The sequence below is a fragment of the Pogonomyrmex barbatus genome, unplaced genomic scaffold (genome assembly GCF_055798465.1).
Source record: "Pogonomyrmex barbatus isolate J1 unplaced genomic scaffold, ASM5579846v1 scaffold26, whole genome shotgun sequence".
In the NCBI taxonomy this organism is placed as follows: domain Eukaryota; kingdom Metazoa; phylum Arthropoda; class Insecta; order Hymenoptera; family Formicidae; genus Pogonomyrmex; species Pogonomyrmex barbatus.
Window position 1 is genome coordinate 564,011 of NW_028297123.1, and position 72,089 is coordinate 636,099.

General features: G+C 31.8%; 2 protein-coding genes across 13 annotated transcripts; both read left to right on the plus strand.

The window, feature by feature from the left end:
• Positions 1-311: 311 nt before the first annotated feature.
• Acat1 (Acetyl-CoA acetyltransferase 1) lies at positions 312-22,233 on the plus strand. 6 transcript variants are annotated; one of them, XM_089078651.1, is made up of 9 exons: positions 312-647; positions 959-1,114; positions 1,212-1,326; positions 1,448-1,641; positions 1,747-2,037; positions 2,120-2,308; positions 2,383-2,540; positions 3,688-3,804; positions 4,255-4,676. In XM_089078651.1, exons 1-9 carry the CDS (start codon positions 621-623, stop codon positions 4,538-4,540), a joined length of 1,533 nt encoding a protein of 510 aa, XP_088934777.1. In that variant the 5' UTR covers positions 312-620; the 3' UTR covers positions 4,541-4,676. The 6 variants fall into 6 exon arrangements, with proteins under 6 accessions (XP_088934777.1, XP_088934778.1, XP_088934780.1 ...); XM_089078652.1 differs by lacking the exon at positions 4,255-4,676 and adding an exon at positions 22,173-22,233 and having other exon boundaries at positions 315-647; XM_089078654.1 differs by lacking the exon at positions 4,255-4,676 and adding an exon at positions 9,995-10,132 and having other exon boundaries at positions 315-647.
• bdg (sodium-dependent transporter bedraggled) lies at positions 7,876-49,914 on the plus strand. Of its 7 annotated transcripts, none has more exons than XM_089078648.1 (4): positions 7,876-8,197; positions 37,017-38,055; positions 45,443-46,504; positions 46,573-46,853. In XM_089078648.1, exons 2-4 carry the CDS (start codon positions 37,034-37,036, stop codon positions 46,613-46,615), a joined length of 2,127 nt encoding a protein of 708 aa, XP_088934774.1. In that variant the 5' UTR covers positions 7,876-8,197; positions 37,017-37,033; the 3' UTR covers positions 46,616-46,853. The 7 variants fall into 7 exon arrangements, with proteins under 7 accessions (XP_088934774.1, XP_088934773.1, XP_088934775.1 ...); XM_089078647.1 differs by lacking the exon at positions 7,876-8,197 and adding an exon at positions 33,742-33,983; XM_089078649.1 differs by lacking the exon at positions 7,876-8,197 and adding an exon at positions 34,118-34,342.
• The last annotated feature ends 22,175 nt before the right edge of the window (positions 49,915-72,089 follow it).

Sequence of the window (72,089 nt, forward strand, 5' to 3'; positions counted from 1 at the left end):
AAGAATACTCGACTATGATTGGTCAATTTCTTACGGCTTAAAGATTAAATACTTATTACCGACACTCATGGGACTCCAATAGTGTCGATCCACAATAAGTATTTAATCTTTAAGTCGTAAGAAATTGACCAATCATAGTCGAGTATTCTTTTCATATTTGATTATAAGTGTCGGTCCACAATAAGTATTTAATCTTTAAGTCGTAAGAAATTTACCAATCATAGTCGATTATTCTTTTCATATTCGATTATAATTGGTCAATTTCTTACTTCTTAAAGCTTAAATCACCAATAGATGGACAATAGGATCGACACTTAGAAAAAAGAAAGTACAAAAGTTTAAAGAATAAAATAAATATAATGAACAAATGTAAATATCTTATCTTCGATATGAAAACAAAATTAAAATATAATTATGAATCTTGAAAAACGGAAAATAAAGCGGAGATAAGCTTTTTCAAAAAATGTATGAAGAGCCTCGCAAATATATACATATGTATACCAAGAGGGCAAAGGTGAAATACATATAACCAAGAAATCACAAAAGACGAAGAGACATTATTTTGCATTGATAATTTTTTAAGTAGCGGCTGTATACAGTAGAATACTTGTTTTTTCATAATGGCATCGATAACGAAATTGGTGAAAGTAAGTTATTACTAATTAAATAAGATCATAAGTTGCATTATTTTATTATATATTTAGTTCTCTAAAATATTTGGTTATTAAGCATATTGTGCTGTTTCATACATAATCTTTTTTCCATTATAGTAATATATATATATATATATATATATATATATATATATACATCGGTTAAAATAATTTATTCTTTATGATTTATGTATAAACATAAATTATATTTTTTTATGTATCTTTTTTAAATTTTTGAAGAATATTTTTGTTTCAAATTTATTTGAAAATATGCAGATAAATTCTTCAAAAATTATTTTTTTTAGATGAATTTTATGATGAGACGTTTGTATCGTTTGTATAGTTCTAAAGTCAAATTAAACGATATTGTAATAATTAGTGCTGTACGTACTCCAATGGGTTCATTTCTTGGGTCTCTGTCAAGCATGTCAGCTACTAAACTTGGTGCAGTAGTTGCGCAAGTAAGGACATAGACATGTATTATTAATGTTTATATTTAATTTTTTAAATTATGTATATTTTAAATTATGACTAATGATTGTATTTTTTTTTCTTTAGGCAGCTGTTGAAAGAGCTGGTATTGCCAAAGATCAAATTAAAGAAATTTATATGGGCAATGTCTGTCAAGCTTTCTTGGGTCAAGCACCAGCAAGACAAGTTGCATTATTCGCAGGTCTTGAAAATATATTTTTTTAATAATTGATATATATGTATATATATTTATTGCAAATTGTTATAGAATTTATTTGAGTTTTCCAACATATAGAATATTAATAAGATTAATGTACTTTTAGGTTTTCCAAAGTCAACAATATGTACAACAGTGAACAAAGTCTGCGCAAGTGGCATGAAAAGTATCATGTTGGCTTCTCAATCTCTGCAATGTGGTCATCAAGAAATTATTTTAGCTGGTGGTATGGAATCCATGTCTAATGTACCATATTATTTAGCACGTGGTAACACGCCATATGGTGAAGTAAAACTTCAGGTTGAATTATATTCTCTTTATTTCTTATTAGCTTATTCTTTAAATATAGTAATATATATCTATATTTATATTTACATAAATAATTAATATTGAAAAATTTAATAGGATGGTATTGTATTCGATGGATTAACTGATGTCTATAATAATTGTCACATGGGTATATGTGCCGAAATCACGGCTAAGAAACTTAACATTACTCGCCAGCAACAAGATGAATATGCTATCAGCAGTTATAAACGTAGTGCAATGGCTTATGAAAATAATGTATATAAAGATGAACTTGTACCCATCAGTGTGCCTCAAAAAAAGGGCAAAACAGATATAAATTTCACTGAGGATGAGGAATATAAAAGAGTCAACTTTGAAAAGTTTAGCAAATTGAGCACAGTTTTCCAAGTAAAGTAATAACTTGACTAAAATATTTCTTTTTAGTATTTAATACTATGTACATTTTCTCTGTATATATTTTTACTTGCAGAAAGAAAATGGTACGGTGACAGCTGGAAATGCATCCACTCTGAATGATGGTGCTGCGGCTTTAATTTTGACGACTACCGATGTTGCTCAAAAACTTAATCTTAAACCTTTGGCAAGAGTTGTTGCTTTTCAGGATGCAGCAACAGATCCGATCGATTTTCCAATCGCACCGGCTCTTGCTGTACCAACAGTAAGTTGACAGATGATTGAAAGTTTTTTTTAAGTAGGAATAATATGCTATTAAGCTTTTATTTATGTGTCTAGCTGCTTTTTAAAGCTGGAGTTAATAAAAACGATATAGCTCTTTGGGAAATCAATGAAGCCTTCAGCGTAGTGGTTGTGGCAAATCAAAAAATGCTCGATATTGATCCTGCAAAAATAAATGTTCACGGTGGTGCTGTTTCGCTTGGACATCCCATAGGGTGAGTTATTTGGATACATTCCATTTTAAATATCTTAGTACATTTAAATATTGTCAAATCAAATAACGATATGTTCGAAGCAAAAGCAAAATTTATATATATATATACATATATATATATATATATATATATATATATATATATATACACACACACTCGTGGATAATGAAGTTGCAACACTTTTTTTTTTTTTAATAAGTATAGGAACGCGTCATTAAGTTCAGGATGAGGATCACTGTCCTCGCTCATGCGCAATGAACGACTATAATTTATATAATTACTATTAATTACTAAACTTGCATATACACCATAACATGAATTTAAACGACAAATTTCTACGAAAAATTTATAATCAAATTTGTATCAAATTCATCAAATATAATATCAATAGATCACATTACAATAAATTTTTTTATTTATTCAATATATGAGTAAATATTAATCGTAGAATCATATTATCTGATAAAAGTATTATGAGAGAAATATAATAAAATTGACAGATATAGTAATTATATAACACGATTAAGTAAACGCCAAAAATGATCGAAAACTGGATCTTGATGCTTAATAAATATTTATTTGTAAATTTTTCAGTTCTATGAATTGCACGTTATTATTATCGGACTTTTTAAATTAAAATTTTGTTATATGTTGAATGTATAATATTTCGTGTTGCAATATTTCCACATTTTAATTTAGGAAAAATTATTTGCATTTTTATAAGGATAGATTAATTTGGATTAATTTAATTTCTTCGTGCACAATTGTATTTCTAAATGTCTAATATAATATAACTAAGATATTTTTCTTAATTATTTCTTTTCAAATTTAATTTTGCAAATATTATAATTACATATATGTATATAACATAAATACACGCGTGCGCGTATAAATTTATTATTAAAAAAAGAATTTAATTTATTAAAAATTATTATATAAGTATAATATATGTGTATATATTATGTGTATACACATTATTATTATACAAATCTATTAAATTTATATATACGTATATATAAATTCAAAAAATTATTATTATTATTATACAAGATCCATGACCGAATGCGTCTGTCTTGTATATTTTTAGTTCTTAAACACTTTGCATATAAATATTTAGATATTTGTGAAATTAATATGAATCTTGTAGCATGTCAGGAGCACGTATCATAGTACACTTAGTACACGCTCTTAAAGCTGGAGAAAAAGGTGTTGCATCAATTTGCAATGGAGGTGGCGGTGCATCATCAATCCTCATTGAAAAATTGTAAGTTTTCAAATCATCAAGACTGTTATTTCAATTTGCATGAACCGGAATATATGTTTATCATTGATAATATGAATTATATATAAAAAGTGATTATTTTTTATACTATAAAACTGTATGCGATATTCCAAATAGCTGGATAGCTTTATAGCTTTTATTATTTGTATAAATAAGATTATTATTGTATACATTAGTATTTTACATTTTTCTGCAATATATACATGTACATATAAAAAAATAACTTCCAAATGAATGCGGGGAGGTATAATAAAAGTGTATTTTTTTTACTGTACATTTTTTCTATTTTATTATTCAAAGTATATCCCATCGCGTTATATATTTTAATAAATAGAAGTAAATCTTTTTATAATGACAGTTTAATTTTATTAATTTTTACATTAAACGCAAAAAAGATTTCTTAAAAGAGGAAGCATGTTATATGATTTTTAGGTGTAAGCCGATATCTTCTTCACCCAGATTAACATTATACACAAAGATTCCGTGTCCGCTTTGTGATGTTTTAAAGAACGAATTGCGTTCACATTTTACCGGTCGTTATCAATTAGAAGAAGTCGATATTACTGCACAGGAAAACGAGCAATATTTTAAATTATATAGATATGATATACCAGTTCTCTTTTTAGAAGGTCAGTATTTGTGCAAACACCGGTTAGATGCCGATTTATTAGAAAGAAAACTTGATGAATTTTTTTCAAGGAAAGGCACACGTACTTAATAAGAACCTAAAGTTCCTATTATTACTACACATGCAAGCGCGCGCATAGCTTATTAATTTTATTGCATATGTACTATACATATACGTACTATATGTACTATATATAAAAAAATGTAAATAAAAAATTTTTTAAATGCTATCGGTTTTATATAAATTCGAAAAGTGATTATTAAACATTAGGATTAGATTTATTCCTGAGGGAGCGTCCCAGATGCGCACATTTTCAATTGGACACACCACTCACATCAGCCGATATCTAGGAATTTTCTAGTGAACCACTTATCAAAAATTTTTTTATTTCGACTAATATAATCGACTAATCGGCAATGTGTCCGATTGGACCTCACTCTTTTGTAATGTATACAATGTATGAAGATTTTTCTTTAGTTTAAATAAAGGACAGATTGATTTTTTTTCTTCGATTAATAATATATCACATTTTTCATTTGATATTTTTTTCATTTCTTTTTTAATAGATATCTGTTTTTTTAATAGATATCAATTATCTTTTTAATAGATATCAATCATTTAAAGCTCCTGCCGATTCACTACAATTTTAAATATGACATCAGAAGCGAGGAAATATATGAAAATGCAAAATTTCTTGCAAAACATTAAATCGATAAAATAACATTTGCACTTGATAGAAGACTAGTAGACTATATCAAAAATTTTTGTTTTGCTCCAACAAAATTAATAAGATATGCGCGCGCTTGCATGTGTAGTAATAATAGAAACTTTAGGCTCTTATTAAGTACATGTGTCTTTCCTTGAAATCAATTCATCAAGTTTTCTTTCTAATAAATTAATAAAAAACCATGTTATTAAATGTGGGAGAATTAAATATGACTATTCTTGATTAGATTCAATTCGTTTCTGAATATAGATATGGTTATGTATGGGGAAAAAAAGTTTTCAGCATATTTTACAAATCCATTCTATCGATTGTAAATGTTATTTTATATACATATTTTCTCGCTTTTAACGTCATCCAGAACCATGGTAAGTGGTTAGGAACTTTAAATTCGACCATTGCGAGTTGTTTATATCTATCTGTAGTTCAACACAATAAGCCCAGCGATTGTCGACAAATGGCCAGTTCAATCTCGATATTTTCTCTTTGTTTTCTCTCTCTTTTTTTCGCTCTCCATCATATTTCGTCTCCTCCTATTATCTTCGTCATGCAAAAAGGAGATTGGAAAACGGGATGACACGATTCTATTGTCGATTATTATTATTCCAATAAATCATCAGATATTCAACAATTAGTGTCCGACATTAACAAAATCAATGATTATTTCCATCGAGTTGAGTTGAACGATGCTCACAATTATTTAAATTCGGAGTCGAACAATGTATAATTCAAATTTTGATTGATTGTACATATAAGGATAATTTCCAGTGTCATAATGAAAGAAACACGATCGATCGATCGGCGTGAGATTTCTAGTGAAAGAAAGTGAGATCCTAATTTATATTAACGTGATATATTGATTCCCTCTCGCTTCTCTGCTCCGCGTTCTTTTTATTATTCGCTCGTACCGAAGTTTCTTCTCGACAAATTGATATCAATGTTATGGAAGGAACGCATATCGACATTAAATTTTATTGAAGATCACATTTTTTAAATCGACAGGTACCTCGAAATAAGAACGATGGAGGCTCAATGATATTGCCGGAGCGATCTCGGATCTGTCTTGATCCAAGTGTTCGTCTCGGATCGTTCGCCTTCTTTCGTTCCAACCCTCGCCCGTTTCCTTTGTTCCCTTCATTCTACTCCTTCCATTCATCGCATTTCTCTCTCTCCCTCGAACTTTCGATCTCCTTTTCTTGCGATCCAGACCGGACCCACTCTTTCTCTCTCTTCCCCCTTCCCCTTGTCTCTCTCTGTTTCTCCCCTTCCGCACTTTGCGCGTGCGTGTGTGTAGGTGCGTGAATCGGCGGTTGAATTGGTTCGTACGAGGAAACGTTCGTACGAGGAGTGGAGACTTGCAGTCCGCGTTGCTCGCGTCGCTGGCTCGTTCTTCCTCAGTGCGTGCCTTATGCGGGCACCGTGAAGTACTTGTTTTAAAACGTCGTAAAGTGGTTACGTGGCACGCGTTCGTTGCGACGACAGGAAAAAAGAAAGAGAGAGAGAAAAGATTATAGATAAAAAGAGTGAAAGAAAAGATCAGAGGGGAAATTCGAAAGGAAGAGAAAAGAACGACGGAGGAGGAGAACTTGACGGACAAAGGAAAGGGATAGGGGGTGAGGGAAACAAGTCGACAGAGAAAGAGAATAAATAAGTGTGCGAAAGAGTAAGGAGCAAAAGAAGGAAGGAAGGGACGAAAGGAGGAGACACGAGCGATCGTTCTCTCGAAGCGAATAGTCGAAGAGGGCGAGTATCTCGCGCGCGCGTCTCGCGAATGCTTATTTCAAGTTTCGTGTCTTTATCATAGATTAATGAACATATCAATAAACGAGATAAAGAAAAAGCATAAGAGAAAGGGACTGTTTTCGATCACCACCGCCACGAAAAATCTTCTTTGTATAATCCCTTGACTTCCAAGACGACGTCATCGTGGATCCGGAGTGAAGTAATTTGTATATTATTTCGTTATCAATTTTCGTTACCGATCAGCCCTCCTTGTCCTTCGATTCGCGCCGCTGCGATCATAAATCGGGACGAGGTGAGGAGCACAATAAAATTCGCGTCCGTCGACCGCGAAGTCCGACCGGTGTGAGTCACGCCTGCTCGACCCGGTTCTGTATTGAGGTGAACGTGAACGCGCGCGCGAGCCAGAGCAAAACCGGAGGAAAAAGGATTTTCAGTCACGGGGATCAGTAAATCGATCGATTGTTGGGTTAATCCTCTCCGTTGGAGACATCGCGCGACCGCACCTGTATCGCATTCGTTATCGAACATCACGACGTGATTCACATTCATCGTCGGCGATGTTCACGCGACGTTACACGTTACGATAGCACGGTGCGATAGTACGGCGAAAGGGATTGTTGAAAGCGTAAAATTGGCTGCGAGGTGCGTGTCGTTTGAAGTTGCCACACTCGCGATGCGAGGAGTGAAGTCGTGCGTAAATCGAATCGCAATATTTTTAAACGAAAATAGTCGACACAATCGAACGCCGGCCGACGCGTGTAGACAATACTCCGAAGAATTTTAAGTTCTCCGAAAAGAATTGAAGAGATGGGAATGAAAAAAAAAGAGAAGGGAAGAGCGGAGAATATTTGAGAGTGGATTTTCTTTGTTACCTCCGATAAAAAACGAAATTCTAGGCTTTTCAGTGTTGTGTTTGGCAACAGGAAAAGCAGGAAGGGAGGAGAAGAAGTTCGACACGAGAATGGAGGTGGGAACTGTTCGTACACTATTGTGTTGCTGCACTTTTTGTACGTTTCTCGTACAAGGTCGTGCGCGAGTGGAATGACCGTGATTTAAACCGTGAATTATCGCGCCCGTTCGCCACGTGCACGCGCACGCGCACGCGTGTTCGCACTTGCATCCGGTCCACCGAAAGACCACCGAGGAATCCGTTCGTCTTTTCTCCCTCGATGAATGTCGGATACGGATGCTGTCTAGTTCATCCCGGTACGACGTACTCGCCACGCTGATCTCTACGTTCCGAGTGTGTTCGTCTTCGGTGTCCCGTGAATGACACGAAGGTATGTATGTATAAATAGACGTCCAAGTGTTCGCACATATGCGAATGGCGAGAGAGTATCTCTCGCTCTCTCCCACTCGCGGAATTGCGTGAGTCGACGAATGACGCAAGGGAGAACAGTCAATCTCTGTTTTTTTTTCTTTGAATAGATATCCTATGTCGAATTATTTAGAAATATAGAAAATGTTTATAGAAAACGAGAATATATACGGGGGCTGTATTGTTTTCTCGCGATTAATGATGAATGACCAACAGTAACGACTGTGACCAGAAGCTCTTGCACTTTTGAAGTTTTAAAATGTTTTCATTTCTATGACATATATATGTCAAAAGTACAAGAGCTTCTGGTCACAGTCGTTACTGTTATATATATATATATATATATATATATATATATATATATATATATATATATATACATTTTCAATTTCGTAAGTTCGTAAGTTTCTTTCAAAATTGTGTGCCGGATGATAAAAGTATCGTGTAATAAATAAAAGATAAGCGGATTGCAAAAATGCGACTATGCAATGTGCCTTCTCTCGGAGAGAGAAGGAACGAGAAAAAAAATTGTAAATTACATGTTACACTCGGAAAGAAAATCGAATTCTTGTACAACGTTTATATATGTTTTTAACAAAGATATGTGCACCAGTAAAGACGCTCGGAAGTGGTTGACCTTCGAGCGCAGCGTCGATGATCTTAAAGGCTCCGGCAAATGTCAAACGCTACAATAGATACATCTTTAGATTCTCGGGGGTAGTATATATTTATTTCATTCGTTTAAATTAATTGTCTTTGTTGATTTAGATATTAGCTTTTCCTACTCATTCATATAATTGATATCAAACGAAAATTAGCTTCGTACACCATTCATATTAATATTTTTGTTTATTGCTAATTAAATGTTTTTTAGGTGCATCACTTTTTAAATTATTTATTAGATTAAATGTTTTAAAGAAAATAAGTAACTTGCTTCATTAGCATCATATATATTACATCTAGTACAATGGGAGAAATATTAGAAACAAGTATAATTGTGTAAATATTAAATTTTTTTGAAAATAAAAATTAGGAATAAGGATTAAACGTAATGTATAATGGACAAATATAATATATAGCTATATCTTATATTTACTTTTGTCTATTTTTGTACGCAAGGCTTATTCTAGATATAATCCCTACTCTCTCGAATCAGTGAAACTGTCTTTAATTGAAACAGTAAAATAATATTTCACTGTTAATTAGTGACTATTTACTGTATTTCAGTGAAAACACTTCCACTTAGACGTTTCTGTTTTATATTTCACTGATTTTGGACGGTGAAAAAGATTTCACTACAGTTCGCAATTAAATGTTTAGCTTCTGTGCTTGTGCGTTGTTTATTCCTTTATTCCTGCATGTCAGTACGTGTCTCTCTCGAAACATCTTGAAAAGCGAAGATAAAGCATTTGGTAAGTTTAATTAATTTTTGTAGAATTATTATTTGTTACGATAAATTTTCTCATGTCTTATTAATGGTTTTTGTAATAGATTATGTGATTAAACATTATCACTTGCTTTATTAAAGAGACAATATTTTTTGTATATGTCTATTACATCCTGTTGTCTGTTGTCATTATTTCTTCATTATTTTATTACAATGAATATATAAACTTATTACTAACTTTTTCTGGCTTTTATTACTTTCGTTGTATTAGACAATGTTAGATTAGGATTAAATTATATGTGAATAATGTGTTATATTATGAAAAATATACTGTACGAAATATATTGATACTTATAACGTTTTCGATTGCAGAAGATTAAACCGCATCCTGGTTTAATCTCTTGGATTATTATTGGCTAGTTCCATTATATATACTGGCATTTTAGATATAATAGATAAATGGTGATATAGAAGATAATATATATACATTTGTTTTTCTTTAAGAAAATACTCAATGTATTATATATGCACTATATAATAAGTATTTTACGTTTTAATAAATGTAAAATTTTAATAAATGTACAGGTACAAATAATTTTTATTTATTTATTATTCACTATTCACTAGTTAATATTAACTGATTAAAATAGTATATATTACGATTATGCTGATACGCAATCACTGTTTCCTGCAGTCAAATATCACTGATAGAAGCAATCATTACTTTTAACTAATTTTTTTAATGAAATTTCACTGATTTGCAGTGCTATACTTATAACTGAGACTATCAGTGTCTATTTACTGTTTCTCAGTGACAATACACTGATTCGATTTTAGAGAGTAGTCTCTAACTCGAAAACTCTTCCATAATTTGAATTTTTTTTATTCCTTCTGAAATATCGTTAGATATTTCAAGATAACAAGTTTTTATAAAGAAAATTTGTATAAGTCGAAAAATAGGAGATACAACCCTAATAGCATAGAACGTCCTTAAGATGATCCTGATAAGTCCTGAATATCCCGGGACATATGTAGGACATATTTAAGACATTACACTTAGACAAAAATTTCTGGACGTTCTGTGAACTAGCAAATAAGCGCCTCATTACGACCTCGAGACATCCTCCACTCAGCCATCAGCCTCAGGCTATCCTGAGGACTTTCTTAGGATGACTTTAGGATGACTGTAGGATAACTTCAGAATATCCCACAAGCATCCTTAGAGACGTCCTGAAAAAGTCTTAAACATATCCGTCCGTAATCCTGTGGACGTCCATAATGTAACCAATATTAATCCAGAATATGTTATTATTATGGTATTTTCAAAATACGTTTCAGGACTGTGTCAGGACAATGTCAAGATTATTAACAATTATTTCTTAAAAATGCGTTATATGTATATATATATATATATATATATATATATATATAAATAATATATGTATATATTATACATATATATTAAGGTGTAAAGTTCCTTTAAAAATAATTATCTTCAAAAAATATTATTTATTTAAAGAGTTTATAATTTATGTTATATATATTTATATTTTATTTTATATATTCAAAATGAGAATTTTTATGTTTTGTATAATTAACGAGTTATAATTAATAAAGCTTGATTCATTTATGTATAACACATTTTTAATAAATAATTGTTGATAATCCTGACATTATCTTGATATAGTTCTGACACGTATTCTGAAAATACCATAATAACATATTTTGAGTAGCAAGTAGCAAGATGACGTCATTATGACGGTGATTTAAGGTCATTCGTCATCAGTGTATTAAATGATGACGTAAAATAAATATAACATTTGTCACGAAATATTATCACCATAAATATATCGTCATTTAATCGTCATTTTTTATATATTTTTAATGACTAAATAATGAAACATTATTAATTACTATCTTTCTTAATTAACTATAATACAGGGTGTCCCGAAACTCCCGCATTTGGAGTATACTACGTGATTCTTGCTAAAAGAAACAACTTTTTTCTTTAGCAAAATTGCAGTTTTTACAGTGGATTAGATTAAAAGTGACGAATGAGCGCGCGTATGTGCGTAGCGGTCAGGGCTAGCGTGCGTTCCTCAGGCCGGCGACTTAATCTTTGATGACTTCACGTACTGTATTGTTTAAAATATAATACAGTTATAAGTACTGTTTTCATTATTTATCTAACAATGCAATAAAAAAATTGTCTGATTTCATAGCACTATCTGGAAATAAAAATAAATATAAATTATATGGTGTATGAACTGAGCATTCTATTATTTTAATTTTTTTTGTCGTATGCGCAATTGCATATGATAATAAAAAAAATACTGAATTTAACGAATACTTATTAATTATGTGAGTACATAATCACGAAAACTCAAAATATTGATTTTTTCATAATAGTGTTTAAAGATAAAATATTTAAATTTATAATTTAAGATATTTTGAGAAAACTGGTTCTCTCTTTATTTTCTCAAAAAAAATTAACAAAAGATTATACAAAAATATTTATCTTTATAATATTACAATAATTACTTAATCTCATAAAATTTTAAATAACGGTTGTACCGATATCTTGAAATTTTTTCACATATTTCGTAAATGTGTAAAATTATTTCTAATATCTTGTATCAAATTATTTCTAATATCTAATATCTTGTATCAAAGTTAAAAAAATTGTAAAAGATTAGAATTATTTAAATAAGAAAAGTATAACAAATTATATTTGATAAAATAAATAATTTTGATAATTATGATCTAAACATTATGTAAATAATTGTTTTAAAAATATGTCAAAAATATTATAAAAATATTTTAAATATTTTGAAATAATCATATTTAAAGTATTATACATATTGCGTATATGCTCTGCAAAAAATTTTCCTTCATAAAAAACAATTTGATTAAATTATTTATAATTGTTAAAAAGTTTAAAAGTTTAATTTCTCGTTATTAAGTGTTACATATTTCGTTAAAAGAAAACATTCTATTGATTACACGATTAAAACAATAAAGTAGAAAACACAATTCGTAAGCATTTGTGATGTACTGAGATATTCAAGTAAGTTTTAATAATAATAGTTGTTTGAAAAGGGCTGATTAAAAGTTTAAATTTATAAAAGATGTTCGAAGTGCAATCCTCTTATTTGTATGCAGGCATTGACTTTGTGAATAAAACTATCTTGCGTAAGCTGGAGCATTTCCAGCATGATTCGACATATATTTAATAGCAAATCTTCCAAAATAAAAAATAATTAAAAAATAAATTAAATGAAAAAAAAAGAAATTAACGAATAATTATTAGAAATTAACAAAAAATTTAAAACAAAAATTTAAACGAAAATTTAAAATTTAACGAAGTCTAAATAATTCGTTAAATTCAGTATTTTTTTAATTGTTATATGCAATTGCGCATTATAATTAAAATAATAAAATGTTCATACACTATATTATTTACATTTATTTTTATTTCGAAATAATGTTACGAAATCAGACAATTTTTTTATGAAATCGGTAAAGGATGAAAACAATATTTATTTTGTTAATTTTTATTTTAAATAATATAGTACGTAAAGTCATCAAAGATTAGGTACCAGGTCTGAGAAACGCGCGTCGACCCTGATCGCTATGCACATACGCGCGCTCATTCGTCACTTTTAATTTGATTTATTGTAAAAACTACTCGTCACACGCAATTTTGTTAAAGGAAAAAATTGTTTCTTTTAGCATAAAAAATCACGTAATGTACTCCAAATGCGGGAATTTTGGGATACCCTGTATATAAATAAGAAAAATATTTCCCATATTTAATACAATTATTAACAAATTCATAAACAAGTAAGCAAAATATATACAACAATTTTCATAAGGAAAATGATTCTCATTAAACATAATCTAAGTTCACGGTTCTATATATGTAATTAAATTATCTATAAGAATTACATGTGCAATCGAGAAATAAAATTTATATGACAATATAGTAACATTCATTGACCAGATTTATCATATTTTAAGTCGAGGTCCTATATAATCACTTATTTCATCATTTCGATAGCAGGTTTCCCAATATCCCAATATCCCAATACAGAGATTAAGCGACATCAAGCAGGATCTCCAAATAGATGAGTGACTGGTTTTAAAAACATGTGATGATACAAGATAAAAGATGTTTCATCACTTTTTTTTTAATTTTTAATTTTTTTTTTCACTTATTTTCCGTTAAGGTGTGTCATGTCAGATTTTCAGTACTAACAGTTAATATCGGAAATCGCGATCGTTTTCAGGATATCCCTGAAGTCATTCTGAATTCCTAAAGTCGTCTTAAGAAAGTCCTCAGAATAGCTTGAGGCTGAGTGGAGAATGTCTTAAGGACGTCTCGAGGACGTAATGAGGCGCTCATTGCAAGTCCACAGATCCTGTTTATGTTTTAGGATCATAATAGGTAATCCTCAGGATATCTGGCTCATCTAATAGGACGTCCTTATTAGGGAAGGTATTTATTTCTATAATTCAAATTATTTTAAAATTGATTTCCATATCTCGAAAAAATGTCTTTATAACGCAAAAATAATTATTTATTAATTTTCATCAGGTATACACATAAACAGGTATAAACATTAACAACAAATAAATTTTTTTTATTGCAAATTCAAAATAATAAAAGTTATAGAAATAGTAAGGAAAGTAGATTAAAATTGGTTAATAAAAGATATAGATGAATGGGTGTGTTTAAGAAGATATTTATAAATCAAGTCCCTTTTTTTGACTATAAAATTGAAGTAACAAACTATCTATTTATATTATTGAGAGTTATAATATAAAAAGTTTTTTAAAATTATTATTAAATTAATAATAGTTTTTTTTAAGATTGTTAAGTTATAGATATTGAATTGAGATATTTCAATTTATTTTTAATGTACATGATTTTATATATATATATATATATATATATATATATATATATATATCACGAATAATGTGTGTTAATGTTAAATGATGTCTGAACTTCTATAAATCAAATTTTTTTTTGTACTTTCAGAACTTGAATTATTTGTTTCTTTGGCATTCAAGTTAAAAAGATTTGATTATACTTTATTTACTCGTGACGCTCCTAATTGCAGTTTTCTAATTGGCGCAATGCCCCTTTCAAAGCCGAAAGATAAAAAATAAATATCTATCTATCTATCTAATTGGCGCAATGATTGTTTGCCGTAGTTACTTATGGAAAATAACAATGTGGTTGAGTTCAACAGTTGACATCATGTTTATCATTTCATTGCTCTATATATTTTTAACATTTATAATCATTTGCGCTATTTGCTCAATGTACCGAAACTAAATATTTTATTTCGATCCGTAGACTGAAACGAATAAAGTTTAAGGTCCTGCAGTCATTATAAAGCTGCTTTGTTTAAGCATCTCCTCATATTTTTAATCGGTCGCGATTTATTTGAGGATTCAGTAAATAAAGTGTCGACAGTTTCATGCTCATTTAATTTTAGAAATAGCTATTTTAAATCACTCTCAAAATAGTTGATCTCAAAATAGTTGAGATAAAATACATAAGTTGAATTTTCAAACTTGAAATAAATTGTAATTACACAATGAAAATAACAATGTTTTAATGAATTAAAACATAAAAATAAAATTCTGTTCTCTGTGATTTACTCACATTTTTTTATCATTTTAATTCTTATTAATTCTTATTCTTCGATTCCTCTAAATACTTTTTTGTTTTTTGTTTTAATTGAAATGATGATAACAATTTAAACTAGTCAATCTAAACAAGAGAAGTTATTGGAGGAGATATATTTTTGCAGCTTTTTATAGAAATTGATTCGAAATATTTTGTTTTAAGGTTAATTTATTATATTAGCATATTGCGAATAGATACGATATAAATATTGCAATAACTTTATTGCATTTTTTTATAACTGACTTTTATAACTGATGATTAATCCAAATAAATCATATTGTTAAGTATTACTTATGAAGAGAATTATAACTTTCAAACAGCCAATACACACAAGTTGTACTATTTGATTTTTATTTCTTTCGGCTCAATTGCTATTCCAGCTTAGATTTATAAAATAAAATATTATTGATTTTTTTTTATATTTATAATAAGGTAAATATATATTTTTCCGTTTAGTTTTGTATTAATATTTCTATTTTCTTATGTATTTCAAAACTTCTGGTTCAGACAGGATATCACATACATCGAAAATACAAATATTATTGTTAAATGTAGTGGTTAAATAAATTGAGAGAGAGACACAAAGATTGTAATCATTTAAATTTCACCTGCATCATTTGTCACCGCGGTCTCTCACTAATCAGTTACGATGCATTTTTAACAACGCTGTAATTACGTCGCATCGCGGCATTAATTCGTTAACAGAAGCGTTGCATTTCTGAACAAAAAGGCACTTGGAGACTTTGTTCGCATTACGATCCAAATCATAGAAATACGCATACCATCCTGCAATTATTATCCGAGTCGCGTGTTAAGGGGATGCTGGCCGAGCGAACTCCGACGAAAACGTTCATACATATGCACATCTAACATACGTAAATACATTTATGTATATATACGTACACTCATACATACATTTCTGTACACACATGATACACATATGAACAAATTTTTGTTATATTCCCCTAATAAGTGTCTAAACCTAATTCTAACTCAACGTTGCTTCTTCGTATAATCTTCTAGCAATATCAGTTTTAGTAAGTATAGGCTATACAATTTTTATATAAAGTAAATATTTACGCGACTTGACAGCTTTGACACCATTTTAAGGTACTAATAAAAAAAGATCTAAATTTAAAAATTTTTTCTTGTTCTTGATACGAAATTCATATAAAACTAAAAACGTATCAATGCATAAATTTTAATTGTAGAAAAGGATTTCCAGATCTATAAAATTAATAAAAAATTAGAGCAATACAAAAATTATTGTGTTTTGTCGATAATACAGACAAGATCAGCATCGCCTTAACGGCGATATTTTTACGTTAACATAGACTCGAGCAACAATCAAGGTTACGTCGCACGACTTTCGTGTATAAAATCGAGTTTGTCGTATAAATCGAGCAATTTTCAATATTTTTGTGTCAAGCGGCTTCTCGTACAAGCACGCATTTCTAGAATTGAAATAACGAATGACGGTAATGAGAAGCTTAGAGTGCACAAGGATGCGGAAAAGGTGCGCTAGGAAGCGATCCAATGACGCGAACGCATTCTTGAAACGTGGGAGCGACTCCCGGAGCGCCGCAATATATAGGGTGTCTCCGGCGTCATATACTTTTGCTAAACTACATCTCAGATGCTGCAACAGCAATTATATCAATGAATTAACAAACTAATAATATTTTGAAACAAATAATTGAACCAAACCAAAGGGACATAAAAATTAATCTTTATCTTCCTGGATTTTATAATATGGTACTTATAATAATTGCTTATAATAATTAAGAACAAAATATCAAAAAGACGTTTCGATATTTTATATTAATCATTCAGTATAATCATAATAAATAAAATATATATTGCACAGTCAGAAATGCAAATTAGGAATAACTATAATTGTCATTGTAATTTTTCAAGATTCACAGTTTAATGAATGTCGCGCGGAAAATAAATATATAACAGTGAAATCAAGAGACACGGGTGGTGTCTCAACGCCAAGTTCACGCGCAGCAAAGTACGCGTAGAACGGCGGCGAGACGCCCGTGGCTCTATTTACGCGAGACCCCGAGATGAACTCGGTCTACATTTTCATATCTCAACAATGACTGCATTGATTAAGTTTTAATTACGCTTAATCGACTATCAAATTATATAAGAAAAGTGTTTTTATTTTTTTTCTCCGTGTTCTATAAACTGAGATCGCGACGCAATCGTGATGCAAAGTTCAAATTGGTAAATTTAAGAAACGTCCTGGTCGTCGTCGTGACTCTCCTTTTTTTGTCGCAAGAGGCGCTAATGAACGTCTCTGTATGACAGCTCTTGCAGCACTCATTTTTTTTATATGATATGTGTTTGACAGATGTCCTTCGTGTGAAGTTGTACATAATGATTAATAAAAAAAAAGATATAACATGTGTCACATATAATAGTAAATAATATTGTAATATTGTAAGTAATATTGTAATAATATATAATACATTGAAGAAATAGAAATAGAAATAGAATTAGATTTTTACAACAAATTAAATTATTAGATTTTTATTATATTATTAGATTATTGACAACAAATTATTAACATTTATTAACAATTATTAACAAATTATTACATTAAACATAAATAACATAAAAAAACATAACATATAACATAAAACAACATAAATAATATGTTATATGTTATATGTTGTATGTTGTAATTATATGTTATATTATATGTTAACGGCATTTGAAATTGCAAAACAGTTAGTTCAGAAATATCTAGATAATGAATTGCAAAAACAACAAAATGTATCTCAAGATGATCCAGAAAATGCAATAGGTGTGCAAAATATAAAGGCGAATGAAGCCATGCAGGACTTTAAAAATCTTGGAACTAAAATTAAAGAAGATGATGTTTCTGAAATGATAATAAAATTAAACACGGATTAAAAGAGAGTATTTGATAGACTTATTAGACTATTAAATTAAATAAATCAGTATTATGATTATATGTTAGCGGTGAAGGTGGTACTGGAAAAAGTTTTCTAATTAAGACTATTAAATGTTGGATAAAACAAAATCTTAATAAAGAAATTGCTATAGCAGCACCTACAGATATTGCAGCATTTAATATAGACGGTTTGACAATTCACAGATTGTTCCAATTACCTGTTGAACATGGTCACACTTCTAAATATAAACAATTATTTGATCATATATTGAAAGTTCTATGAGCGGATTTAAATGATGTTATACTTTTTATAATAGATGAAATATCAATGATATCTAATTTAATTTTAATGTATATATATATATATATATATATATATCTTCGATTATCCGAAATATATGACATTACTGAATGTAATGATAGCTGGTTTGGTAAAAAACATATTCTTTTATTTGGAGATCTTCTTCAATTACCTCCTGTACACGAAGATTTTGTTTTTGTTCATTTATTGAAAGAAAAAAATTGGTAAATATATTGGCACTTTAGGAACCATTAATTTGTAGACAACATTATTTGAATATGATGAATTGACAATTAATATGCGACAGCAAGGAGATATGATTTATCGTGAATTATTATCGCGTATTCGTATTGATTTATTGACAAATTCAGATCACGAGATTCAAAATAGAAAAATATTTTTTACAAATACTTCTTTTAATTCAAGATTGGATGAAATATGTAATTTTATTATCAATTTACCAATTGACACTGTGTGTTTACTTCCTACTTGTCATGTGTGTGATATTTTAAACGCAATGTTGAATCATATTAATTCAAAAGAAATATTATTAATTGCTGAAGACATGATAAATTTCATACATAAAAAAGAAAGTATTGAAAGTATTATCGAAAAATGATGAAGATGATACTAGAACAGCTAGACTTTCGAAACAAATTATTATTAAGATTGGAGCAAAACTAATGATAAGACGTAATATTAATGCTAGTTTGGGACTAGTAAATGGTACAATCGCAAAAGATGCAAGAACAATTGATAATATCAATTGTTCAAGATATAAATACTGAATATGTAGAAAAGTTCAAACTTTTATTACCTACAGATTCAAAATACTTGATTGAAAGAGTCAGCGTTAAATTTCAAGTGATGAATAGAGCTTACATTATCAGAAAACAATTTTTATTATCATTAAGTTATGAAATCACTATTCATAAAAGCTAAGGATTAAGTTTACAAAATGCTATTATGGACATTGGTAATTCTGTATTTAATGCAGGACAAAGTTATGCTGCTTTGTTATGAGTAACATCTAGAGAAGGTTTGTATTTAATTAATTACGATCCCTCATCTATAAAAGCTAGTGAAGATGGAATTATTGAATATAATCGATTAAAACAAACGTATAAATCAGAAACGAAATTGATTACTATTTCAAAACAAAAATATACTAAAATAAAAGATACTTTATGGACATTATCAAAAGTTTTTTTTGTTCAAGAATCACATGAAACGGTTCAAAAAAATACTGTTTAGGCAATACATGGGTTCCAAAATAAGGATAAAGTTTCATCTTACGCAAATGCAGTTTTGCAATGTCTTTTGCATTTAAATGTTATTAGAAAATTTTTGAGTGTGATAAATTAAATGTTTTAAGTATATTAATGAATCGATATGAAAACGGAATATCTGATTTGAATACATTTACAGTATGACAAGATTTAAGAGGTAATTTTTCTAGCTGTATAAAAGATGCATTTGAATTTCTCATAGCTATCTATGAAAAATATGATTATATAAAAAATCTAATTAAATACGTTCCACTATACGGTACAAAACTTGTAATACAATTGTTATTACTAATGATAATATTCTTATTTCAATTCCCATTACTAATTTAAAGAAAGACAGTTACGATCTTAATGATTTATTAAATATTATTTTTTCGACGTGATATCACTCTCATGACCTATGTAAAAATTGTACAGGGAAAGATACAATATTTAAAAAAGAATTAACATTAACACGAGAAATATTTATCATTTATTTACAATTATTTTCAGAACAAAATGGTAAATTAATAAAAATAGATCAATTTAATTTGCATGTAATACCAACAACTACAATATCAGTAGGAAGATAATTTTATAAGGTAATGAATGCCATTTTTCATCATGGATCATTTATTGAAGATGATCATTATACAAGTATATGTAGAAATAAAACGTCTAATGGATGGATAGACATTGATGATGCGCAAATTAACAAGAAAAAATGGCCTAGAGAAGCAAAAAATATGTATATATTTTTTTTAAAAAAGATTATTAAACAATAATGACTGAATACTGATTGTTTTTTCTAATATATGTAAAGTAAAAAAATGTTTCAAATATGCTAAATAATAAATACTATTTGTTACTAAAAAAATGAGTGATATCCTAATAAAATTACCTTTTAAATAAGGTAAAAAAAATAACGCCAAGTTTACGCGCCCGTTTTCTTATTTATAAAGTAAGTTATTTGTAAAAGAAAGAATTTTATACAAAAATTTCCATCTACAAAAGTCTTTTTAATAATAAAATTCATATCGGTACAAAAGATGTGATATGAAGAACTGGCGCCAACTTCTAATTTAATAAAAAAGCTTTACATTTTATTACATACATTTGAAATACATTTTATTTTGTAGTTCATTTTTATTTGAAAAATCGTTTTATTATTTCTACAAAAAAACATGATATCAAAAATTGGCACAAACTTTTAATTATATGAAGTAGAAAAGAAACTTTGCAAAGGTGAAAAAAGATGTTATCAATCCAAAATTAATGTCAATTTGTAGTTGCCAAAAAAAATTTTTTATTAAATTATTGTACTGTGTTTATATAAAAATAAAATATAAAAGAAAATCTGATGTGTAAGGAAAAAAAAAAACAACATACAAAAACTTGGCGCGCCCGGGTCGCATTAAAACACGTACGTACACACTTACTGTATTATACTGCACTTTTACTGTTTATCTTTTTACATTAATAATGTATATATTACTTTTAAAAATATTTGTAAATAAATTTTTTATATAATTTTTATATAATTTTCTTTAACATTATATGTAAATATATAATATTTAAAAAATTTATTAATAAATATTAAAACACATGCGTTTATATTGGATAACATTCTAATAAAATAAACTCTTAAGTTTCTTGCATTATTTATGTAAAAAGTTTCATTAATTAATAATTAATTATATATTTTACTAATTTTATTTAGTTAGTATTAAAAAAGAAATAAGTTTAAAAATAAAAAATCTTAAAATACATTAAATTTTAATTCAAACTGTTTTCTATTTGTCTGTCACATAATTCATTATTGTTAAAAGTAATTTTAATGCGACCCGGGCGCGCCAAATTTTTGTACGTCGTTTTTTTTTTACACATCAGATTTTCTTTTATATTTTATTTTTATATAAACACAAGTACAATAATTTAATAAAAAATTTTTTTTCTACAAATTAATATTAATTTTGGATTGATAACATCTTTTTTCACCTTTACAAAATTTCTTTTCTACTTCATATAATTAAAAGTTTGTGCCAATTTTTGATATCATGTTTTTTGTAGAAATAATGAAACGATTTTTCAAATAAAAATGAACTACAAAATAAAATGTATTTCAATGTAAAGCTCTTTTTATTTTATTAAATTAGAAGTTGGCGCCAATTCTTCATATCACATCTTTTGTACCGATATGAAATTTATTATTAAAAAGACTTTTGTAGATGGAAATTTTTGTATAAAATTCTTTCTTTTACCTAAATAAGAAAACGGACGCGTGATATAACAGGACGTGAAAACCATATTCGCTCTATCGAGTTTTCTTCTCAAGTCATCTTTCGTCTTTCAAGGGTCAAACTGCCAAGTGAAGTGACTCGATGTCGAAATGAATTTTAACGACCTGGCGTTAGTCACTTGCGGGACGGAAGGAAGCGTGGCCCTCGACACACCCTATACACATTGTCACTACGAGCGCAGTTAGAGCGTGCGTCAGGCCTGTATATAACCCGCCTTGCTCTCCCACATAGCGCGATTAAAAGTTCAACGAACCGCGCGCGCGATATGCGGTATTTGTTTCTCTTTTCATTGATCACGTCGCGACGTAACGAGCGAGGTCGTTATATCACGATGTGATGAGTCAAAAATGCGTAGAGCGATCCTCGATACTTGGCGCTTGGTGAAAAATCAATCTTGCAATGACGCGCCATCACGAGGCCATCGCGTTAATTATCTGAGAAAATATCGTTCGCGCAATATGAATTCACGCGCGAAGCGTAAAGTTCGCTCCGCTTGCCACCGACTCTATTCTTTCTTTCCCAATGGAGACTCTCTGGAGACCGATTCAACCGATTTGCTTCACTCTCGTTAGATGCTCCTCCATCGGCGGACTTTCACAGATAGGCGCAAAACTATAATTCGTATGGTGAAAGCGTTACGCACAAATCCACTTTTTTATTTACTGATAACGAGCGTCCACTGTGAAGCCTCCATCTTTTCTAAAACACTTTCACGATTGCTTAAGTTCATGCAATAAAAAATGTAAATTAAAAAAATTGCTTAATCTTTAAAAGGTATTCTGATATTTCGTTGGATTAAAAAATTAATTTTTTTACATTGTATGTTTTACATGATATTTCCAAAATATTTTTCCGAACAAATTTTTAAGCAATTTTCAATGTTAACAAAGTAATAGTGATTAGATAGCCAAGCACACTCGAATAAAAAAGTGACCTGACATCGGAGCACAACACAACAAGATATCGTTTATCAGTTTCTTTTCGAATAAGCTACTTTGAATATGACATAATAATAAAGAGAGAACCTTAGGTTCTCTGTTTCAATGAATTTTATCGACTAACGCTCCAATATAATTATAGAACTCTCGAAAAAAGTAGCTAATCATTTCTGTTACCAAATTCAAAATAAAATTGGATATAAAATACGTTAACTATCACTGATGCCTGAATGTAATTTCTAATATCGGCCGTTCACAAACTATAAATTTTTTTCTTTGCAGTACATTATTAACTTTATTAGCCATAAAGTTCTATTCGTAATTGTTTAGTGTTGCAATTAGTGATTAATAAGATAATAAGTGACGCAGTGAAATAATTCTTGGAATACCATTAACACATGTACGTTATTGTTTAGTATTACGAGTCTCATGATTTCATGAAACAAGAGTCAACTATTGTGTTGTGTTAAGTTAGATATGTCTTGCGTGCTTTTAAATTTCTCACTGTCTAATGAGAGTGATTTTTCTTAATTCGCATGTAAAAATTATGATTACATTTTAACCTTCCGGTGGTCGCATCTTTTCGTATTTGATGAGCGGATGCACACAAGTACATGACGATATATCATCAAGACGGTACATTCAGCTAAGTAACTTATAATATTGGAAACGAAGAAATCTCTTGGACGAATAACGCTTTCATCAGGAAACAAGTGTAATTATAGAAAAATATTTAGAATAAAATTTTAATAATCCAAAATTTCTTTAAAAAAAGTCAAAACTTTATCGAGTATATCATGAAAACCGTACATTTTTCCTTTTTTATTACATTTATCTATGATTTAATTACTGCTGAAGCTGAAGCTAGCAGCCAGACTTACAAGGGAAGTATCGGAAGTGTCTCCCCCCGATTTTAATAAGCTTCGAGTATGTTAAAATATGGACAAAAATAAGAGACACATTTTTTTTTATCTGCGTTTTCGAACATTAAGGGGGTGAAACCGCTCCTTGAAAAAAATCGATTTTTTTTTTCCTGAAATATCGTTTTTTCTTAAATAAACGTTCAAACTGTTAAAGATATAAAAAAAAGTTTTAAACAAAAGTTTTACAGTTGCAAGTGTACTTTACAATGACGTATTCGAATTTTTCAAAAATGTTATATTTTTGAGTCTCTCCACTCCCTTCCCCTCATTTTCAAAAATTTTTAAATTTAAATTTTTATGAGGGCATGAATTTAAGAGCATTTTATGCCGAATACAACGGTATATAATAAAGTTATTTTCTGAAATCGCATTTTTAGGAAATGAGCGAAAAATATCTCTATATATCTACTCCATACGTATTTATCTCATACCGCGTTGGCTGCGCGGGACAATGTTAAAGATGGATATGATGCAGTTTGTTAGTACTGTATTAGTGCAATAATTATTGAAATAAGAGCTTTTTTTATAATAATAATAATGAGAATAATAATATTAATAATAATGATAGCAGATAATGATTTTTTAAATCTGAAAGTCAAATATTTTTGATGAGGTATTAGAAAACGTACGAAGCATTTTGGACATTTAGAAACAAGTTACAAATAAAGAAATGATTATAAAATATGATTTATTTAATTTTATAAAATATGATTTATTTAATTTTGATTGTACGGTAGCTATTGCAATGTTATGAATATATTTTATTGATCAACATTTATATTTTGTATCGTAATGTCTTATTATCACTACACAATGCTACACAAGAAATATATTTGTTAAGGCATAGTTTTATTTGCATATATTATTTACATGAGCATTGTTTGCTTGAACATTAGTATAAAAGAATCGCAGCGAATTCACAATTTTATAATTAATTTCATTCTCTAAAATATTATCGATTGATACAAGTGAGAGATACTTAATAAATGAATATGTACTTAAAAAAAAGTTATGAAAGTTTTTATTGCTATTTATATTTTCATACATTTTTCATTTTATAAATTCTTTAAATTGAAATTATAATTATTTATTTTAATTAACTTAAAAATTTTTTAATCAACAATTTATTAATTTTGATAATATTTTTTAAAGATTTTTAGACATAGTAATACATGATCTATATATTGGGTCTATGCATAATTTCGTAGCGAAAATCGACTAAATTTCAAACGCAAAATATTTAGCAAAAAAAGCGATTTTAATCAATTAAATATGTTCCATTCTGTTCAATGATTTTGTGCCATCTTTCCACGAGCTTCTTTATCCCTCTTTCATAGAAGTCCTGAGATTTTTGAGCAAAGAAGTCATCCAAGTGGTTTTTAAAGATATCCAGGGAACTAAAGGTTTTGTTCAAATTGTTTCGTAGCGACCGAAACAAGTGATAGTCTGAAGGTGCAAGGTCTGGATTACACGGTGGGTGCACCAAAACATCCCATCCAAGCCGCAATAATTTTTGCCGGGTCATCAGAGAAACGTGTGATCTAACGTTGTCCTAGTGGAACACAACGCCCTTTCTGTTCGCCAATTCGGGCCGTTTCTGATCGATTGCTCGCTTTAATTTGGCCAGAACAGTACTTGGTTAATACTTTTGTGAACAGTACTTGGTTGAATTAATCATTTTGTTGGATGGCAGCAGTTCATAATAGACGATTCCTTTCCAATCCCACCAGATACTGAGCATGATCTTCTTCGGGTATAATCCAGCCTTCCGACCGTCTAAGCAGCTTGTGAGCGCTTCGATCATGATCTTTTTCGACTGACATTGTTGTAGACAATCCACTTTTCATCGCCAGTGATCATCCGCTTTAAAAATGCTTTTGATGGCGTTTAAGCAGCGAATCGCAAGCTGAAATTCGGTCCATTAAATTCTTTTCGCTCAGTTCGTGCGACACCCAAACATCAAGCTTATTTACCATCCCAAGCTTCCGTAAATGTCTCGAAACAGTTGATTGATCAATGTTGAGATTATGTCCAATCTCTGTAGTCATCAAATGCCGGTTGGAGTCGATTAAAGCCTTGATTTGATCGACATCAGTAGTGACTGACCGACCAGAGCAAGGAAATCTTGGAGATCAAAATCTCCGCAAATCTCCGAAATTTCGCAAACTATTTCCGACACACACTTTCGCTTACGGCATTCTCTCCGTATACGACGCATATCTTTTTGTGAGTTTGCGACGCGTTTTTGTCTTTTCGGAAATAAAAAAGCGAAATACACCGAAAATACACGTTTTTTTCCTTCCATGTTCAAAATATAATTAAACTTCATATCACGTCACGGATCACGATGAATACTTTCTTAAAATGTCGGCACAAATTTCAGCTTTCACTTAATGTACGACACTTCATATGTTTGACACATGTGCGAGCGGAAAAACAACTGCGAACGACATCTGTCGGAATTTCGCTACGGAATTATGCATAGACCCAATATTATACAAGATTATTCATCCTTCTTGTTCAACAAATTTTTTGTAAATTAATCAGTTATTACAAAGATATATTAAATTCATTATAAATTAGCTATTTAAATAAGTAATTATTTAAATAATTAACATAAAATGGAAGAGGAGGAATCATTGGATTTTCAAACCGCATTTGATATATCAGGTGCAGAAAAAATAGAACTCACTGACGACGAAGAAAATTACGCATACAATATAAAAAAATGTTATGTAACATCGATAATATCTCAGTAGAATATATAAGAAAAGCAATTGAATTTTGAAAAAGTAGTAAGACAAATTCAAGAAGAATTGAAAGAGTGAAACAAATGTTTCAAAATTTTTATCAAAAAATTTCATGCTTATGTAAACAATATATGCAAATAAAATTACATCTTCACAAACCTATTTCTTGCGTAGAGTTGTGATAAGATATTATGAAATATAAATGTTGATCAATAAAATATATTCATAACATTGCAATAGCCATAAACACTGCAATAACTGCTGTACGATCAAAATTAAATGAACAATATTTTATAAAATAAAAAATAATAATTATAAAAAATAATAATTTCAAAATTAAATGAACGATATTTTATAAAATAAAAAATAATAATTATAAAAAATAATAATTTCTTTATTTGTAATTTGTTTTTAATTGACGCCTTGAAAAAAATCGGTTTTTTTTCCTGAGTAAATATCGTTCAAACTGTTAAAGATATCAAAAAAATCGATTTTTTTCAAAGAGTGGTTTTACCCCCTTAACATTCAAGAACACAGATAAAAAAAAATATGTATCTCTTGACATATGTTATCAAAATCAAGACTGAGTGATCTTCAAAATGTTTTATCCGTCGGAGGTCATTCGTTAGAAAGTTATAATTATAAAAAGTTAATTAATATTAGAAGAGCAATAAAATATAGTAGGCAAGCATATGAAATAAATTGTAATTAATATATTAATTATTTAAAGGGTACATAGAAGAATTCATAATGTTAAAAAAAACATTGATGCGTTTATTATAATTGTACTTTTTTAAATAAAAATTCTGCGAGATAATGTGAAAAATGGTGATCTTGTATGCCATAGCGAGGAATGTGTGATTGCATTTCTTGCTACAATCTCTCTATATTTTATGCATAAGTACCACTTTCAGGTACTTCAACAAAATTAGTTGTATGATTGACTGTCAAATGCGTGTAATTTTCATTATGTGAAACATTGTATGTAGGCCATACATTTATCGATATGGATAATGGAACTAACTGCGACATATTTTTTGATAATTAGTAAAATAATTTTGACGGATCGATTTGGTACAGGCAAAATAAATACATTCTGTGTATTGCGTTCAATTCCACTAAAAACCCACTGTCCTCTAATTGTACGACCGGTATACTTTTTTTTACCTATCTTAGCCTCATCCAGTTCTACTATTTTTATATATACTTGATCCAAAAATTTGTTTTTGTCTTTTCTCAACCCATTGTTGAAGAAACTAACAATAATTTAATACATTGCCTAATAGCAAACATAAATAAATAATAAATAGTATTTTACTTACTTCTCAACAAAAATTTATCCAATCGACAACAATACGTTCGTCAAGTTCTAATTCATTTTTTAGAAATCTATGTTGTGGTGGCTGCAGCATTAAAAAATAATCAATAAATCGACAAATTGTAGGAAGATTTAAATGTGCCCGCTCAAGCTATTGTTCGATGGAATGCGCTGATTTTGAAGTTACATATTACTCTCGTTTTTGAATTTTAATAACCTTATAATATTTATTTGTACAATGAAAAATATGATTTTCAGCAACATTTGTTAATATTAGTATATTTCAGCATCTTGGACATGTCACTTCACTTCGTACAACTTTCTTTTCACATAGAAAATTCCACAAACAATCAAAATTGTGCATTACACTAATAAATTCATGCAAATGCATGTTACAATTACAATTGTAATTGTCTTACACGTATTAAAATTCTTTAAATGCCTGACTGACTAATATATATTGTCGGTATGATGGTGATAGCGGTATGATATTGATGGTGATTGTAACACTATTGATCTGTGAAAATTACATAACAGGGTAAACAGGATATCTGTAAACAAGGTATCTGTAAGCGTACAATAACAAACATATCCTTTAACATTGAATCATAACTGTTGTTTATTTCTACCGACATTTTTCACAGATAGTATTGCGATTACTATTGATAGTATAGTATTGATATCATATCTCAGGATGGATTAATTCGTCATATTAATATAATTAGACATGATAGAAGGATTTTAGATGATGGTCACTATTCGTTAAAAAATTATTAACAAAACAAAGCGAGAAATCTACGTGTATTGCGCTATGTGTACGTATTGGGTTGTCGGAAAAGTATGACGCATTTTTGTAACAGATGGTGCTAGTTCATCAGTACAGTAGTAGAGAAGTACTAGAGAACTTCATTCTAAAAAAAATTGAGCGATTTGATTTGGAAATTTTATAACAAGTTGAAGATGGAAGACCAAACTGTGCATTTTCGCCATATATTACTATTTTACTTTCGTAAAGGGAAGAACGCGCGTCAAGCTTGTGAAAAATTGCGTAAAGTTTATGGTGACAATACACTACAAGAACGTCAGTGCCAACGATGGTTCACGAAATTCCGTGCTGATGACACTCCTCGGTCTCACCGGGGAGACCCACCGAGGTTGATGACGACAAAATAAAGGCATTGATCGAGTCAAACACATGTTACACGACACGAGAGATTGCAGAAACATTGAATCATCATTCAAGCGTTCACGACCATCTGAAGAAGCTGGGATACATAAGCAAACTCGATATTTGGGTTTCTCATGAACTCAAAGAAGTTCATTTGACGGCGCGTATAAACATCTGCGATATGCTCATTAAACGTGAGGAAAACGGTCCTTTTTTGAAGCAACTGATAATTGGTGATGAGAAGTGGATTGTTTACAACAATGTGGTGCGCAAACAGTCTTGGTCTCGACGTGATGATTCACCTCAAACGACATCAAAAGCAAACATTCATCAGAGGAAGGTTGTGCTCTCAGTGTGATGGGATTTTAAAAGTGTCGCGTTTTTCGAGCTTCTATCAAGGAACCAAACAATTAATTCGAATGTGTACTGTTGGCAATTGGACAGTTTGAACGAATCCATCATTCAGAAACGTCCAGAACTCGTTAATCGTAAAGGAGTTGTGTACCATCACGACATCGCGAAACCATACACAAGTTTGACTATCCGTCAAAAATTATTGGAGCTTGGATGGGATGTGTTGCCACACTCACCATACTCGCCTGACCTTGCGCCATCAGACTTCCACTTGTTTCGCTCTCTTCAAAACTCCTTGCATGGTATAACGTTTAATTCAGATGAGCCTGTAAATCAGCCTTGTTCAGTTTTTCGCCGATAAAAACAAATCCTTTTATAGAATGAGGAATTATGAAAGATGGCAAAAGGTTATCGAACAAAACAGGCAATATATCATTGATTGATCTTTGTTCTTTATACAAATAAATGACCTTAGAAAAAAACGTGACTTTTCCGACAACTCAAACTTGAACGAAAACTTTGAACAAAAACACAACTTCTCTGCTTTAAAAATAAAAAGTATTTTCTTATATAAAATAGAAAATTTGTATTTTAAAGCAGAGAATTTGTATTTTAAAGCAGGAAGTTTGTCAAATGTAATCGCATCTCTCGCCACAATCTATATTTTGTGTATGAGTACCCCCCTGTGTACATGATAACTTTTTATGATTATAACTTTTTAACGAAGGACGTCCGACGGAAAAACTTTTTGAAGGTCTTCAATTCAAAGTCTTGACCTTGATAACATATGTCAAGATCAAGGTCATTGGAAGGTGGTCTCCTAATCTCCGATTTTACCCGGCTCTAATTGTTCATAAAAAAAGTTAAATAATTTAAATATTTGAACAGCCACATTGTACGCATATCTGTAAAAAGTTGAAAAAAATCACAGATACTCTACAAAGGGTATATAAAACAATTCCAAGTCGATTTGTCCGGGGACGACACTAATTGTTCATCTGTGATCTTCTTCAAATCTCTACGAATATGCGTACGGTGTGGCTGTTCAAATGTTTATAAATGTTATTTAATTTTTTTTATGAACAATTAGGGCCGTCCCCGGATAAATCGTCTTGACATCGTTTACTCTCTTCGAAGAGTATCTGTGATTTTTTAAAAATCTTTACGGGTATGCATCTGACTTTGTTGGTCTTTAAATTTAATTTGATGGTCTAATAAATTGTTTAACTTTAATTTTATTATTATTAGTATTATTTTTTTGTTTTAATTAAATAATTGATTATTTTTACATTTTACGAGGATAATCTGAAAAGTTTTGAGCCTAACATAGAAACAAGTATTTTTTCGGTCAAATATAGTTTTATTTTTCAAGATAATCTCCTTTTAAGTCGATACACTTTTCCCATTGATACTCTAACCTCTTTAACTCCTCCAAATAGTAGTTGGCGTCTTGCTCCGCAAAATAGGCGTTTACGTATGTGATGACCTCCTCATTCGATGAAAATCTCTGTCCTCCAAGCGAAACTTTAAGCTTAGGAAACAGGAAAAAGTCGCTGGGGGCCAGATCTGAATACGGTGAGTGGTCAACCAATTAAAAAATGCAGTTCGTGAATTTTGGCCATGGCAACCGCCGAAGTGTGAACAGGTGCGTTGTCTTGATGGAACAGCATTTTCTTCTTCTTCAAATGCGGCCGTTTTTTTGTAATTTCTACCTTCAGCTTATCAAGTAATGATGCGTAATACGCTCCCGTTATTGTACCTTTTTCAAGATAGTCGATACACACAATTCCGTGATTATCCCAAAAAACAGTCGCCATTACCTTCTCAGCTGATGAAACCGTCTTCACCTTTTTCAGAGCAGGTTCACCCTTTGCAGTCCACTGTTTTGACTGTTCTTTTGTCTCTGGAGTGTAGTGGTGGATCCAAGTTTCATCTACAGTTATGAATCGACGTAAAAAATCTGACTCGTTTCGCTTGAATCGCTCCAACAGGGTCTTGGAAATGTTCATTCGAATTCGTTTTTGGTCCAAAGTGAGCAAGCGCGATACCCAACGCGCGGATAGCTTGCGCATATCCAATTCTTCAGTCAATATATGACAAACGCGTTCTTTCGATATGCCCATAGCCTCTGCTATCTTTCTAACCTTGATTCGACGGTCATCCAGTATTATTTGGTGAACATTTTCGATGTTATTAGCGGTGATCATAGTTTTTGGCCGTCCCGAACGCTCATCATCAGCCAAGCTGGTACGACCACGTTTAAATTCAGCTGCCCATCTTTTTACGATGGCAAATGATGAGGCAGAGTCCCCGTAAACAGCGTCTAACTCGATTTTAATTTGCGCATTGCCTTTCAAATGTAAGAATTTAATCACGGCACGATATTCAATTTTTTTCATTTTTACAAAAATACTGATATCGACACAAATGACTGTCAAACAACAATTGAGCGTCCAAAATGAAATTTTCACAAAAGTCTTTCAAAGCATATACTATTGTAGTACTAGAATGATTTTGATGAGTAACGTCATCTTCATGTTAAGGTTCAAAATTTTTCAAACTACCCTCGTATATATAAAATATATATATTTCGTATATACTTATTTAATATATAATAGTAATATTTGAATATAGTAGTAATATAGTAATGTAGTAGTAACTAAACATTTTCTTATAAATTATCTTTTTGTTTCTTATTTTCAAAAAGTATTCATATCCAAAGGCCAGTTTTGTCATTTATTAGAAAAAAATGTTCATTTTGCAAATATTTTCTTTCATGAAAATATTAAAAATATATTATTTTGTTTTTATTTTTGGTTATACTTTAATCTCCTCTTTATAATCAAAATCTATCTGATATTTCAAACAATATAAATATAAGAAATATATTGTTTTAAATTTCGATAACTTTTTATTACATTGTACAACCGATACATTCTTAAACCCATATCAGACTACCAATTAGGATTGAGATTAGAATTTAATCAACTGGAAAGAAAACAAATCTCAAGTTTACAGAACTTTGTTTTGATTAATCAAATTCCAATTCAGTTTTAATTTTAATTTATAGTGTGATACGAATTTAAGAGGGGATTAAGATGATGGATCAAAAAAATAAATTTTTTTTTATCTTATCTGAAAATTTAAATATTGAAGAATATATTTGGTTTGCATTTCAATTTGAGAAAAAAAAAAGTTTCGAACTAGGTTGAACTTTTTCGGAAGTATATTCGGTCACGTGAGCGTAGTGCCTGGTAGACGCAATAACACTATTGAGATAGAATTTTTGACTTATGCTGACCTGTACGTTTTGTGTGTTTTGACCTGCTGACCTGACGTGCTTTTCTTTAATTTTAGAGTCTTTTATTTTCATTCAAATTAGTAGATGGATTTGTTCTGATCATGAAAATGATTATTATGCTATAAAAATTATTGACATAAAAGTTCAATTAGAAATGATGCAATTTGGATAACTTATTATAACAAGTGCTCTATTGATAAAAATCCAGAATAATTGAAACACAAAGATAGTTAATGCAAATGGCAGCAAGCGGAAGCAAAATGTAAGAAATTTCACATATCAAAAAGAAACACATCACAAAATTCGGAAAATCATTTCATTAAAACCTATTTACAAAAATTTAACAAAATTGGGATTATTGAAAAAATGTGTTGACCATTTTAATTAAAATAATAATAATAAAAGTTATAATTATTATTATAAAAGTAATAAAAGTAATAAAAGTTATAATTATTATTATATTAAAAAAAAAAGAGACAATCAAGCAATAGCGACATCATTTAGAGAATTAAAATAATATTAAAGTTGTTTATTCAAAATGCTTGGAAATTAAATATCAATCATAAAAAAGACTTTTCACAGCAAGTTTTTTTATTTTATTATATCATAGCTAAAACTAATATTTTTTAACTTTTTTCAAATTTATTGTTTAAATATATTGAAGTTTAATAAATTATTAACTACACCCCACTATATGTTAAAGACAATATTATTATCTATTATTTGATCTGTCATTCCATTGTGTCCCCTTAAATATTAGTGTTTGATTCTCTACCGTTGTTTAAAAGCGTCTTGATATGCGTAGAAAGTGGATTCGTAACGTGCACAGATGAGAGCAATGTTGTTAATTTAGTTGAACGTGAGCGAAATAACAGAGAGCCGCCGGCCGAGTAATTGTATACAATTATATCATTTGTTTGCTTTCTGGCCGCCACGGGTCGTGAGAATGGGGTCTAACCGAGCGTTTAACGGCGACAAATAAAGTTGTATGCGTGTCAAGTGAACTCATAACGCGTGTTTGCACGCGTGTCGGTGGTAATTAATCAGCCCGAGCCAACGAGTAGATACGCTCGAACCCGCGGATTCATCGTTCGCGAATTTCGAGTTCTCCAGGTATGCTGAATTATTTACAAGATTATTTATCATCCATATACATAGTCAAAACGTCAAATAATTGGCAACGCTAATTAACTTCGACACTTGTTAATTTGTCGGAATTGTTAATTGATGTCGCGTGAATAGGTTAATCAAGTGAGCTGAGATCTTAATGACGTACCTAGAAAAAATTTTTTGTCGAAGAAACGGCATGTACGTAGACTCGATAACACGCCAAGATCATTATGAATTCATGACACTGCTGTATGTTAACGAATCGACGATTATTCGACCGATATACAATAGTGACTATGTATTCGCGGCATGCACAGTTAACTCGTGGTGACTAAACAATATTTTGCAACGAGAATACGACGGTACGTTATTTGCCAGTGCTTCATAAGCTATAATCAAAGTGTATCGATTTGTGCTGTACGATTTTGCTTCGTGTTCAATCTCCTTCGAAATCCACATGCAGGAAAAATTTTTTTTTATTGACGAAAATAGTTTTATTGACGGAAACAGCAGGAAGAGACGTTTCTAGCGTGGACATAACTGTTTCTTCGTTTATGAATTCGAAAAAGATATTCGATATTAGCAAAATGACATTTAAGAAATCGAGCATTTCTTATTTAGACTTCTTATCAATAATCAGAGAAAAAGGTCTCGAAATGCACTAATAATACAGAATGTTTTGAATCTGGTACAGCGAGGATTGGTGAAAGTTAGGGAAATTGAAAAATAGTCATAGGATGGCGAAGAAAAATCAGGACGGATGTCAGGGAAATCAAGGAAACTTTCAGAATTTGCAATATTGTTGATAATTAGTTGTAAAATATTTCAATCATAAACGCATGCATAATAAAAACTAAGACATATTGCTTATACAATAATAATGTTATAATGTTCTGTGTAAAAAAATTGAAACAGTGAGAATATCACTAGGAGAGTACATTAACAATGTAACATTTCCCGATGATAAATCCAAGATGCAAACGGAGAATGCAACAGATGTGCTATTTAAAGCATACTGATTTTAATTGATCCGATATTCAGTATTGAAGATAATAATTTTATGTTAGATGCAATTTTATTTAATGAAAACGGATATTTATTTTAATAATTTTATAAAAGTTGATTTTTGTATTGGTTATTGCATTATATAATTTTTTGTTCATAACTTTTAAAAATAAAATTTGCAAATTTTATTCAACATAAAATACTTATTTTTTAGAGTTCTTATAGTTTCTTTCAAAATTTAATTATCGAAACTCGAGTGATTTTTAATTTTATTTTATGATTTATAAACTTTAAGAATGAAAAATATTAAGCTTTTGTATAATAAATATATATTTATTTGTAAAACACATTCAAAAATATTTTTATTTTACTTGGAAGTTTTAAAAATCAGGAAATTCTTAGAAATTCTTTTTCGGATTTAAGTAGACACTCTCTAATAATTTATCAGGAGATTTTGAATTATTATAGATATTGAATAAATTAAACATACATGAAATATAAAAATGATCAATCATGTATATCAAATTAATAATTTTTAAATAAAATATATATCTTAAATATGCTATTTACTTTCTATATTAATATAGTAATAAATAATTTTTTACAAAAATCAATGCAAATTTAAAAATTTAATAATTTTCAAACCGTTTAGAGAATTGTACTCTATATAATAGATATGTAGAAAAAGTAGTAGAATAATCTACGTAATTTTTATATCATAATTAAGATGTTTAAAATGTATAATACACACATACGTTTTTTTAGTTTCTTTAATATTAAATTCACGAATAAATAAAGAATTCTTTTGCATCAGAACCTCAAAAATTGTTCACACGTTCCTTAATATATTTGATACATATAATTAATGAAAAAAAAGTTTTTAAAAACTAGACTATTTATATGCAATGGAATTATGAATAAAAAATGAAATTTAATCGAGCATCACTACTGATAAACACGCTGTTAAACACGTCGGTCCGTCGGGTATCATTCAGTTAGTATGCTGCCGTTAATCGTTGACGATGATCACTAATACTTATGGTGATAGTGTCATCTTCTCTTTCTTAGTACGCGTCTCAGTTCTCAATGCGAGCGAGCTTGCGAATGATACAACGAATGTGATAGGAATTTTTACGACATGGCAAACGTATTTTTGCAGAATCTTCTTCGATATATACGAAACGGTGAGTTAGAGAAAGAGAGATTGGAAGAACGATCCAATTGATTAGCGAGCCTGATGTCTGTGAGAGGCTCGAGACCCCTATAGCGGTCAATAGTAGAGAGAATCATGCTCTTCTAGTCTACGATGTCTGTGAGAGGCTCGAGATCCCTATAGCGGTCAATAGTAGAGAGAATCATGCTCTTCTAGTCTATGACCAGAGATTTCTTGGACAGGTCAGGCGAATCTAGGACGAGTAAGGTTGCAGTAAAAAATTACCAACACACTTTGTCTAATCTAACCATCTCAGATGACCTTCGACGTGTAATCGTACTCGTTGGTTTAAATCGATAATGATCAGATATCACATTAATCAACGATACATATGCGATTCTTCTGAGTATTTAGTTTACATCGCAAATACTTTTAAGGAAACAATATACGCTAAAGAAATAATTTTTAATAAACAAATATATAAAAGCAAATATTTTTTTTATATAGAACTTTCATAAAAATTTTAGCGTATCTCATAATATTTGAGAAAAAACTATTCAAAGAATATTATTTGATTCAACTATATGCGGCAGTCACAGTCAATATTTGTTAATTCACAGGAATATTTTATTCACATATAATTAATTTAAATATATATATATATGTATATATAAACTAATCGTTATATTTAACTAAATAATTTAACTAAAATTAAAAAAAATCACTACGAATTAAAAACGCATATATAATCAAGATAACAATTTTTTTCTTGTCAACTGTATTATTTTTGTAACTATGATGGATAAAAAAAGATTTTCGTCCTTGAGCGGTGTATCACTCATTTAATATTAATTAACGAAAACTCTTTATCATTGCAGGTGTAAATCATTATAAGATGGCAACCAATGAGGACGGCGATCTGATCGATCTTGGAAATGATGTATGCGTGCCGCGAGTCACTGTGGACAATGCGACACCCGAAGAACAGGAGCATCTCCTGGACGTATGTCCCCCGAAATTGGAACAGAAACTTTCTCTCACTAAGCAACAAGAGCGAGTATTGAATAGCACCGACAAAGGTGATGTCTTGGTGACCTTGGGTCATGATCAAGTAATACCGATTTGTAAGAGGATTGATGTGGTCTCGTCAGACACAATTAAGCGAATTCGCGACATCACTAAAAATTTAGAGCCGGTGATACGTAGAGATCATTTGGGCACCAACAAGGAGATCCAGCAGGATACAGTGGACCACGCGACGACGATATCAAGCGAAAAAACGCAAGAAGCCGCGACCGTGAGGCATGAAGACGAAACGTACGAGACACGAGAGATAAATGACGCTTTCAATTTCCTCGCCGAGCACGACGACAACGAGGACCAAGCGGAAACGAGCTGCGGTCACATAAGGAAGGAGAACGTTGACCTAAATCGCGCGATATCCCCCGTGCGTCTTTTGATCGGGGGAAAAGAGGATACGGCCAGTTACCCCTTCGAATCGTCGTCCAGGACCTCGAACGAGGAAGTGAACGGTAAAAACGACACGGAGAAGACGAAAAGCGTCGTCACGCCGAGCGAATACGATGTCCAGCTGAACAATTCGGTCTACGACTCTTCGAGTCCGAAGAAGTTTCGTGAAGGCAATTCAGCCAAGGGCAGATCGATTTCTATCCGTTCAGAATCTCACGCGAGAGTTGTTCTCAAGAGACGCAGCCAGAAAAACGTCGCCTTCGAACGCGGAAGGCGTTCCTTTCAAGAATCGAATCGTAAATCATGGACGGAAGGGACGAGCCTAAACTCGGCTTTTACCGTACCGATCGAACTTTCTCGTATCGATAGATTCAACAGTCTTGAAGAATATCACTGCGCACCGTCGGTCTCCAACATCGATTGTGGAGCATCCACTTTTCTTACGAGGTACAATTGCTTCCGTTATATTTTCATGCTTTTCTCACGCAAAGAATTTTCGTACTTTACGTCAGTAGAAAAGAAAGAAATTGCAAATTCTGTAAGGGCTATATAATGAAATATTTTCTAAATTAATAATCTTTTTTTAAATCTAAATATCTTAAAGCTTTGAGAATAATTTCATTCCGTCGAGAGAGAGGCCACCATCTCTCTGTAGTACCGATCGTAAGGATTCGAGAATGTATACATATATGTATATTGTAATATATGTATATGTGTATATATGATATTGTATTGTTTAACATTGTATTTGTTGTTCTAAACACATTATTGCGATAAATGCCTCAGTGCACCACATGCCTCAGTAATCAAAAGGATAAGATATTTGCCCGATAAGCAGGGGATCCAGGTTCGATTCCTGGCTGAGATGATATTTTTCGCAAAAATAATAATTACAAATTTTCATGACTGATTCGGCCGTGATGCATATCCTCCCTTCTTATATCATGAATATTCAACATCATAATACAAAATTACCATAATTATCGAAAGTGAACAAAAAGTGTTTTGTACTTGGAAAATAACTTTATAAAACTTGAATCCAGTTTCGCATCGATTAGAAAATGTACAAATATATAATATCAAGGCTTTAAGAAGAGTCAATAAGAATATATCAAACGACGTAATTAATACGCATATATGATTATTCATAAAACACATACACGCGTGCGCGCGCATGCACACGTTAATTTTATAAAAGTAGATGATTGATAAATAAACGTTTCGATTTCAATTTCAATTTTGAGCCATTTTCAACGATGTTTTAGTTGAAGCAATGAGATTTCCAAATGTTAAAAATTCCAATACGAAAAGCATTATTAGAAAAGCATCTTTCAATATTCTCAAATTGAATTGAAATGAGAATTTTCCAAATGGAAGATCCATTAGTTCAACGGCACATGGACGAATTAAAAAGTTTCATATAATTTAATGCAATGTATATTTTTTATCTCCAAAAAAAAGGAAATTCAGCGTATTCATCCATCACATAATAGGATAAATAAAATAAATTTTAGGACACAAAAAGGAGATGTACAGATAAAGTGCAAATATATATAAGAATCACATAGTTAAAATAAAATTAGATAAAAGTCAAATTAAATGAAACCCGTAATCTGTTGAAGATAAATACATTTTAAATGTATCAACTTTCTTGTTTCCTAACTCTCGGAGACTGTTATGTATGTTTCAGAGTGTACAGAAAATTCTTTTCTCCTTGGCCTCTCGCGTTAGCTTCAGCTAACATCTCACTTACCTTTGTTATGGCTTCTCACAGAGAACAAGCTCATATAGCTAGACTCGAATGCAAGAATTCGCGTAGGTAAACTCGAATGCATCGGTAGGAAAGCGCGCTTTCGTGCCGGAAGTATTTACATAGGTTCGAGTCTAACGAGCGTGCAAACTGTTTCGATTCAGTTTCTCTCGACGAACACACGCCTTAGCGACGAGATAAGAAACGATATAGAATTTTTCTTGCCAATCGAAGTTAAGACACTAACAATGAAAATGCAGATCTCCTTTGACAATCGCGAATGCATTATATACGCCGTATTCTTCAAATATTATTAGCATGGGTGTAAGCTTGAGAGTTTTAGAGAACCGCTTTCAACTGGCAGATCTTTGAAGTGACCGCTGCTGAGGGAACTCAGAATACTCATTGAAAATCATTCGTGGTTTTTACATTGAAACTTTACGTCGAATTCGTCTGCACATGGAATGTATTATATGTCCTTCCTTTCTTTTTTAATTAAAAAATCGGAAAAGAATTAGGAGAGTTCTTAAATTTCAAAAATTTTTACTCGCCATGGAGACAGTGAAATTTTCTAACAGTTGCTGGACTCAAGGTGATAGTGTGAACATTCGTGAGTCTAAAGGCGAACGCATCACTCTCACTCGAAAAAAATTATCATAATGTCACAGGGTACATGATTTCGTGTAGCATGGATTTTTACAATAATTTACACAGCGATATCGCGAGCAATGACTTAAGGGGATTTTAAACTGACGAGCGAACTTCGACGAAAACGTTTACACACATGCCATCTAAACATACATAGATATATTTATGTGTACATACATACACTCATACATACATTTCTATATACACATGATACATACATGAACAATTTTTCAGGCACGCTAATCTTTTATATCACGTTTTCAAGCCTAATTGTAAAAACTCTACATTGTTCCTACATGTAATTCGCATTTTCTACCGATGTCATTTTGTACAAATAGACTGCCAAATTTTTATATGAAGCAAATATTCGCACATGTTGATAGTTCTTGACTCCATATTGGACTAATAGTCGATAAAAAAGATCGAAATTTCTTAAATTTTTTTTCTCGGTGTAAAGTCGACTGGTATGTGGACTTACATAGGTGTGTATACTTTAATTGTGGAAAAAGATTTTTAAATCTGCAAATATAATTAGAAAATTAGCATGCCAGAAAATTAATCAGTTTGGTCGATAAAACAGGACAGACTTTAGGATCTCCTTAGTTCCGCATCGAATTAAACGATTCAAAAGGATGGGACATTATGTATTACATGTGAAAGCGGAAAATTCTGGTTCGACGTACTGCAATAACGCATGTTATATGACAATTGATATGGAAAAAAAAATTGTTTCATATTTCCGTTATTTTTTTCTCGTAATGAAATATACGTGGAAATAGAACATTCTTCCTTTTGGAAACAAATAAAAGAGTTGTCATTATCGTCTACTCTTTCTCGTGGAGAATCGCAGGCGAATACGAATTGGATAATTTACTAATAGCCACCCTGTAACGCGGCGTAATTCCACATAATTCTCTTCCGTTTGCGTCCTCTCGTTAACGTCACGTTACAAAAGCAATTCACCTTCGTGTTTGTGGGCTCTTGCTACAATAGCGAATCGGTCGCTTTTGTTTCGCATGCGTAGAAATAATTAATAACAATAGCGGCGCGGTATCGATACCGCGCAAAGGAGATCTTCGTTGTCCATTATAATGCAAGTATGATATCGTCGCGTCCGATATAGGCACGTTGAGAAAGGGCACGATCGTGCGTTTAGAAAGTCACTCTCTGGATTAATCTATTAATGGTACATCTGAGCGAAACGCCGTAATGTCTGTCGGAGATGCGAGTTGTAATACAAAATGAATAAGTACAAAGCATAGATAAAGAACCGAGGTAAAGAACGAAATATAAAAGTAAGAACACATGAATGGAAAATAAGTTTCTTCTCTTCTGGAAAGAGTAAGAAATCCGTGAGTTGAAAACTCATTTGTTGAAAATATATAATGATTTCTGTCACGGCACATGTCTCTTTTTGAAATATAAATTCGATAAGTATAGAGAAACTAAATTGAAACCTAAGTAACACACAAAGATTTTTAATGTCTAGTTTCATTTAAAAAAATATACGTTGTTGTCTAAATACAATATATATAGCTTTATTATTCTAATTAAAATAAGTTTGTACATCGCGCTATTAACGTATAATTAACTTATTAAATGTAATATATGAAACATTCGAGATAGATCGAATAGATACCGATATTAATGAGATATCGACAACAAAATATCTAAAATATCTAAATGTTATATTTAATATTTAGATAACTTTATTTAAATGTTTCTCTAAATATTATGAGAAAATTACAAAAAGAGATAGAAAACGAGAAATGTTATTTTGTTAAATATGAAATTTTTTAAATCTCATTATTAGTCTTGACTTGTCTCGAACAGCTGGTATCCGAAATTTCTTTTTATTCGCATATATAATAAAGAGGCATGTATTTTATCTTTAAATATATTCGTTTCTAATCACTTTTCCGTAAATCTCATTCTATGTATTTTTCGATAAGAGGAAATATTTTTGATGATGAAAGAATATATTTTCTCGTGCAAACTTTGAAATTTAAAAATAAAATTCTGAATTCTGAATTCAGAGAGTTTATTTCATCAAATTTTGAAACTTTTTGATTATATGATATTTTTGATTATATGATAATTGTATCAGCACCGATTATTTCGTACAGAAATACAATATTCGTCGGGAAAAGTTTTTGGATCATTGAAGAGTTAATCCAGTGACGATTGTATCGTTATCGACAGACGACTCACTGGGAAAGGGCACGACGTTTAGAAAGTCGGTCCGCAGATACGCGATCGCCGCGGGCGCTACAAAAGCAATCGGGTCATCGAGCGCACGAACATACGGCCTCGCCTCTCTTTCCCCGCGCGACATGCGGGATTTAAACAACAAATTTCAGTTGTTATATCAGCGAAACACTTCCCACGCGCGACTCGCGCACAATAAGGTGAGAGCCGTGCCATGTTGGTTGGACATTACGCATCCGGAAAGCCGAGTTGCAGGATATGCGCATTGCCTTGTGTGACGAAATCGCTCAATGCCTCGCTGCACGTTCGCGATGCGAGATAATTTCTAAATGAAAAATCTATGATTTATACTAAGAGGAACCTAATGCGCAAAATTGATAAAATAAAAAAATTACAATTAATGCATGTTGTATAAATCACATTCAGTTTGCTTATACATATTGAAATGTGAAATCATTTTTATCTATAATATTTTTATTTTGTAAATAATTTGAGTTTAAATTTTTCGATATTCTTGAGCGATACTAATAAGGTATTAAGTCTATAATATATATAATTCTGCTACATAATTCGCTAAATCCAAGCATAAAGTCTTATACCATTTATTTCGAATTACTACGTACCTTCTGCATAATGTCATAAACTGGATTGAATGTAAGACTAAAATATAAAGAAAAAAAAGTTAGGCCAGACAGGAAAATTATAGAGGATAGTCTAGATTCTTCATTTAAAGATAGCAAATTCTAAATTCGTAAATTATTTCATAAAATCTAAAATTTATATTTATATAAAAAAATGTCATTAACGCAATTATGAAATCGTTTTATGTTATAATCTTAGTTGATTGATTTCATAATAATAGTTATGTAGTATATTATATAATAGCTTTTTCTAACCCAACTACGCGCGCGCGCGCACGCACGCACGCACGCACGCACGCACGCACGCACACACACACACACACACACACACACACACACACACACACACACACACACACACACACACACACACACACACACACACACACACAAAAGTATATAGCAAAAATCCTTTTTTTTTTTCGAAAAAATAGTTTTTGCTATAAAATGAAAATTGTTTGAGTATATATATATTTAATGTGTGTATAAATGTATCTACAAAATATAGCGCCAAGTCATAACTTTCTCACAATTTCGCCTCTTTTCTCGAGAGACTTAAATCATCTGCTATAATCACTCTCTTACCACTATTTCCCCGCTACTTCCTGCTACATACCTGCGAATAACTCAATGTTCTATGTTTTGAGGCACGAAGAGAATTACCGAGCATCTCCACCCACATTCCTACGATTATCCTCCCACAATTCGTAATCGCGCAGCATTCTTCGCCGAGGGCGAAAGAGCCACACGAGCGGACGCGACACACGACCAAGTATACACGCGCTCCCATACATATAGAATATACCGCATGAGCTGCATCTTGTTATCCTTCTCGATCTTGATGATTGTGCTCGATGGTTGTGTCGAAACGGATGTAGGATACGGACGGGGTATCCGTCAGTGATCCACAGGAATCGGCATAGAAATGCTTTCTGACACGCGGCGTTGAGTATATCCATAGATCTTATAATACTGAATACGTCTTCTGAATAAAATTGAGTTGATAGAGTGAGAGAGTAATGTTCTGTCCTGTTTCTATATGATAGAGCGAGAAAGCTATATCTGATATCCCTCTTTATCATATACTTTCGGAAACTGACGGATAGAAGATACGACACGTCTATGTCTACTGTCTCTTTCTATTTAAAGAAAAAGGCGTATTCAGTACTATAGGAATATAGATCTATGGATGTATCGCTGTACGGAGTATTCTCACAGGCGTTACATTTCGGACCGGAAGTCACGTGGGGGGTCGTGTGCGCAAAGCGTGAAACCCGCATTGAGATGTCTCCCTCCTCTGTCAATCTGTCTAGTTTTTCATATTCCGACACTTTTGGCCCCCTCGAAGCGGCACGTGCTACTGCGTCTTATGCGCGGAACTAAAAGTTCTTATTTAGAAAGTTCCTTCTGGGATGATCTCTTTTTCTCTTTCGGGCTATTCTCCGCGTTTGACTATCGCGATGTTATCATGTTATTTCGTCTTGGCTAGAGAAAGAAAGACGAACGCGTAAAATTAAAAAGAGCGCAACAAAGGTCGAGTTTGTTGACCCGTCGTGTGCTTTGATACAGAAATTTTTTATGTTCAAAAAGAGAGATGGCGAAACCTGTTGCTCCTAACTAATAAAAATAGGTATTATTTTTTTCTTTCTCACCTCTTTTCTTTCTTCTTCCTCACCTCTTGTGAAAAAATATTTTAGAAAGAAAAATATCAAAAAAGAAATTAAGGCTCCTGAGTATTCAGCTGAGAATTTCGCGTTAACGGTAGCGACATACCATCGCGGTGAAAAATAGAATCTCATTCATCTTTGTTCATCTTTATCTAAATGACAACGAAATTTGTTATTGCGACTATTTTCGTTATTATGTTCTTAATCGTGCAGATGTGACTTGTTTCGTACTTATCAGATTCGTAAAAATGAGCGGCAGCTAAAATTATCTTCGGACATTATATGTAAAAGCATTTTTTCCACTTCTTTCAACAGCTGTCAAATCGTGTTGAATCTGCTTGAACAGATTTCATTTCACGTGCCTTTTACAGCTATTTATTGACTATTAGGAAGGGAAAGGATAGCAGCCGCCCATTTTCACAAATGTCTTAAAGTTATATTAGGTATTATTTTAGTCAAATATCTCTTTATTTACAAAATTACCGCAATAAACTTTATTGGGTTATACATTTCTCGCCTATAACGTCACGATTCCAATATGGCCGCGGTGACAACTAAGAAGCCTTAATATTGGTTGTTGTAGATGTTGTATTAGGTGTTACAATAATCAAGTATTATTATAACTGAAATATTTCAATGATTTTTTTGTTTATCCTAACAAGCAATACGAATCTTGTAGATTTCGCATTAATTATTGACCAATTAATATCACCAATAGTGATGCTAACTGCAATAATTAGAAACAGTTTTTATAGTTTCTAAGAAATATACAAAACATTTTTGTTTTATTCATTCTTTTATATCTGCACAAAAAAAGAAAACGATTTTGCTAGCATTCAAGTTAATCTTTCGCGTTCGAAACGAGACCCGCATAACTCTAATCTAGCGAAGATTAAGCCCGCATTTTCCTATGCTTGCAGACAGTCATCGGAAGCGGAATCGGCGACCGACGTGATCGAGGACGTCTGCTCGGAAGGTTCCGAAGTAGATTGGTCGTGGCTCGAGGAAGTAGATTGCTTACGGGCCGTAGAGTCGTTTGCGGCTGCCGGAGAACGTGGCAAACAGGAGGGATGGGTGAACGCTATCCCCACCAAGAATGGGAGTGCGGGGCGCAGGCGCGCTTGTGAACGTCACGAGACGGCGACGAACCGCAGTGCCGTGATGTCCGTCACCGCGACGGCAAAGTCCCTAGCGAACGATGGCGAACGGTGGCCATCCTCTGGTGGCGCGCTTCTTCTCGATCAAAACAGTAGTAACAATCGTCATAACGGCAGGCAACATCGCCGGCATTGTAATGGTAATAACAATAACAACAATGACGATGACGAGACCGCGGCCGCACGTTGTAACGCCACAAACGAGGCGGTCGATCGCGAAAATCGCGACAGTGCGACAACGATAACCACTGCCGCTGCCGCTACCGCCGCCACAGCAACCGCCGCCGCCGTCGCTATCGTCGGCTCGGCTGCCGCCACCGCGAATTCGTGGATGCGCGCGTCCATGCGACGTCTGCGTCATCTGCGACTACCCGAGGGCACGCAATGCGATAACGAGCCGGCCAATCGGCATCCCATACCCGTCTCGGCGCCGAATTCGCTGCCGGACATCGCACTGATCGCGCCGGAAATCCTCGCCGCGCAGACCAACGGTAACGGCACTTCCGGTACACTGCTCCGACCTTCGAGTGCACCCGCAAGAAACGTGATTACCGGCATTGCCTCCGCCTCCGCCACTACCACCACCATCACCACCACCACCACCACCACCGTCGCTGCGACACCGCGCCGAGCTGGCCGGCAATTCGCCGGCGGTAGATCGCGAGGGGTGCGAAGTCGCGAAGCGTCTTCGAGACAGGGCAGTTTTGGCTCCTCGACCACAGTCAGCGATATCACCGGCAATACAACCTGTTCTAGCTCCTTCGGCTGTATGTCCAGCAGTTCACCTTCCAGCACTACGGTCAGCCCGCAACGTGTCACAAGAAGGTCAGTAATACACGAGTTTGCAATTACGTTTCTTTTATAGTCGAGAAAATGAATTAAATTTTTTCAAGATGGAGAAATATAAATAAATCACTTATATTACACTGGCTGTAAAGTTTCTCAAAGTATATATAAGAATTGCAAGATCTTTTTTCAACTTTAAAGAAAAGTGCAAAAAGTGATAAGAAAGGAAAATTAAGTGTAATATAAAAAATTATTTTTCTTAGCTGATAGTTTTAGAAATAACTGTTCGCTAGATGTTATTGATGTAAACGCTAAAAACTTAAGCAACGAGAGCAACGAGATAATAATCTCTATACATTAGCTTAAATATTTTTTGTCATGCTGCATATATAATCAGAAGAGGATAAGATAGATACGACACTCTATTAGAAAACATCCATAACTAAAAATGTAGCTTATATTGAAATTTAAAAATAGCGAGTTTTAGCTATGCCAAAACTGGTTATTAATATTGGATCAGCAAAAGTCAAATATAAGAGGGTACTATATCTTGTACCATAACAATTAATAATATTATTAACGTAATTTAATGTATAGACTATAATATGATTTAATAATGTGATTTAATATATTGTAAATCTGATTGTTAACAAATAACGAAACAATTCTCTGTCGATGCTTAGCTGTCGTTATTAAGTAATGTATTGAATCAGTATTGATAACTAATATTGGACCAGTAATAGTAATAATATTAGTAAATTCTACTTGGGCAGACGCGTAAGCTGATAATTCAAAGATTCTTTTTAAAACGCGCAAAAAGTACGATCTTTATGATCGAAATTCTCAGAGTTGTGCTGTTCAACGTCTTCTTCTTGGATTTTGAATAGATCTCTTGTCACACTCCGGAAGCGGGAATGAACATGAAGTTAACGACTCGGTTGTTATTTGTTATTGTTCATCCGAACTTGACAATATTCTTTGTCGCTCACGTTTGCGCAATCAGCTAACACTATTTCGCGACGTTAGACAATCAGATATATAGAAACTTGTCTTTGCACGTAGGATTCTTCTCCGATCGATTGTCCCCGATTAGGCATGTTTCCACTTTGAAAATCGATAATTTTTGCACGTTTTTTGTTCTGTCAATCAGCGTTTTTGCAGAGTTGTACGTAATTGATTGGCAACGATATCAGAAACAGGATATATCATCGATCCGTGAAGGACACTACTATCTTGTTGTTTGTCCGTTAAGCATAAATATTTTGACTTTTACACGACAGTGATTCAGACGTCAAACAAAACATAAATTCAACAAAAAGCAATGAAATGAAATAAGAGCATAAGGTAATAGAAATATGAAAGTTAGTATAAGAGTATAGGATTTATTTTATTAAAAAATAATGAAAGAAAATTGTCATAAAAGATTTGGATTGATGTACAAGCTGACGTAAAAACTTTAGGAAAATATATAATGATACAAAAACTATTGTTATACAATATTGTTATACAATAGACATTATAATGTAGTCATTTTTTTATTCAATGTTCCATGTAATAATCTTTAACATGTGTCGTTGATTCTGTTGTCATACATCTCAATCGCAGAATACATACTCAAAATCTCAACCGCAGGACATCCCATTTCATATCTCTCTCTCTCTCTCTCTCTCTCTCTCTCTCTCTCTCTCTCTCTCTCTCTCCTCTCCCTCTCTCTTTCTTTCTCCCCCCTCCCTCTTTCCCTCTCTGTCTCGCTGTTTCTGATATTTTAAACTACGTACACTTTAGCAATGTGTATATCATTTTGCCTTTCGTAGTTCTTTAATAATCGATCGAAATCTTGCGTTGATGGAAAACACTATCCGTATTTAACTAATCATTTTTAATTTTCCCAGCAAGTCATATTAGTAACCTACATAGAATGCGAATATATGTGCGATAATAAATTTATCAATCGTCCGGAGGTAACTGCAGATCGAGCCTTGTTTCCTAACGAGCTTAATGAGTCCCGTTTATGGTTACTATAATGGTTTATACTATAAATCGCGAATGTCCGAGTCTCGATATTATACTCAATTAATCGACACTTTGCCAGCAACTTTAATCGTGAGGTATCAAATATAAGACACGTGCAAAACATAATTTATCGTGTCAAAGTGAAGAGCAAATATTTGTAACTGTAAAAGACTTAGTATCATTAATATCTTTGAATATCTTCCATTTATTAGGATGTGTTTCGCTTTATTTAGAGATGTGTCTAATAGATAAAATTTATATTGTTTTTAATGACTATGATGACGAGTGCAAGATATCTCGCAAACAATCGCGTGATACAAATGTAATATTTCAAACGACGCAAGTGTAACGACGTAAAGTGGAATGATTCGAAGAAATAATATTTTTCAAACATATTCAGCTAAATTTGAAATATTAAATAAAGATAAACAATTTCTACCAATCTTATTGATCAATCAGCAGTCAAGTAGTCCGATTCGTTCTTGTAAATCGCATGAGGTCGAAAATTTCGTCAAGACCAAGAGAGTCAATGATCTCGAATATCTAGAAATTGTTTTGCCGTCGATGAACCATGTAACCTGTTGCGCAATTCGCTCTCATACCGAGCAAGCAGCAAAAGATGTCGGAAGAAGGTAACGATTTATACATTGATTTTTCCATATGTACAGCGTGAGAATGCAAAGCATCTCTCATAATGGAAACGTAAGATATTGCTTTGTGTACGATATTTAGGATATTGTGTCTACGGTTAATGAATTAATTAATAATCTAATTGATGAGAGATCAGTCTGTATGCCCAAAGAATTCTTTTGAAAATTTTTATTTACTGTTACTGTTGTAGGTGAGATAGAAAAAGTTTCAGACAGATAATTAATGTAATATTATTTTTACAATTGCTCTGTATTTGTAATAAAAAAAAGTTTTTTAAAATGATTTTGATTGATGTTTATTGACATTTAGATGAGAACATATCTGAAAGTATTAAACTTAATTTAATTTTCTAAGAATATTATATTATGATTTAATCTCTTAGATCTTGGAGTTTAATAAATCCTAATTCAGTAACTAAGTTATATATTTCTACTTTAATAAATTTACAAGCCCATATTCTTTATATATATCGTAAGCTTATTGAATAAAATCTCCTTTGGTAAAATCGATTTAGCGAAATCGACATGTGTAAACACTCGCGTATCAGAGAGAATTGACAGAATCGACAGTCATCTGCGGAGCGCGTAATCCTTTTCGCCCGAGAGGGAACGAGCGTAATGAACGCGATTGATTTCAATAAGTTTCCTGCAGGATTCCTGCAGAGTTCACGAAACAGTTTTCTTGTCAATGAACCGTGTGCGCTGTTTCTTCATTCGTAAAATCTGCAATTATTTCCATCCGACCGCCCATCAAGAAACGGGAAATCCAAAAAAACTAAACAAAAATTGACCAATTCTCTTTTGTTTTAAATTTTAACACAATTGAAAATTTCGTGCGATTATTCTTCTTCGTTTGTCGAGATATCTTTTCTTTATTTTCCATATATATTTTAGAGGAATAAATATTAATATCTGATGATAATCTCTTATTATTATGCGGCAGAAAATTGGAGAATATATATTAGTTTTGGAACTTCATTCTGACATCTATCACAAAAATTTTTTTATAATTTTTTCGAATCGTACGTTACTAGAGAGACATAAATTCTCCTTTGTGAAAATTTAATTAAATATATCTTTTTCTTAAAATAGAATTTTAATATACAAGGTATCCTATAACTCGCGACCGAAATTTTTACATATTCCTGACTTAAAAATAAGACGAAAATTCTAATACGAAAATGCCCAGGCTATAATAATTTTTAAATTAATAGCGATTAAAGTCGACTAATCATAGAGTTAACATTTCATGCGCTCAGATATGATGATATAACAAGTGATAAACTGGTGCTACTATAAAAACCCTCTTAATGTCAATCAAGATTATTATACAAATATATTGATATGATATGCTATTTTTATTGAGAAATTATTTTTGCTTTTTTACCAAACCTATTTGTATATTACATACGTGTAATTAATACCGGAACACAAAATATCAATATCAATTCAATAGCGAGATATTATGAGATATTATATGTTAAATATCGATATAAATAACGTTAAAATACAATGATAATGAAATATTTCATTAATTGCATCATATCTAAGCATAGAAAATAAGTACATTGCTATGCGTTGTATTTAATCATAATCATATAATAAAATGTCAAAATTTGACATATCATACGAGAGAGGTTGTCTATGATATGTCAAATTTTGACATTCGTTATATGAGATAGTGTACTTATTTTTTATGCTTAGATATAATTAATGAAATATTTCATTATCATTGTATTTTAACGTTATTTATATCGATACTTAACACATGTCGTAATATCTCGCTATTGAATTGATATTGATATTTTGTAATACGTTCCGGTATTAATTACACATATATAATATACAAATAGGTTTCGTAAAAAAGTAAAAATAATTTCTTAATAAAAATATAATAGTATATCATATCAATATATTTGTATAATAATTTCGATTGACGTTAAGAGGGCCCTCGTGGTAGCGCCTTTCACTTGTTATATCATCATGTCTGAGCGCGCGAAATGTTAGCTCTATGATTAGTCGACTTTAATCACTATTAATTTAAAAACTATTATAGTTAAGCTCGCCCTAGTTAAGCTCGGCATTTTTCGTATTAGAATTTTCGTCTTATTTTTAAGTCAGGAATATGTCATAAAAATTTCGGTCGCGAGTTGTGAGACACCCTGTATATCCATATCAAATTTTATTAAAATGTCTAGCTAAAATTAATCGAGAAATAATGTATTCTGATTTATTCATATCTGTAAAACTCGATTTGTTAAAATCTTTTTTTATTTCTTTTTTTATTCAAATAACATTCATCTTTTGATAAAAGACTCCATTTCGGTTTTTCGACTCAAAGGAATGTTGGCGCACATGATAAATACATGTACATTGTTGAAATTTTTTACATATTTCAAAGTATTTTGTGTCCTTTTTGTGAGATGTTTATGTAAAAGGACTTACAGAAGTGTCGATCGATATTTTCTTTTTAACTTCAAGGGGAAAAGAAGAAAGAGGAATAGAGAATATATTCACTCTCGAGGTTATCGCATGACACGAAAAGACGTTAATGAGAAACTTCTCGTCGTGATACAATTACACATGCTAACAACACGGTCTTTCGTAATTGCACGATTCTTCTTCGACAATAGTTGTATTTCGGTTAGTCGGTTGCTATGGGAGTAGGCAGTACCAGGTCGACGACGGCATCGCCTCGTGTAAGTTATTGTAACGGTATATCGATGTTATAGCCACGAGGATATCGCAGCGGTGATGTTCTACAATCGCTGAGATGAGTTCACCAACGTGAGAGAGCCGAGCATTACTCTCTCGTGCACTTTGTTCTCTTCATCGCATTTAATAATGTTTCTCGAGAATTCCAATACCCCGAGAAACGAAAGAAATCTTTTTCTAGCCGAGTTTCACAGTAATAAAATAAAATCCTATAAAAGAAATTTCAATTTTGAATTGACTTTATTTATAAATGAATAATTTGTCAAGCGTCTCAGTATATCCATTCTTGAGAATGGACGGTGCACGTCGCATCGTCAGAATAGTCGCGTTGGGTCATTGCACTTAATTCTTTGTGTATACTTGCTTTTCCCACCGTCTTTTCTCGGTAGTTCTATTGATCTCAGCGCGAGGGTTGTGTGTCGTGTCAACGCAAACGGCGTCACTTGCCTTTAGCATCAGACAAGCTCATAAATTCAAACGTGAGTCATTTTGTAATTCAACTCACTAATTCTGATTTGTACATTTATTTTATCTCAAGATTATCCTTCAGAACGTTGAATTTTTATATAATCTATGAATCATTTTTTAATGTTTATCGATTAAGAATGGAGGAAAATTGTTAAATAATAATTATCTGATAGTTGGTAACAATTGATTTTCTTCTGGATTTTCTTACAAAAAGAATGAGAACAACTTGAATTCATATGTGCTATTGATTGTACAACATCTCAGACAACACAATGTGCAAAATCGGAACAGACGTCTTATGTTGACATTCCCATTAAACTAATCCCCCATCAGTGCAAAATAAATTTTTTTATATTTTAAAATAAAGTGCTAATTAGGTGCTGAAGTCCGAAATTAGATGCTCGAACCGTTTGGCAGAAAATTAAAAAAAATATTAGAGGGGGCTAGCTTAACATTAAGTTAGCGCCCTCCTCCCCCAATAAAAAAATAAATATTTATTGCTCAAACGAAAAAAACAAATATAGCAGAATTAAGTGCTAATTATGTGCTCACAGAAGTTGCAAAAATAATTCCAAAATATATTGTATTACAGAAGTTACAAATGCCAATCGAACGATCAACAATCAAGAGTAAACTTATGTTAAATAATTAAATACTCGGCCATACTTAGTATTAAAATATTCCTTTTTTAATATTATTTAGAAATATCAAGTCGCTGAAAGTGCTCGTTCCGTTTGGCAGAAATTCGAACGTAAAGGTCGGACCAGCAAGAATAAACTTATGTTAAATAATTAAATGCTCGGCCATATTTGGTATTAAATATATATACTGGTATTAAATATATATATGGTATTAAAATATATATATTTTTTAATATTACTTGAGAATATCAATGTTTATATGAATCAATGAGAATATTTACGTTCGAATTTCTGCCAAATGGAACGAGCACTTAATTGGTTTGATATTCTCAAATAATATTAAGAAAGGACTTGATATTGTATTATATATTTAAGATATAATAAAGAATGTCAATTGCGCACTGTGAACAGCGCTGTTTTTCATTTGCCTATTTACCACATTTTACTGAATACCGAGAATCACTTTATTAATATTTAAAATATAAAATGTTTCAAAAATTATTGATTTTTTAATCATTTTATTTTAATATATAATATATAATATATAATGTATAATATATAATATTTTTATATAATAATTTATATAATAATATTTTTATATATAAAGTAATATAAAGTAATTAGAAGAATTATGTTATGTAAATTAATTTATTTGAAAAAACAACGGTGATCTTCATGCGACTTTTAAATGTAATCTAATATCAAACTAACACTACGTTCCTCTTAAAACTTTACAACTTTTATTTTTCTGTACATCAAATTTAGGAGAGTATTTTGTGATATATGATTATTTCCATTATAATGACATATTCTGTACATAATTTCGAGATAGGAAAAAATTATCCAAGTCCAATGATTCAAAGGCAATTTAATAAACATAGTTCTGTTACATATTTTTTTTATCTTTTTTGATAGCATAAGAAAAAAAATTAGTCTTAAATCAAAGGAAGTATATATATATATATATATATATATATATATATAATTTCTTTTGATTTATATATATATATATATATATGTATATTTATATATATGATTTATATATATTTTATATATATGATTTATATATATATATATATATGAGCAAGAATATTATAATTATCATAAAAATTTTAGTCTTGATTTGATTGAATTTATTTATTGCAAATATTATTTTTGCTCAATTCAAGAGTAAAAATCTACATGAAGATTATAATATACTTGCTTATATAAGAGAATATCTATCTTGCATCACAATACAAATTTAATCAAATCAAGACTAAAATTTTTCTAATTGATTATAATATTCTTGATTATATATGAAAATATATAATCTTGATCTAAAACTAATTTTTTTGTAGCAATATTAGATAATAGTAGGTCGGTACGTAGATTAATAGTATATGTAATAAACTATATAAATAAAAAACAACATATAAAGTAAATGTATGCTACAAATTTTTCGATAGTAATTGATAATTAATTTTTTAGTCATAGTACATTGAGTATCATAAAATTTTAAGAAAATAGAACGAGAAAGTTTTATTAGAGCCCGAGTCCTCTCTCGATGGCTTTACCTGTAAATGCCTAAAATGAAATGGTGCGCGCGGGCGCGCGCGCGCGCGCGCGTGTGTGTGTGTGTATGTATGTGTGTTTGTATATATGTATATAATATTTATATATATAATATGTATGTGTATATATACATATTAATGTATTATAAGAACAATTTATAATTCTTAAAGTAAAAACTGATGACATCTATTTTTTCATATTAAATTATTTGTATCTTTAAACATATTTTTAGAAAGAATGCTAGCACAATAAAAAATTATCAGAATTCTGCAGATAATGAATGCATTATTACAACAGAAAAGAAATTCTCTCTCAATATAGCTGTCGATGCAGAATCTTGTTTTTATCGAAATATCTCAAATTTAGCGAGATTTAGCTTTCAGATAAATTTAAAAGGAAAACGGAGAAACAGACTTGGAATAGCAGTGAAGCCCGAAAGGATTGTCCTCTCCGTGCAGATCGTATCAAAACAAAAAGCGACCTTCCACTTCCGCGCTGATATCTCTTGCGCGGCATTTTTTGTCATTATTCAGCGTAGATGCTCCACCTTATTGCACGGTCCAGTTCACCTACTTTCACGAGAGTCCTTTGTTTTTCGAAGAAATCCCGTACGCTCGTCTAGGTCCGCGTATTTGACGATCATGTATCTTTATTATTTCGCCATTTCAAATTGTCGGTGATCATGTTGTTTTCTCGATAATCGTCAAAGAATATTATATTCATCAAATTCTAGGTATTCGTCTAAATTAACATTCTCAAATGTTATTTTTACATGCAACTCTAACACGCTGCATGAGACACAACATTCTCATATATCTCTCAAAAAATTATTTATTATTATGCTGTTTAACCTCTTAGCTGAATGCTATTATAATGGTTTTCGCGTATGTCATCTTTTTGAACGGTACGCCACTATAGTGGCTTTCGTGTATGTCATCTTTTTTCAAACTCTTTACATGAAAATGTATAAGTAAATTATAATTTATTCATATATAACTCTATGTAATTTCATAGTGGAAAGCGTCATTAGACACAAATCGCAGTACTACATTATTTACGCGCAATCCGCGTTGAACCGTGCCGTACAGAGATACAGTGCCACGGAAAGCGGTACTGCCTCCAGCAGTAGCTAGGAGGTTAAAACAAACTGTGAATTAATATTATTGTCTTCTGTAAGTTAATATTTTTTTGAACTCTTCTAAAATATTTTATTCCTTCCGAAAAATTCGGTTGATGAATAAAATAAAATAAATCGTGATTTGAGATATATTGAAACGTGACTGTCTCTCATTTTAATATGTATATAGCGCGGCAAAGAGAATTCTATAGTAACCGTTCTGCGTAAGGACGGTCAACCATAGTATTAGATTAGGGTCGGTTTGCCTGCATGCACCTACAATGACTTGTTTGTTCTTATTGATTATTTCCCAGGTGAAGCCACGTTGGTTGTCATTATTCAGGTTCCCTCAGGACAGGTAGGCACTTGTAACGTCGACTCCGTATCTAATCTCCATGCTGACCCTAACGATTTTTCCTTATCAATAAGGTGAGACGTGACATCGTATACTTTCAGAAAGTATTCTTTAGCATAGTCGTGTGGCTATATTTGGCACTTTTTCTCATTCAATTTCAAATACCTTTCTGATATTTCATGAACATTCAAAGATATATATCGAATGAAATAGTTGAAAGTTATTAAAATAGTTTTCTTTATGATGCGTCATTATAATGCTTGAAGGTTGAGCCTCTCTATAATAATTTAAACATACTGATATTCTTATATAAAGAACCACATCTGTTTCGCAATTTTCAATGTCTATATAAACATCGTCTGATCGTACCGATCGTATCGCATATGTAAGGCATATCCGGTATATATTGTACTCCTCACCTGTCACGAAAACAGATGATATCTTAAATAAACGCGCAGATGTCACATTTGCCACAAAAAAAAGAATATCCCGATCTTCAAGAGTAGTTGGAACGTTATTACATTGATTTTAATGAGTGTTTGTTAGTCATTTAGAATTTAATTTTTAAATAAGAAAATACAATGGCGACATTTAATGGGATATGCATGAACAGAAAAAGAAATTATTTTTAATTTATTTATTATTTAATAAATCTCATTACGCATGAATTCTGAAGCATATGTAATATATAATAATCTCGCGAGATTATATTTATCTATTCCGAGCGAGCTATGTTTTTCATAATTAACCATCTGATATACGACTTCATGCTCGAAAAATTTTCCGCGAACTTTCGCTTTTCGCGGATTTCCGAACTTGAGTAGCTTTGCTCTTTGAAGAGTGAAGATAGGTGAAGTATGGAATGTGAAAAAGTGAATAGCTCTGATAGCCTGACAGCAAGCAGATAACCGGTTCTGCATCGCGCTATAATTTTATCACTTTTCTTTCATAGAAACTTTCCCCATAAACTTTTCGAATTTTTTTTTCCAATCCTAATAGGATTTCACTTTGTAAGAGTTGTTGGATAGAGCCGGATTTTTTATTTTTCAATGTAATTGAAAATTGATAAGCGGCTTCTATGCGGCTTTATAGAAAAAGAAAGTATTGAAAAAGAAAAAAAAAATATATATATATATATAATGTATAAAACCTTCTTTATTCTAGCGTCGTCATTGTGACAAACTCAACTCCCGATCCGGATCCTGTTCTTATTAGTTTCTGCGAACATTTTTACCGAATTGTTGTTCTCAAACTTTAAACAGAAAGAAAAACGATACATGTTGCTAGAATCTGATAACCATCACTATTCTATACATTTATATACATTATACATTTCTTTTCTTTTTCTTGGTATCAGTATTGATCAATTGCGTGTATTATATGTATTATATAATATATGTAATGAACTATGTAAGTAAACTAACGTACAAATGAAATATACTCATAAATTTTCCGATGGTCAAGAAACTTTTTAAATTATAAAAGGTGATTTAGAATTTTGAGAAAAACAGAATGAAACAATGTTGTTACTGATGTTTAAACCTGCTTCCAACGGCGTTGCACTCCGATCGAAAAAAAATCGTGAATTACCGATGTGGTCGAAAATTATTTGCGATTTGCGATTGTCTGTCTGCATTTTTTGTGTTCGTTGCAATTCAGTGTATAGATAGCGTATAGATAGATACGCGTATAGATATATATTACGCGAATAGATTTTTAAGCATTTGCCACAGATTTACAATGCGCTTTTCACTCATCGTATATGCAGGAGATTTACACGGGAATTTACAACAAAGGAACCTCAGAGAGATCGACGTATTATTTCGCGTTTCGGATGATTGGCGGATCAGGATTCCGCGTTCGCATATCCCGCGTTCCTCACGAAAATCCAATTTCATAAAGACAATCTCACGATTTTATTAGTGAGCTCCACTAATCCCTTTGCGGATTATTAACCTCGTTAAGTCTCCGATAGATGCGCGCGAATCTGAATGAAATTTAATTACTGCATTAAATGAGCGATATTGTAACGTAAAATTTTCTCGAAGGTAATATGCCACCATAGTAATATTGCAAAAACAACTCGCATTTCACCGCTTTTGTTTTTATTCACTCTCCTCGGGCTCGAACTTAGACTTGCGCACACTTTATCAATTTGCCAATCTTTCATGAAAGGCTGTCTGCACATGCTTGAAGGCGTGAGCGGGTGATGTACTCTCGTCAGATAGTTGATCAGAAGTTAACGGTTGTTTCGAACCAATTACCCAAGTCCGATAGCCGCGTATTGTTCGAACGCGAATGAGTCTCTCTTAATAACGTTTTCGTGTTACTATGGGAACGTTCAAATGAGGAAAAAGCGTTTGCCAAGCCGGTCTGACGGAATCACCGGCCGAGAATGCAGTCACCGGTTAGACGAGTCAAACATACGTTTCTGCAGACCGATATACATCTCGCGAGAATTCCTCGCCAGTTTGTTATCAAAACCGACCACTTTTTACCGAATACCGAACAAATTACGCTTCAGCTATGATTGCATGACGTAAATTTAGACACCAAGTTTAAATGTATAATAATTTAGACGTGGTGGATTAACGAGAGTAAAACGATCGTCGCTTTCTCTAGTTTTAATTATTATAATTAATCATTACGATGTTTACTCGAGAATTGATTCCACATTCGTGTTAAAAGAATTTATTTCTCAAACATTTTCTTATATTCGGCGCCTAGAAATCGCGCTCGCTCGTCACACGCGCACCCAAATGGCATATTTAAAAAGCGATAATGATTGGAGTTCGAGCGTGTTATTCCTTTTTCAGGCTTTCGCGTTCTCCACCAGTCGCGCCAAGTGTAATCGGTGCCTCTCGGCGAGAAACGTCCCGCACGGTTGCAGGTTCAGAAGAGCAAAGCGTGACCGTAGTAACGAGTAATTAGAGCGTAACCGAAGAAGCTAAGCGTTACTTTTCATGGTTTTAAAAACGCCCGGTCTTCTCCCAGATAAAATCGTACTTTAACGAAAGACTCGCTTCTTTCGTCGCTACGAACAAACCGAAGCACATACCTCGTATTATTGCCGTACGACCGTCATTATGAAAATGAGTCGTGTATGCCTTTTGTTTCGAAATTAAATTGTTTTCGGTATCGAAGAGCATTACTCAATATAATTTAATAGAGTTGCAATATACTCATCCTCCTCTGCCATGTGCACCTTTTCTACAACGGTATGATTTTATGGATACTTTATGCAGAACGATAGAAAGCATATAAGTTATTATCTCGATTCCATCGTATTCTTCACTTGGAACTTATCTCATAATTACTGATGTATGTGTATGATCATAGACATATCTTAGAAAATGATAAGGATTTGTAACATAGTGATATAAACAATGGCGTTTCCGTCGCACGTATTTTTTTTATTTTTCTCTTTTTTCGATTATCTCTTTTATTACCTCATTCTTTCGATTTAGATTTCTGTAAAATGATAAGCGAGGCTATAGCTTTTTTCATTTCACGTAGACGTAAAAGGTAGAGTCTACCTTTCCTTTAACGTCAAGTAGAGTAAAGTGATTATGGGGAAGTGGCCGCTCTTGCCGATTCCTTTTTCGGACATGACAACTTTAAGATTTGGTGTGAGTCATTCATCTATCCTCTTCATGATTGCGTATACAAAAATTTAATTTACATCCCATTTCCGTATTTCATCAAATTGTTGGATTAAATGTAAGGCCAAATCTAAATCAATCTCTTCTAACTAATCTGAAGAAATCTCAATTCAAAGTTTTACGCGTAAAAGATATATTTATAGCATTATTTTACAATATATTTCTTTTAATATAAAATAAAATATTAAATTGTTATTATATTTTTATCTTATTTATTGTTATTATATTTTTAAGTTATATCTTTATGACTGATGATTATGATTTTTATGTATATTAATTGCATATTACATTATTATTAATTATTGCTTTAAACATTTCTTCAACATACATCGTTATTTGACGAAGGAGGAAGGTTTATTCGTGTCATAGCTCGGAGTCGCAGGCTTAAATCCGCCATTGCCTCTTTGTCCCCGTGAGGGTGTCTCAGGAATCTTAATCGTGCCGTGTCACGGAGCTTTTTCCAGAAGATAATTCGGTATATAAGATTCTCTACCCGCATTACATCGCGAAAATAATAACGGTAACGTATATATATCGCGTTAATCTCCATAATTGCGCACACGTGCAATGCACCATAACAATTATATCTATGTATAATATACACGCGAATTATCGCCATTATAGAATGTCTCACAAAAGGTGAATAGAGAATTACGAAACGTTTGAACGGATAATATATCGTGATAGGAGAACAGATGGAGAGCGCAGTTAATTGAATTTTCGACGATTACACGGATGAATTCGAATTAAATCTGTAATCAGAGCTCCTTATATTCGCATTTAAAGAAGATAATACATATGTGTAACGTGTAACGATTACGTTTTCACATTTGACGCGTAGTGATTCACAGTTTTATCGTAAAGTGTTTCACAAGGGCGGAAATTTTGATTTCCAACAATAACTTCCTTCACCAGAAGGAAGAATTACTTCACCCAAAAAAAATATTCTAATTATAAAGTGAAATTAAGCACCGAGAAATGTATACTCGCGGACAAAAACGGAAGAAGATCATCGGGCATGTACGTCCGAACACGTCGAATTTTTCACAATCGTATGTCGCGTTTGCGTTAGCCGCGCACGCGGCTGTTACACCCGCGTATAATCTGCATAATAAATATATGGACTCGCTGGATAGGCGTGTGCATTTCTTCGTTCATCGTTCCCTTTCTCTCTTCCTCCTGTTCCTTCTCCCTTGTCCTCATGCCCTGATATATCTAGTGGTCAGAGTGCGTGGCTTCGATTCGCCTTCGATTATGCACCATCTTCTTCCTCCGTGCCCTCGCGAAACCGCGCACGTTGCATACGCGACGAGCACACGACAAACATCGGCCGGTTGCAAAACGCTCACGAAAAAGAATTGCTTCGTATGGTCATAAAGGCTATCTACAATGTGCTTTTTGCGTTTTGTTTCGTGTCCTTTGTCTCTTGTATTTTGCTTTTTGTATTTTTGTCGCATGAAGCTGAAGAGAAACATTGCCATCTATAATTAATCTTTTCTGAATTTCCGAAGAAAAATGTTACTTCATATCATCCAATCATGAACCAATTACAGATCGACATTCATAGTCTGTTTTCATATTAAAATCATCTTAAATAAAAGTTTTAGATGCCGACATAGCATTCTTATTGGGGAATAAAAAAAAATTTGCGAATAATTCGCCAAAAACTTCATCCACTTCATTTTCTTTATCTGACATGTTATTAAATTATATCGTACTTTACATTCACCGCGCAATATCGTCGTTGTGTCGTATTTAATAAGATGTTTCTTTGTTTTTCACAAGAAACATGAGACAAGAAACATGATTGTCGATAAAACAGTACACGAAGAGGCATAAAGGCAAAAGGCAAAAAGTAAGAAACAGGAAACAAAAAGCACATTGTAGATTAGCCTTAAATGTTCAAACCGTAAATGCTCCTGCGAGTCCTCATTGAGATTGAACGTTGTTCTTTCCGCGCAATGCGAATACATCGCAAATGAATCTTTCTCACGAATAAATCTATGTTTATTCCAGTTTTTTAGAATACGTACGAAATAATTACGTAATGTTTTGGAAAATGCATATATTTTATACATGTTTTTCGTACATTTGTCGTACTGCACGATCACTCGATAATTATATCTTGGAAATGCAATTTTCGCTGCGTTACGCTATGCACGCGTGTATAATTCGCGCAGGGACTAAATTATTGATACGATTTAATGGTGCAAACTCTAAGTGCACAAATTCACAAACGTTTAATTATGGGCGATCCGTGTGTTGTCTGTTTAATTTATACTACATTTATTTTATACTACATTGAACATACTTGTTAGAATTCAAAATTACCGAGCAACCTCGTATTACGATTTAATATTAAATCGTTTAATCGTTTAATATTAAATCTGCGGTTCTGCCGCGCAATTGAACGAAATATGCGTCTATTATAGAACGATATCATGCTATATTGAATGATATCATGCTTTTTATGGATTTGATATTTTTATGGAATAATATTTCGCAAAACATCTATTTTATGTATTAATTTGACAATTTTTCTTTAGAAAAATCTTAATCTAATTGTAAGATTTAGTTATAAAGATAGTTAAAAATAAAAATATAATTTAATAAAATGTATATTTCCAAGATTTATTCAGAGAAATTCTGTCAAAATTTAAGACTGTATTGCACACTTATTTTTATTTAATGAAAAACTTAAAATTATTCTAATTGCACACACTAAAAAAAAAATCTTTGTATTAGTAGAATTCTCTAAATTTAGAGGATTTTATTCTTATATATGGTCTCAAGAGGAATCCATTAAAATTAAGAGGAAAATATTCTAAGTACAATATTTTTTTATTTAGAATAATTTCGCCTTGCATCTGCAGTGCAAATCTAGTTGTTCTCAATATCAATTTCCTCTTGTATACAGAATATATAATATTTTTTTGAGATATATATTTTTTTATTTAGAGTAATTTCGCCTTGCATCTGCAGTGCAAATCTAGTTGTTCTCAATATCAATTTCCTCTTGTATACAGAATATATAATATTTTTTTGAGATATATTTATATTTAATTTATATATATATCTTGTTAGATTATTATTAATGTGAATTAGTACGTTTTCAAGTTGATCTTTTCCAAAAATCTTTCAACTTTACTTTCACTCATTGTGACAGAAACAAAACTATGAGAAATAATACTATCTGAGCACTTTTCTACAAAGAAGTTTTTTACAAAAGATAAAATCGCGATTTCATTCTTTTTGATAGATTGATTGTTTCGATATACACTGTCAGTATTAAAAATTTATAATATACGTTATGCGAACTATGGATTTTCTGTACTGGCAGTGTATATCCGAATGCGGCCGTTCCCTTTTACTACGTCTTTTCGCGCAGCGCGACGCTTTTTCTATTTTAACCTGTCAGATATGGCAGACGGTAACGACACACTTTGTTTTTCGTGTTTTTTGTATCGCATATAATAAGGCATTCTGCTTTCAGTAAACATATTCCTCTTAATACAAGAGGAAAAACCATTAGAATAATATATATTACATTTTGGATGAATAGTTTACTTTATTAGAAGAGAAATACTCTTTCTGTAAAAATCTTTGCTTAGAATATGGCATTACAAGAAATTTCATTTTATAATTAGAATATTTTTTTTTTGGATGATATAAGTATCAAGATAGGTACTACCAGAAAAAATCGAGAAAATCTGGAATTCTTTTTAGGGGATTTAGTTTTTCTCTTTGAAAATCATGGATTTTCGTGAAATTTCATTGGTATTCAGGGAAATTTTTGAAATTTTACTTTCAAATTTAAATTTTATTTTTTTTTTTGACAAAATTATTTCTTATATTTTCTGTATCCAGTAATGTCAAAAGTTAAGGCGATCCCGTATCGCAGGATACATAGAGGGCTTACTCGCATTAAAGAGAAACTATCATCAATATTAACTTTTTAGTGTATAATTCCATAATATATATTATTTAATTAATATATAATTTATAATAATATTCTTTGTCATTATTCGTTGTATATTTAATTATTTTTCAAAGTCTATCTCTGATAAGCTAAATCCAGGTATTGTAGACAAATTGTTATATGGCTCTTCAAATTTTTATTTTATTTTTTTTTTAGCATTCTTCTAATTTAATATTCAAATTTCAAGTAGTTTTATTTATAATTAAATGATTAAAGAATATTAAAAAGCTCGTATGATAAAATAAATTTATTTTAAAACTTAATCTTAAAAAATTTTATAAATTTTGATTAAAATTCCTAGAAAATCCGGGAATTCTCAGGGAATTTATTTACAAAATTTGAATACAAACTCTGAAGTACTTTTATTCAAGATGAGTTATAAGTAAAGTTTTATTGCGATGTAAAGATTAGCTGCCCTATAAATAAAAATTAAATTTTAACAATCTTTATCTTTATCTAGCAATCTTTATCTTTAAATTTTTATTAATAGAACTACTGATTTCTATATCACAATCAAACTTTACATAAATAATCTTGAATATTTAAGTATTTAATTAAATTAGCTTGAATATTAAAGTATTTATATAAAAAAATTAAAAATTTTGTCATTCTTTCTTACACTTACGTTATATTTTTATTAGAGCACACTTCTACATATTTATATTTAAATAATTTTTTATCTAAATTTTAAATCACCGCTAAACATTTTTGTATCATTTTTTAAATGCTATATAGGATAATTTGTAAAATTTTCATAATTTTTTTGTTGTAAATATAAAAATTAAAAATGGATAATCTTTAATCCCTAAGATATATTTTACATAATAATTATTTTTAAACATAATTGTTTTTACACAACAATATTTTATTCATTTACGTGAGTTTTTAACAAGCAGACAATCTGATTTCTTTACATTTATATTTATTAAGATATGCAGTAGCCACTCACTAATATAAATATGGTATAATATACGTATTATGAATATACGTTTAGAATTGGCATAAGTGTAAAAAGTACACAATTTTTATATTGCATTTGTTTAAAAATTGTATATAGTATTTGTTTAAAAATTTTAACAAATAAATATTTAAAAAATGTTTTTAATAAATGCTCTCTGTATAAATGTAATATAATATATACCTAAAGAACACAAATTAGTATAAGAAAAAGAAACTTCTAAAAACTATATGTATCATACAGTGTAAAAAACATATTATAAATACATATTACGTACATATGTATTTGTATGCATAAAAATGGTATTTATAAATATGTATAGCATAGTATGAATCGTGGATATGTGACGTATTATGCGTCTATCTAATATTTATAGTTTATATATGTATATATGATACATGTGATTCTATGGATTTTATTTCTTATATCTCAATTCGTATGTTGGATGTATACAGTGATAAATTATGCATATTTTTTTGCATGTTTTACACATAATTCTTTTCATGAACGAAATAAGTTAGACGTAATAGGAAAGTTAAATCAATTTTGTACAATCCATCTCCAGGCAGCTTACTACGTCAGGGATGAGGGAGAATTAAACGGCAGTTCTTGGCGCAGGTAGCCGTGATTTCAGTACGCAAATCCTATTAGGTCTAACTGCAGGATGCAATCACGAAAATACCGTTAAAGCCGTATGAGTGGCATCTCGCCAGGGATGGGATATGCGCGATTTAGCGAATCGAATCGGCACGGTAACTCGCGCGTGATTACGTTTCTTAAAACGGTGTACCTCGTATTTCGCGGCTCGATTGTGAATTGTTAAAATTTTTCGTGGGAATCTACCATTTTTGCGGAATCAATGTGAAAATGCGTTTGTATCTGTGTATTTTCAATTTTCAGATCTGGATATATTCTTTCATTTGAATCCATTGGTCTTTTTCTTAAATTAAAAAATATTGAGAATTTTTTTTGAATCGCGACTCCTGATAAGATCATGTTTTTATTATTACATTATGTACAAAAAAAAATCGACACGATAATTATAACGATAATTTCTTACACGACTCCACGCGTGTTTAGCACGCTGACCTTCAATGCGGCGTATCCGTGAAACACACGGCGATGAGTGGCATTGCGATAATGTTTTCGCGTCGATTACGCAATATTCATAATAAGAATAGGGTAATGCTCGCGCGTCTCTTTGTTTGTTTGGGAACGTTGCGTCATCGAGGTCGAAAGTGACCATACTATGCACGCAATCGTTGTCTGATGTTTCGTTGAGTATGAATGCCAGTGCTTTCGTTCGCATATTACTATCTCCGTTTACAAAACAAAGACTCGGGATTCGGTGTCGAATTTCTACACTTCAATTTCTCGCTACGTCGGTATCACGTATACTAAGATCATCAGAAGTCCATTCGCACTCCTTCGCGCATCGAACGTTTTGCGTGTTGCACGTAAGCGCGAAACGACGAATATATAATTACGCATGGAAAACATGCAAAACTCATAGTTGAAATAATCACAACACTGATAAATTAAACGTAGTTAAAATGACGATTTAAAAGTTACATAAAGTTAAATGAAATCTTGCTCGTTTTGACTGATGGGAATAAATTAATTAGTCAATTGAATTGCGTGAGACTTGATTGTTGAGATATTTTTTAAAAGGAAACACGTTAGTGCACACACATATCTCCTTCATCGAATTACGTCGTGATAGCGAACACTTAGAAGATTCTAAGTTTTCACCATGTCAGTTATTCTGTAATAAGTTTATCGGAACTAATTATCTGCCATAATGGAAAACTTATAGGGCAGTTTGGAAATTTCATTGGAAAATTTCTAATGAATTTCTTATCGAATAGTCCGTTAGCATCTTCGGTAGCAAACTTACCCAAATTCATTTACGTAATCTTAACTAAGTTTGCTTTTACGAGCATAACATCGAGCGTTACAGTTCAAAATCAAAATGAGATAACGGATAAAAATTATGAAATATGCAAAAACGTTAATATTATTATTAAATTATTATAAATAATAAATATAATATAAAGGTGATAAATATATATTTAATGAAGGATAATTTAATCAAATAATTGTCAATTCCACAAAATTAAGTAAATTAGCTAAATATTTGTCTATTTTAGATAGTAAATGATCTCAAGCACTCCCTTTTCTTCGTAGCGCGAAATTATTTCACAAAAGATAAAAGATGAAAATAACACGATTGTTGACATAATTTTTCAGGATAATAATTTCAGGACAATAAATTATTGTGTAATTGAATTATTGGAATTCTGTTTCCCCAACAGAAGTTGAAACGCGTCGCCGATCCGCGAAAATAAATGCCAGGAAGTAGCGTTGTCCAACAAAGCACATATACTGATGTTTCTAGTCTGTTCTGCCTGCCAACTGTTAGTTTATAACGGACTCGTCGATCCGTTACCGTTGATACTTCGTTATCCTGCCATCGTCATTCAGCGGACGATTTCGCGAGGAGTAAACTCTATGAATCTCTCTGTTGTCTGTTGTCCCCGCTGTTGTCACCGGATCCAGCACTTGCGATTCGCGTTGTGCGTACATTTTCCACACTTGCCATTCACAGTATGTAACATTGGCGACGACGAGGATGACATGCGTTCGATAATGCAGGAGATCCGGTGCACAGCTGCAGCTCGCTTAATCGGTTACATGGCGCACTGCACTCGACGGAAAAATTGATAATCACTTACGTAACGGTCACTATCGATCGTTCATTTTGATCGTTCATTTCGACATATTGAAACACCTTGAAAACGCGCGCGACTATATAATTGTTAATTGATCGTTGTACGTTAATCATTGCGCGATTATTTCCTGTCCTCTCAAAGGAAAGAATATTTCTCACGGCAATAATAATTGTCATATCGCGTTAGAAATTATAGTTGCTCGTTATAAATAAATATAAAGTTCATTAACTTGGCATTTTTATTTTTATCACTTTATGCTTTTTTTGAAATTATATATATATATATATATTTTTTTTTATATCGTTATGCACTCGTCGAGTGTTACATCCTCAGGCGAAGAATTGTCGCTTATGCACTTGCATCGCGATGCATTTTGCATGGCCTCTTCTCGGCTCGGCTGCTATCCTGATACCGTGGCTGCAGCTGCGCCGACGTGTCGCAACTGACATTGTGAGAAAGAGAACAACGCGAAACCGCGAAACGACAAATCGAGAGGCATTCGCTTTTAAGCATTTACATAAATCTCGACGAGCTCGGCACGGCATTCGTCTCTCAAGAACATGATTCTCGCGTGTGCACCCTCGATCTTGCCAAGCTCTCTTTATGCGCGATCGAATTTCGAATCGTGATCGATCCTGTCGAAATATTTACCCAACGCGTTTCTCCCTTACGTCACGGCGATCGACAACGAATTTATCTCGCTCCTCTCTAGAAGAGGAAGAATTGCCCCGTGCTAAAACACGCGAGTCAGCCTCTCATTGCGATGTGGCGCGATGCAATTCTGTCGCAGTTTGTTCGACAGAAAGAGGAATGTTGAATTTGAATCATTCAAAATCTTTTAAAATTTCGATTCTTTCGCAAGAGCCAGTCAAAACGTGCGGCGTAGATTGTTAGTTATTCAATACGCATTACATTAATTTGATTATTTTTCCCCCAAGCAATTTTTTTTCAGGGGAAACAAGATTATTTGACAAAGGAAGTAAATTGCACGGACGGGGCGCATTCGTTTCCTCAAACAATTTCAAGCTTCAACAAAGCTGAAGAGCGTTCTCTTCGAATCGATCGCGCATCGGCAAAACATGACTCTTGAGAAAATTTTTGAGCGCGGAGATGTGTCAATTCTCAAAATGTCTCGTCTAAGTCATTTTTTAATAAAACATAGTCTTCCTTTTATGCCGGCTTGCTTCGATTTCACACTCTCTTCCGTATTCATATATTCGTGTTTTCTCTCTTTCTTTGTTCTTCTCCATCTGCATTACATATTGTGCATTCGACAATCGTCAAATAATACCAGATTGATGCATATATATTGCATCAAAACAATGTATCAGTACAAATATATATAAAGGATATTCCACCTCTATCCAACTCTGGATAGAGGTATAGCTTTAAAACGGTTGACGATGGAAGAAAATATTGTAGGACAAAATTAAATAGTTTACAATGCTTTATATTTTTGTGTTACTCTCATACATTTCGTACATTTTTGTGTATACATTTTTGTTATGAAATGCAATTGCATTGGCTTTTTTTCTCCTTCTTCTTAAGAATATATCAGATGTTTTGAAATGTGCTGATCAATGTTTCATTTATCGATTGATATATATTAAATTTTACATTTGAACGTAAAATATTTCTGATGATCTTACATCAATATTTTTATGCATGGAATATCGAGACAAGTCAATTGAAAAACATCACATAGTTGTTGTTATTTTTATAAAAAATATGAAATTGTATATTTGAAGATTTTATATTTTTTTAAAACCAATATATGTTTTCTTTAGACTGATTTATTTACCTTATTAATCTGTGCGTAAAAGTATCAATGTGAAATTGAAAAGATGGATTTTACAAGATGTATTTTATATTAAAATATGTTGAAATAAACTGTAAAATAATTTTTAAACTATTTTTAAATATAACTTTTTAATAATTTTTTTAGAAAAAACTATTAATACATCTGAAAAATCAAGTTTTATTTTAAAAAAGCATAATTTTAAATGTAATATTATATGTATGTATATTGTATTTAAATGTATATTAATATAATTATATGTGTAGAATGAAGAGCAAGCGTAGCATAGTTAGGGTTGCCATCCGTCCTCTTTTCCCCGGACACTTTTTCCGGATCCTCTTTTTTAGGGCGTCAGGGACGTCTAGGAGGACTTTTTTGAAAGCGTCCGGGATTTCAGGAAAGCTGCTAAATATTTTGTTTTGATTTCTCTCGCATTACTCTGCATTATCAAATAGCACAGCTATCACATAAAAGAGTTAAAATTTTTTAATTTTAATACTTAATAAAACTTAAACTAAACTTATAATAACACTTATTTTTAATCAAAATAGTCTGTATTTATTTATTTTCCAGTCAAATTTTCAGTTCAAATTTCTCTTTGCTCTGAATACTAATGAACAATTAGATGTAAAATAATAATTTATTTACTGTTCTAATCAATTTTATTAATTTAAGTGCATTTTTATATGCGTCTGGGGTTGCAACCGAAACGTTCGGGGTTTTTGGTTTGTAAGTCCTAGTTTTGAAAATTTTAATATGGCAACTCTAACCAAGAGTAACTTTGCCTAGTACGTCTCTCTATCAAAAATTTGCCATTCGGAACCGGCAAATTTTAAACTGTATAAGTCCCATATATCTGTATAATCATCGTGCGCATCACAGATATATGAAAGAAATCACCACGCTCGGACACGAGCAATGGGATTGACAAGAAGAAGATGTGTATATGTGTATGATTATTGTACAGAAATAAGAGTAAATAAATTTTGCGTTATATTTTGGCTTGCGATATATTTTATACATAATACTAAATGTGATTAAACTTTATTCAATATACGTAAGATATCAAATGTAGAGATTGTTATGTCCACGACAATAAAGACATAAAGCAATAAAATCATTGAGAAATTGGCAAATTATTATTATTAGTAATTATCTCATGTATGATAAACACTTCGTTGAGTTGTGGATTGTTTTTCAATGTAAAAGGTAGCGTATCAAAGATTAAACTAATGTATTAAAACCACATAATTAGCATTAAATTATGATTATCTTTTTTATTCTGTTTTTTAAATAAGTCTAGTCTCCTTAAGTTGGTATAAATGTAATGTTTTTTATTAAATGATTAGAGAAATCATTAAAATCATTAGAACAATAAATTCGCATACTGGCATGTTAGCTTAATAGATATCAAACTCCGTCCAGTTGGGACAGTTTGCATATATCTTGCCGAATATTTTATGTAAACCTTCAAAGTATCCCATGAAAGATGTATCAAAAGAGATTATTCGAGATAAACAGATATCATACATCAGTTTGTATGAATAATTCATACAAACTGATGTGTAATATCTGTTTATCTCGAATAATCTCTTTTGATACATCTTTCATGAGATACTTTACCTATGCTAATAAATCCTATATTAAGAAAAAATCCTTCATTATCGTTGAAATGACGAGTTTTTAGCATCAATTCTAAATATCATTACTTTTAAAGAAATCACTTTTCTATCGCATTGCTAATACATCTCTTACAATTTCTAATACTTTTAATACTCTTCTAATACTCTTTCTAATACTTCTAATATTTTTTCTACTTTATTCTATTCTAATACTTTAGACTTTGATATTACATGTGAGAACGATTTGTTGAACTCTCGTGTCTGTATACGCGCACATCAAGCGTATTTATCATATCGCATCCATTGAAACGCGGGATAGCTGACTAGAGAACGATTTCTTGAGAAAATTCAAATAAAAAAATGAATGGAACATAATTTCTGCTTATTTCTTGAATGCGAAAGTATGTAGTTTTATTTGATTATGTATTAGCAATATTGCGTGCGAAGGATTTGCTAGTAAAACATATTACGCGTGATCTTAGAATTCATTTGCGTACTCACTGCGATAACAGATATGCTGTTAATGCTTGTTACTTTTTTTTTTTTTTTTTTTTTTGAATGGTTAAAGACCGCGAACAAAACACCGATTAGAATCTGGAACGCTTCGATCTTTGCCAATTATTGTCAATCTTCCGAGTCATTAATCTTTCGATATTTTTTAAAAATATTAATAAAATCTACGATAATTTAAACACCTGTAATTATACCGTTAATACCTGTCGTGTATCGCGTGCTGGTCAATCGTTCCCGCGATCGCGATCGCGATCGCGTTGTACGCCACGCATGCACATGCAGTATCCATCTGCGTGTGCTACGTATGTGTATAAATGTGCACATGGTATGTCGCGCGAAACACTCATATTCAGGATACAGTTATCCGATACGAGAGTTTGGCCGGCCTTCGCGTCAGGTCCGCCATGGCAGTATCGTACGCTGCTCCGCCGGGCATGAACGATCGACCATCTTCAAGGTTCTTTCGCTCGCGCACGTAACGTGGGACCAGCCGCGGGCGGCGAACGGCGGACGACGGGCGAGGACCCATCGTGTTCCGGTGCGCGCAGTGAAGCGGCATAGCCGCGCGAGCGTAGCGGTTCACCATTGACAGTTCGTCGTTCGTCGCGAAGCCGGCAGCGCGAGTCGCGTGATCGAAATGAACGTTTTCTCTCCCCGCATGAAGGTGAATCCAGAGATTCTCGTTTTCCGCTGAAATGAAGTGACTCTGAGAAATAATTTCGGTAACACTCCCAGTGTTGAGACGTTTGCTAAATAAGTCCACCGAGCTTGCTTTCCCGTCCTTCGCAATATGAAAGATGGAACGACAGCGAATAAGTCGCCTTTTTCAATTATTTGAGTTAAGAGA

Bases quoted from the DNA above. Each gene is read 5' to 3' on its own strand.
- bdg (XM_089078644.1), top strand. From the start codon at position 36,124: ATGGCAAACGTATTTTTGCAGAATCTTCTTCGATATATACGAAACG. The intron at 36,170-37,016 runs GTGAGTTAGAGA...TTATCATTGCAG, and splicing joins TCTTCGATATATACGAAACG to GTGTAAATCATTATAAGATG. The intron at 38,056-45,442 runs GTACAATTGCTT...CTATGCTTGCAG, and splicing joins GCATCCACTTTTCTTACGAG to ACAGTCATCGGAAGCGGAAT.
- Acat1 (XM_089078651.1), top strand. From the start codon at position 621: ATGGCATCGATAACGAAATTGGTGAAA. The intron at 1,115-1,211 runs GTAAGGACATAG...TTTTTTCTTTAG, and splicing joins TTGGTGCAGTAGTTGCGCAA to GCAGCTGTTGAAAGAGCTGG. The intron at 3,805-4,254 runs GTAAGTTTTCAA...TATGATTTTTAG, and splicing joins TCAATCCTCATTGAAAAATT to GTGTAAGCCGATATCTTCTT.